The 72,089-nt window shown below is 39.1% G+C and overlaps 3 protein-coding genes across 7 annotated transcripts in view; all 3 read right to left on the reverse strand.

Annotated features, from left to right (window-relative positions):
- Positions 1 to 8,095: 8,095 nt before the first annotated feature.
- tmem120aa (transmembrane protein 120Aa) lies at positions 8,096 to 30,928 on the reverse strand. Its single transcript, XM_062049057.1, has 12 exons — positions 30,546 to 30,928; positions 26,494 to 26,612; positions 21,193 to 21,324; positions 21,063 to 21,122; positions 20,890 to 20,985; positions 18,944 to 19,033; positions 16,682 to 16,747; positions 16,538 to 16,599; positions 13,866 to 13,958; positions 13,730 to 13,794; positions 10,938 to 11,006; positions 8,096 to 10,864 (listed from the first exon to the last, which is right to left on the reverse strand). Exons 1-12 carry the CDS (start codon positions 30,753 to 30,755, stop codon positions 10,748 to 10,750), a joined length of 1,179 nt encoding a protein of 392 aa, XP_061905041.1. The 5' UTR covers positions 30,756 to 30,928; the 3' UTR covers positions 8,096 to 10,747.
- Positions 30,929 to 33,016: 2,088 nt separating this feature from the next.
- On the reverse strand, positions 33,017 to 44,189 carry hepacamb (hepatic and glial cell adhesion molecule b). Of its 4 annotated transcripts, XM_062046557.1 has the most exons (8): positions 44,099 to 44,175; positions 43,917 to 43,984; positions 39,215 to 39,553; positions 36,143 to 36,424; positions 35,980 to 36,073; positions 35,846 to 35,904; positions 33,649 to 33,722; positions 33,017 to 33,589 (listed from the first exon to the last, which is right to left on the reverse strand). In XM_062046557.1, exons 3-8 carry the CDS (start codon positions 39,534 to 39,536, stop codon positions 33,458 to 33,460), a joined length of 963 nt encoding a protein of 320 aa, XP_061902541.1. In that variant the 5' UTR covers positions 39,537 to 39,553; positions 43,917 to 43,984; positions 44,099 to 44,175; the 3' UTR covers positions 33,017 to 33,457. The 4 variants fall into 4 exon arrangements, with proteins under 4 accessions (XP_061902541.1, XP_061902538.1, XP_061902540.1 ...); XM_062046554.1 differs by lacking the exon at positions 43,917 to 43,984 and having other exon boundaries at positions 44,099 to 44,189; XM_062046556.1 differs by lacking the exon at positions 44,099 to 44,175 and having other exon boundaries at positions 43,917 to 44,088.
- A 4,641-nt stretch (positions 44,190 to 48,830) lies between these two features.
- ap2b1 (adaptor related protein complex 2 subunit beta 1) overlaps positions 48,831 to 72,089 on the reverse strand; it is a 34,982-nt gene continuing 11,723 nt past the window's right edge. The window contains exons 6-22 of one of the 2 annotated variants that reach the window (XM_062049058.1): positions 70,120 to 70,310; positions 69,823 to 70,044; positions 69,631 to 69,751; positions 64,791 to 64,886; positions 64,440 to 64,555; positions 62,316 to 62,481; positions 62,140 to 62,238; positions 61,814 to 62,073; positions 61,409 to 61,601; positions 59,776 to 59,817; positions 58,131 to 58,286; positions 55,902 to 56,047; positions 55,691 to 55,820; positions 55,535 to 55,619; positions 55,319 to 55,405; positions 52,966 to 53,120; positions 48,831 to 49,856 (exon numbers count right to left, since the gene is read on the reverse strand). In XM_062049058.1, the coding sequence (XP_061905042.1) occupies positions 49,782 to 49,856; positions 52,966 to 53,120; positions 55,319 to 55,405; positions 55,535 to 55,619; positions 55,691 to 55,820; positions 55,902 to 56,047; positions 58,131 to 58,286; positions 59,776 to 59,817; positions 61,409 to 61,601; positions 61,814 to 62,073; positions 62,140 to 62,238; positions 62,316 to 62,481; positions 64,440 to 64,555; positions 64,791 to 64,886; positions 69,631 to 69,751; positions 69,823 to 70,044; positions 70,120 to 70,310 (2,340 nt within the window). In that variant the 3' untranslated portion in view covers positions 48,831 to 49,781. The remainder of the gene's footprint in view (positions 49,857 to 52,965; positions 53,121 to 55,318; positions 55,406 to 55,534; positions 55,620 to 55,690; positions 55,821 to 55,901; positions 56,048 to 58,130; positions 58,287 to 59,775; positions 59,818 to 61,408; positions 61,602 to 61,813; positions 62,074 to 62,139; positions 62,239 to 62,315; positions 62,482 to 64,439; positions 64,556 to 64,790; positions 64,887 to 69,630; positions 69,752 to 69,822; positions 70,045 to 70,119; positions 70,311 to 72,089) is intronic. The other variant, XM_062049059.1, reaches the window with a different exon arrangement.

Below are 72,089 nucleotides of genomic sequence, written 5' to 3' on the forward strand. Positions count from 1 at the left end.
TGTTCCAGTTTCTGATCGTAGTCCTCCTTACGTCTCTCGATCTTTTATTTATTTCGCTTCAGCCGTTGTTCCAGTTTCTGATCGTAGTCCTCCTTACGTCTCCTGATCTTTTATTTATTTCGCTTCAGCCGTTGTTCCAGTTTCTGATCGTAGTCCTCCTTACGTCTCTCGATCTTTTATTTATTTTGCTTCAGCCATTGTTCCAGTTTCTGATCGTAGTCCTCCCTACCTCTCCTGATCTTTAATTTACTTTGCTTCAGCCGTTGTTCCAGTTTCTGATCGTAGTCCTCCTTACGTCTCCTGATCTTTCATTTATTTTGCTTCAGCCGTTGTTCCAGTTTCTGATCGTAGTCCTCCTTACGTCTCCTGATCTTTCATTTATTTCGCTTCAGCCGTTGTTCCAGTTTCTGATCGTAGTCCTCCTTACGTCTCCTGATCTTTAATTTATTTTGCTTCAGCCGTTGTTCCAGTTTCTGATCGTAGTCCTCCTTACGTCTCCTGATCTTTAATTTATTTTGCTTCAGCTGTTGTTCCAGTTTCTGATCGTAGTCCTCCTTAAGTCTCCTGATCTTTTATTTATTTTGCTTCAGCCGTTGTTCCAGTTTCTGATCGTAGTCCTCCTTACGTCTCCTGATCTTTTATTTACTTTGCTTCAGCCGTTGTTCCAGTTTCTGATCGTAGTCCTCCTTACGTCTCTTGATCTTTTATTTACTTTGCTTCAGCCGTTGTTCCAGTTTCTGATCGTAGTCCTCCTTACGTCTCCTGATCTTTTATTTACTTTGCTTCAGCCGTTGTTCCAGTTTCTGATCGTAGTCCTCCTTACGTCTCCTGATCTTTTATTTACTTTGCTTCAGCCGTTGTTCCAGTTTCTGATCGTAGTCCTCCTTACGTCTCCTGATCTTTTATTTATTTTCGCTTCAGCCGTTGTTCCAGTTTCTGATCGTAGTCCTCCTTACGTCTCCTGATCTTTAATTTACTTTGCTTCAGCCGTTGTTCCAGTTTCTGATCGTAGTCCTCCTTACGTCTCCTGATCTTTTATTTATTTTGCTTCAGCCGTTGTTCCAGTTTCTGATCGTAGTCCTCCGTATGTCTCCTGATCTTGTATTTATTTTGCTACAGCCGTTGTTCCAGTTTCTGATCGTAGTCCTCCTTACGTCCCCTGATCTTTTATGCATTTTGCTTCAGCCGTTGTTCCAGTTTCTGATCGTAGTCCTCCTTACGTCTCCTGATCTTTTATTTACTTTGCTTCAGCCGTTGTTCCAGTTTCTGATCGTAGTCCTCCTTACGTCTCCTGATCTTTTATTTACTTTGCTTCAGCCGTTGTTCCAGTTTCTGATCGTAGTCCTCCTTATGTCTCCTGATCTTTTATTTACTTTGCTTCAGCCGTTGTTCCAGTTTCTGATCGTAAGTCCTCCTTACATCTCCTGATCTTAAATTCTGGACTCTTCTCCGCTCCTCCTTGTTTCCTGAGGTGAAAGCCGTCTTCTTCTTGTTCAGTCGGGCCTTCAGCTCAGTGGTGATCCAGGGTTTATTGTTGGGAAAACACTGGAGCATCATGGAGGGCACAGTGTTTTCCACACAGAAGTTGAGGTATCCTGGTGTCAAACTGCAGACCACATCCCGGTCTGTGAACTGTCCATCAAACCCGAGTCGCCACAAAAAGTCGAGTAAGCGCGTCATATATTTTTGATCATGTTCCTGAATTCTATTTGAAGAGCTTCAAAATAAAAGTGTGCGAGCCGGGTTTTGGCGGTTGCTATGGGAACCGATGGTGTGCAATCAGCTCCCTGGTTTAAAATAAAGATGAATTCTCTTTTTGCCTGCACGCCCTCAGCGGGTTGAAGGTTTCCCTCGTTAGACAAGTGGATGCAATCATCTTATTAAATATGCATATTTCATGTTTTACTTGCTAATGAGCCGTAAAACTGCGGTTTGATGCAAGAGAAGTAGACCGGGATTCGAACCAAGCACTGAGTAAGAATGACTTGATTTCATTTAGCAGCACAATTGTGCGTGATCAATATTTCAAAAAACATCCTATTATTCATTCAGATCAACACTGAAGCAAAGAACTACACATTCCAAAATGGTGTCTGTTACTTCTATTTTTTTATTCTTCCCATCATTTATTACTCACATTATTGTTATTACCCTTATTATTTATATTATGTATATTACTACTATTATTACTATTACTCCTATTATTTATACTACTCCTATTATTACTATTACTCCTAATATTACTATTACTCCTATTATTTCTAATGCTCATATTATTTGTATTACTCCCATTATTTATATTACTCCTATTATTTATATTACTCCTATTATTTATATTACTCCTATTATTTATATTACTCCTCCTACTTATATTATTGCTCTTATTTATATTACTCCTACTATAACTATTACTTCTATTATTGATATTACTTCTATTCTTTATATTGCTCCTTTTATTCATATTACTCCTATTGTTACTATTACTTTTATAATTTATATTCCTTCTCTTTTTCTATTTTTTATATTACTCCTATTATTTATACGACTCATGTTATTACTCCTATTATTTATTATTCCTGTTATTTACAGTATATTACTCCTACTATTTATATTACTTCTATCATTACTATAACTCATATTATTTACATTACTCCTACTTTTACTATTACTGCTATTATTTACTTTATTCCTATTATTTATATTACCCATTTTAATTATATTACTCCTATTATTACTATTACTTTTATTATTTATATTCCTTCTATTTTTCTATTCTTTATATTACTTCTAGTATTTATATTACTCCTTTTAATTATATTACTCCTATTATTACTATTACTTCTATTGTTTGTTTTCCTTCTATTTTTCTATTCTTTATATTACTCCTATTATTTATTATTCCAATTATTCATATTACTCCTACTATTTATATTACTTCTATCATTACTATAACTCATATTATTTACATTACTCCTATTATTACTATTACGTCTGTTATTTATATTACTCCCGTTATTTATATTACTCCTATTATTACTATTACTTCTATTATTTATATTCCTTCTATTCTTTATATTACTCCTATAATTTGTGAATTATAGTGAAGTGAATTATATTTATATAGCGCTTTTCTCTAATGACTCAAAGCGCTTTTACATAGTGAAACCCAATATCTAAGTTACATTTAAACCAGTGTGGGTGGCACTGGGAGCAGGTGGGTAAAGTGTCTTGCCCAAGGACACAACGGTAGTGACTAGGATGGCAGAAGCTGGGATCGAACCTGGAACCCTCAAGTTTCTGGCACCGCCCCTAAAGCAGTTAGCTAACACGCGGGAGTTATTGCTTTACAATTAACTTGGGAGTGTGCGATGGTGCTAGCTAGCTTACCAGCTAGCTGTGCTTTAAACACTAGCCTCGTCAGGGCTAGCAGTCACGAGCGTTGATTGGAAATAAAAGTAAAAGTCATTATTGACCTCGTAAATCTGAGCCACTTTTCGTGAATAATTAACGACTTGGAGCGTGCGATGGTGCTAGCCGGCTAACTAGCTAGCTGTGCTTTGAACACCAGGTTGGCAGCCAGAAGCATTGATTGGCACTAGAAGTGAAAGTAATTATTGGCTGTGTTGAAATTGTTTCTGAAGTCAAAACCACTCCAAGCAGGAGGCAAAGTGCAAACGCTGGTTAGAATATCGATACCACTCACACGTGTGGGGCTTTGTGCTAAGCTAAGCTAAGGTGGCGTGCACGTGGGAGTGGTATCAAAGTTCTGGTCGATGGCTGCCGTGATAAAGAGCCATCTTCTTTCCTGGCATTGGAGGCGCAGTGCCCAGTGTGACCACTAGGTGTCATTTACATTACTCCTTTTAATTATTTTACTCCTATAATTACTATTCTATTATTTGTATTCCTTCTATTTTCCTATTCTTCATATTACTCCATATGACTCCTATTATTACTCCTATTATTCATATTCCTTCTATTTTTCTATTATTACTAATACGTCTAATATTTATATGACTCCTATTATTACGCTTACATCTAATAGTTATATTCCTTCTATATTCTTATGTCCATTACTCCTAATATTTCTATGACTTCTATTATTTCTCATACTACCATTATTACTACTATTACTGCTATTACTCCTAATATTTATATTTTGTTTCATTTCTATTTTTCATATTATTTATATTCTCCAATCATCGCCATTATTAAAACTGTTTCTATTATTCCTAATGTTTCTATTATTCCTGTATTATTTATTGTACCCCTATTATTCATTATCTTTCTATTAATCCTATTATTCCTCCTATTATTAATATGACTCCAAGCATACCTTCTGTTTTTTCTATTACTCCTATTAGTCATATTCCTGCTATTATTTCTATTCCTCCTATAATTATAAGAGCCCTTGGTGTGTTCTGAAGCAGCAGTAAACAAGTGGCCCCTACAGGGCCCTGCAGGAAGTGAAGCGGGGACAAAGAGTGGCGATTAAGGCGTGTGTCAAAGGTCACCAGTTTCAACCTCCAAGCACTTGGCCAAAACACTTCCTACAAAGTTGTCTCAAAAGTCGACCAACCGGAGAGCTGCAGACGTTTGAATGTCCCCCAGAGAGCAGCTTATCATCTGTGTGTGTGTGCGCGTATCTGACCTGCTGCAGATAAGAAGCCTCCCATGGTGGAGCTTCTCAGGTCCACGGGGTCTTTATCTTGCCTGCGTGGTTCCAGCCGCCCCCACCTTTCAACTGCTGCGGCAGACTGGGACTCTGCGTCCTCGTGTCCCTCATGTCCCTCTTCTCCTGGCAGCTTTTTTAATGAGACGCATGAAAGAGGCACACGGGCTGGGAGAGAAGAAGAGAAGCCGTCTTATTCGCCGCATTGCCCTGCAGCTCCAACACATCCATACTGTACTACAGTAGTAAAGCTGCTTTGCATTTGGACTTTTTCGGGTTGTCATTCCCTTTCATCTTTTCAGCATATTTCTCACCCCCACTTTCATGTCTGTCACAGTGGCACCATGCGCACAAGTTGGACCCTTAAAAGACAGGAAATGCTGCAGACTTACCGCTTTGTTAGGCTTCAAATATATATATATATATATATATATATATATATATATATATATATATATATATATATATATATATATATATATATATATATATATATATATACAAACCCCAAAACCAGTGAAGTTGGCACGTTGTGTAAATGGTAAATAAAAACAGAATACAATGATTTGCAAATCCTTTTCAACTAATATTCAATTGAATAGACTGCAAAGACAAGATACTTAACGTTAAGTTCGAACTGGAAAATGTTATTTTTTGCTAATATTAGCTCATTTGGAATTTGATGCCTGCAACATGTTTCATAAAAGCTGGCACTAGTGGCAAAAAAAAGACTGAGAAAGTTGAGGAATGCTCATCAAACACTTATTTAAGTAAAAGTTAAAGTACCAATGATCGTCACGCACACACGAGGTGTGGCGAAATTATTCTCTGCATTTAACCCATAACCCTTGATCGCCCCCTGGGAGGTGAGGGGAGCAGTGAGCAGCAGCGGTGGCCACGCCCGGGAATCATTTTTGGTGATTTAACCTCCAATTCCAACCTTTGATGCTGAGTGGGAGGTAATGGGTCCCATTTTTATAGTCTTTGGTATGACTCGGCCGGGGTTTGAATGTACAAACTACCAATCTCAGGGCGGACACTCTAACCACTGGGCCACATCCCACAGGTGAACAGCTAATTGGGAACAGGTGGGTGCCATGATTGGGTATAAAAGCAGCTTCCATGAAATTCTCAGTCATTCACAAACAAGGATGGGGCGAGGGTCATCAGTTTGTCAACAAATGCGTGAGCAAATTGTCCAACAGTTTAAGAACAACATTTCTCAACCAGCTATTGCAAGGAATTTAGGGATTTCACCATCTACGGTCCGTAACGTCATCAAAAGGTTCAGAGAATCTGGAGAAATCACTGCACGTAAGCGATGATATTACGGACCTTCGAATCCCTCAGGGGACACTGCATCAAAAAGCGACATCAGTGTGTAAAGGATATCACCACATGGGCTCTGGAACACTTCAGAAAACCACCGTCAGTAACTACAGTCGGTCGCTACATCTGTAAGTGCAAGTTAAAACTCTACTATGCAAAGCGAAAGCCGTTTATCAACAACACCCAGAAACGCCGCCGGCTTCGCTGGGCCCGAGCTCATCTAAGATGGACTGATGCAAAGTGGAAAAGTGTTCTGTGGTCTGACGAGTCCACATTTCAAATTGTTTTTGGAAACTGTGGGCGTTGTGTCCTCCGGACCAAGGAGGAAAAGAACCATCTGGACTGTTCTAGGCGCAAAGTTGAAAAGCCAGCATCTGTGATGGTATGGGGGTGTATTAGTGCCCAAGACATGGGTAACTTGCACATCTGTGAAGGCACCATTAATGCTGTAAGGTACATACAAGTTTTGGAGCAACATATGTTGTGCAAGTGCGACTCCTACCTTGTTTACTTCCATGTCGACCTCCTTAAAGTTTTGCAATCAATCAGAAATATCAAGCAGCTAAAATGCACCAAACATGGTTAAGTGCAGAAAGTGTTTTGTATACATATATATATAATTTTTATGGTGCATGGACATTTTTTTTTTATAATAACCACAAAGTCCAGTGAGCAGTTTGTGTTATGTGTGACCATGTATGTTGACATTTTGTGTTGGTTGGATGTTTTTTTTTTTTTTTGCACCATGACTAGGGGAGGTTGTTTGCATTGTGAAATATAAGTGAGTGCTGCACTGAGATATATACAAGCAGTCTTTTAAAATAAATGCAATCTCCCTGCAGGCGGGATTTCTTTTGTAACTCGTGACGTTTCTCGGGCCAAATTGAAGACGAGGGCGGGCTGTAAGTTCTATTATTGATGCTGAAAATTAGACATCTTAAAAGTGCTTTTAGTGAGCCCTACTTGGAACACGCCATTGTTTGTGTCTGTAGCTTTAATCAAATCGCTTAAAGTCTGACTCTTTATGTTATTTCCTTGCTTTTAGTCGAACTTTCCAAATACTTGTGTTTAGAGGACCTTATGACCCTAACACAGTGGTGTCAAACGCAAGGCCCGAGGGCCAGATATGGACCGCCACATCACTTATGTGGCCCGCAGAAGTTTATAGAAATGATATTTGTCAATGAAGTACTTTATCTTTCCTTGCTGAATACATTTAAATTGACATTTTGACCCAAAAAATTGTTATCTTTAAACTACTGCATTTTATAATGCAACAAGTATTATATTAACATACATTTCGAGCAAGGTATCCATTAAATAGTAACGCTGCAAAAATAATTTTACAGTAAAAAATACCGGAATTTTTCTATAAATAACTATAACTATGGTAGAATTGTTCAATTTACCATAATTTTACTATTATTTTAAAAGTGGTACCGTTTTTGTGCTGTAAAAACCAACATCAATTTTACGGTAAAATTTTGGTGACTGATCGGCCAGTTTTGCACTGTAAAATCTATAGATTTTTTATTAGTGTACACAAAAATATATTTAAAAATAATTAATAGTTGATTTAATTCATTAAAAATATTTTTAAAAATGCATAGCAATTGTGCAATAATATCATGAGGCGAATGCATACATATTTATATTCATGTATTATTCACTGTTGCAGCCTTAACCTCAATGAAAAACAAGTTTGACAGCCCTGGACTCACAATTGCAAATATGGATCACTTGGCGTGTTTCAAGGTTGCCACCTAGTGGACATTTCTCTACACTGCAGCTCATAGCAAATTACTCAAAACTACTTTTTTTTTTTTTTTCAAATATTCAAGCTATATTTATACATTTCAACTGTTACTATAAGGAGCTGTGGTGCAGGATTAGTAAGGATATATTTTTTAATTTTTATTTTAAATAATTAATAAATTAGTGGTAATTAAAAAAAACTTTTGGATTTCTACAAAATTATGTATATACATTTTTATATATATTTTGTTGTCATTCCTGCTGCAGATGTGGTTCTTTAAAGTACATAAAAAACATTATAGAACAGCGTTGAGCAAAAACACTAAAGCAAGCTGGCGTGAAGGACTGTTTTTATTCAGCACTTTTGGGAAGGCACATATAACAACAATATTATTATTACTACTTGGCAGCAGCTGAGAGTCAAACAACAGAAATGTAGTTTTGACAGGTGAGTAACATTCTTCCACAGCTTTGAGCAACAAAAATGTGCACCGACGAGCGTGACGGCCAAATGGTTGACAGGGACAATGACGGATGTACATCGTTAGGATTTTATCGATGCCGATACAAACATTCTCTATGGATACCGGTATTAAATGTATGGAATTGGTGTAAATAAAGATGTGAAAAGATGCATTTTCATTAGCACGAGATGTTGTACACCACCAACATCATGTAACATCTCACAGCAGGGAAGAAGTCTCTAACAAGTCAAATACGTTGGCAGTGCAGTTATGTCATCATTTTGTCAGACCACACAGATCCATCACTGTGTTTCTATTCATTATTACACTCAGCTGGAAATAATATTGATGTAATAATAATCATATGTATGTATTCATGTGCAGGGCACAGACTTTTTACATCAGACCTGGGAAAATTAAGGCCCGGGCTGCATGCGGTCCGTTACGCAATCTGGCCCGCCGGACATTCCCAAATAATTTTTTTTAGATCTTTAAGGTGGAAACTGTAGCTGCCATTATGATGTGCACTGATGTTTTTAAATTACTGTAAGTCTTGAACTACACAAAGTTGGAATCTGTGCTTTTGCATGATATACTTGTTACTATGGTAATCTAATTAGTAGGGAGGTCCGATAATGGCTTTTTTGCCGATATCCGATATTGTCCAACTCTTAATTACCGATACCGATATATACAGTCGTGGAATTAACACATTATTATGCCTAATTTGGACAACCAGGTATGGTGAAGATAAGGTCCTTTTTAAAAAAAATAATAAGATAAATAAATTAAAAACATTTTCCTGAATAAAAAAGAAAGTAAAACAATATAAAAACAGTTACATAGAAACTAGTAATTAATGAAAATGAGTAAAATTAACTGTTAAAGGTTAGTACTATTAGTGGACCAGCAGCACGCACAATCATGTGTGCTTACGGACTGTATCCCTTGCAGACTGTATTGATATATATTGATATATAATGTAGGAAGCAGAATATTAATAACAGAAAGAAACAACCCTTTTGTGTGAATGAGGGGAGGGAGGTTTTTTTTTGTAAGTGTATCTTGTGTTTTTTTAAATTGATTTAATTAAAAAAAAAAAAAAAACGATACTGATAATAAAAAAAAACGATACTGATCATTTTCGATATTACATTTTAAAGCATTTATCGGCCGATAATATCGGACATCTCTACTAATTAGTTACTATGGTAATCTAAGTGACAGCAGCTCAGACCAGGCACCAAGCAGTGTGGGTGGGGAGCTTTTCCACAGAGTGTTTCCAGAGTGGTCAGCCTGGGTGTCAGGGACACACGCCGAAAGAGATTTTTACAACAAAGTTCTAAAGCTTAGTGACATATCAAATATATCAGATTGTAGGTGGGGTTGGTTTTTTTACCCTTCGCGTTCATATTTCGCTGTTTGTGTTGCATTTTTGTTGGGTTTTGCTTGATTGTAAAATATGTGGATGGAGAGGGGGTGTGGCGTTCATATGTTGTCAATATTCAGTGTTTTATTGTTCATAGTTAATATTGTAAATCCCACATTCTTTATTTTCATGTACATTCTGGGTGTCTCATTCAGTTAAAACAATTAAAAATTCCATTCCGTTTTTTAAGGCGGTCTGTCATAACGTTTTTAGCATTCAATCAGACATTATTGTGAGGTTTTGTATTAGTGTTCCTAAAAATAGATATACTGGCCCCCAGACAATTTTTTTTCTCTAAATTTGGCCCCCACCCCGAGTCAAAATAATTGCCCAGACCTGATTTACATGATATATCATATCAAATACATCAAAACAATATATTTGCATATTAAGTGTGTTTGCATTTAAGCAAGGTGTGTTTTGATGCCCCGCTGACGCGGCGTGGGAGTGGCGTCAGACGGCGACTAATGAGACCTGTCAACTGATGCTATCTTGCTTCAGAGCAGTCCTTCTCAAATAGTGGGGCAGGTCCCCCTGGGGGGGCGAGATGCGATATGCCAGGGGAACATGCTTTTTTTTAATATGATAAAGTGTATGTAGTACTTGGCTTCCCTGTAACCACAATGGGAGACGAGGAGAGACCGGTGTGTTGTTTCCTTTATTGTTAATAAGCTGACAGTGTTGTGCAGAGGTACAGTTACAACAATTTTATATACGAATTATAGTATTTATAGTCACGGTGGAGGGGAGGGCGCAAAATATTTTCTTCTTCCTTGGGGGGTGCGTAACAGAAAGTATTTGAGAAGCACTACTTCAAAGCAACTTAATGGATTATTACTTAAATGTTTCACTTTTTTGAGTGTATTATTAGCGTGCATGACTGTGAGCGACTTTTGAGGAGGAAATATTGTTGTGTTACAAACTTTTTTTGTGGCGTTGCTTCCTTATTTGTGATTATTCCAAGCTGTAGCAGCGGCACCTGAAGTGAATGTGACAGCATGTCATAATTATGGCGGTCAGCCGGATAAAAAATACAGATAGCCGTGTCATTGTCCACCTGGAACCTGTAGCAAAAAAAATATGCATCCCGACAGGGTCCTACAAGGACTTGGGCTTGTTGTCCCGGTTCTGCCTGTACTTCTGGTAGACCACGCCCAGTGTAGTGAAGAAGTTCCCCAGGTAGAGCACCATGTAGGAGCAGCCGCACATGAAAACCTCGACACAACAGACAACTTTTGTTAGCCTCCAACTTAATGTGCTCAGCAATGTGTGCTTGAAGGCTACACACCTGCCACTCTTTGCACTCGGGGAGCTGGAACATCTTGAAAAGTGTGACGCTGTTGTAGAGCTGCCAGAACTGAGGACGATGAGGAACATCTTATTTCATCATTTTCAGCTGTATAATCACTCGCCATACAGCAATAGATGATATCTGTCAATTACCTGACACCTTCTATGTTAGCTACCTCTCTTTGTTTATAATGTTTATTTTCTGTTGGATCTACTCTCTATTTTATGCTGCAGCTGTTACATATACTGTAATATTGTACATGGTAATTGGGATTTGTTATATATTGTATATATTATATAAAAATATAATATAATAATATATCAGTATATATTATATACTGTATATATAATATGTAAATATTACATATACATATATTGCTACTATGGTACATTTTTAGTCTACTTTATTAGACTTAGACTTAGACTAACTTTAATGATCCACAAGGGAAATTGTTCCACACAGTACGACTTATATATGTTTTTTTCCTTCTTTATTATGCATTTTCGGCCGGTGCAACTTATACTCTGGAGCGACTTATAATCGTAAAAAAATGGTAGCTCAGTTACAAAGATGGAAAGGACAATGCAGGTATAAAATAGACTAAAAGCAATATAAAATATAACATATATACGTAATATTTACATAATACATGTACAGTATAGGATATATACTGATATATTATATATTGTATATCATATATACAATATATAACAATTACCATGTACAATATTACAGTATATGTAACAGCTGCAGCATAAAATAGAGACTAAATCCAGCAGAAAATAGACATTATAAACAAAGAGAAGTAAAAAGATAAGTGATAAAAAAAGCAAGAAAAGTTGAGAATAATACCAAAAATAAAGTAGAATGAAGGATTCAAAGGAGCTACTACCTACTCAGTGGCCTAGTGGTTAGAGTGTCCGCCCTGAGATTGGTAGGTTGCGAGTTCAAACCCCGACCAAGTCATACCAAAGACTATAAAAATGGGACCCATTACCTCCCTGCTTGGCACTCAGAATCAAGGGTTGGAATTGGGGGTTCAATCACCAAAAATGATTCCCGGGCGCGGCCACCGCTGCTGCCCACTGCTCCCCTCAACTCCCAGAGGACAAATTTCACCACACCTAGTGTGTGTGTGACAATCATTGGTACTTTCACTTTAACTTAACTACTGTGATGTGCTGCCACTCTTTCAGGCGCATCAAAGATAAAAAAAAAAACCTGCATTATCCTTTCCATCCTTTTTAACTGAGCTACTGTGTGGAACAATTTCCCTTGTGGATCAATAAAGTTTGTCTAAGTCTAAATCGAAATAAAGGATATTGATTGATTGAAGTATCTTGTTTGCAAATAAAGTCATCAACTTTCACACTGTTACATTTTCTTAGTTACAATAAATCGGACAGGGTGTCCAAACTTTTTCCACTAAAAAAATCAAAGGAGCGGGGGACATGTTCATATTTTTCCCTTTGAAAACTTACTTCAAATAAAGACTTTTTCTTCAAACAGAAACAGCTTGCATGTCAGCTTTGTGTTTTAGCGTCAATATTTCAACTTTTTTTGCTACATAACATATTTTTTGCTCTTTTAATCCACTTTTTTGTTAACATTTTTGTAACAGTATTTTTAGAATTTGCCAAAAGGCACACACACAAAATCAAGACTAAATTGTATGCAATTGGGTGCATTTCCACACTATATTTTACCTTTACATTAATTCTCATCTACCAACCTCTTTCTGACCCTTACATGTCCCATGTAATGTACCACAGAATGTTTACTGACATTATTATCATTGAAAATGATAAAATTCTATAACAAACGAACCCTGTACAAGAACCAATTTAAGTTTGTAAAACCAGGTTCCACTGTACATACAATTCTAAGAAAAAATACTATTTAGTGATCAGGATATAAAATGACTTATATGGGGATAAATATTTTTTGTCCGTATTGCACAGCACTAATGTTGATAAGTAGGGATGTCCGATAATGGCTTTTTGCCGATATCCGATATTGTCCAACTCTTTAATTACCGATACCGATATCAACCGATACCGATATATACAGTCGTGGAATTAACACATTATTATGCCTAATTTGGAAAACCAGGTATGGTGAAGATAAGGTCCTTTAAAAAAATAATAATAATAAGATAAATAAATTAAAAACATTTTCTTGAATACAAAAGAAAGCAAAAACAATATAAAAATAGTTACATAGAAACTAGTAATTAATGAAAATGAGTAAAATTAACTATTAAAGGTTAGTACTATTAGTGGACCAGCAGCACGCACAATCATGTGTGCTTACGGACTGTATCCCTTGCAGACTGTATTGATATGTATTGATATATAATGTAGGAACCAGAATATTAATAACAGAAAGAAACAACCCTTTTGTGTGAATGTGTAAATGGGGGAGGGAGTTTTTTTGGGTTGGTGCACTAATTGTAAGTGTATCTTGTGTTTTTTATGTTGATTTCATTAAAAAAAATAAAGAAAACAAAACAAAAACAACCCGATACCGATAATAAAAAAAACGATACCGATAATTTCCGATATTACATTTTAAAGCATTTATCGGCCGATAATATCGGCAGGCCGATATTATCGGACATCTCTATTGATAAGTCTGTATGGGGGACACTGGCCCCCTGAAAAGACTACTTCCTGCTTTGTGGAGGAAAACAACATGTCACACTTCACTAGGATTCAGTGGACTGTTCCATTAACTCATGAAGAATACAAAATATCCAAGCTAAAAATAGATTTTAGCTCTAAACTTACGTGACCAAAGAACAAGAAAGGCAGCAAGAAGGTGAGTCCTCGCCACATCCACGACTGGAAGCCCTCTGAACAAGACAAGGGCATCAAATTAGACTGCGGGTGTACCTAATGTTGTGACCAGCGCGTGTGCACTAACCGACGGTGAGGTCCATGTTGTGTCGTTCTCCCAGAGCTCGTAATCTGTACAAGCAGCCACTCTGATAGTAGTACTGTAGAAACTGTACAAAGCCTAACAAGGGGAAACATCAGCACTGTTGTTGTTTTCAACTGGCATGGAAGTGTAAAAAGAAGTGAACCGCTGTTAAGAGTCGATGGTGAAGACAGTAATACAACCTTAGACTAGTTGGAACATTACAAGCTAACACAGTGGTTGATAGGGGTGCACAAAATAGTTAAATCACAAATGAATTGTTTTTCTTATTCATCCTGATTCCAAATCAATTCAAAATTTTCAAAAATCAATTTTCTTTTTCTAAAAACCCTTTAAAAAAAACAAAAAATGTTTAGGTTAGCTCCGCGCAGCCAGGAGCTTTTCTGACTTGCAACCTGTTTTGAAAAAGTTTCACTATAATTATTATACCAATTAATACATTGCGAGAATCGGCATTAAATAAACGTTTTTGTTTATTTTAAGGACAATGTGCAGTTACATTAAAAAGATGGCTGCACCAGATTTAGCATCATGCTAATTTCCGTCTGTGGTCCTTTTATGGCACATTTAACATCCACAATTAAAATTACGCAGGATTAAAAGTACATAACAATATTGAAATTAATTTAAAATACCAGTGCAATACATATAGAAAGTGCCAGTTACAGTGTTTCAAAGTGCTACAGTTTTGATCAAAATCCACGCAACACAGCATACAGTGCAGTAGCCATCAGATGGTACCCACCAATAGCTACATATATACTCCACTGGTACTGCAAAGGTAGGAAACAAGATGGAGATATTACACGTTTACACTAATACTCTCGCGGGTACGATCTGATGGCCTAATGATTTTTGAAATTTTTTTGAATCTTTTTAGAATAGCAATGAATGAAAATCGCAATTCAAATGCGAATCAATTTTTTGTGCACCCCTAATAAACAAGTAATCAATCCGCAGAAACAGGAAGTTGAAAAAACGTTTGAACAAAATAAACGTGGATGTAATTTACTAGGGTGCACAAAAAAATGTATTCACATCTGAATCGCAATTCTGGTTCATCCTGGTTATACTTTTAAAAATCTATTAAATTTTTTTTTTTTTTAAATAAAAATCAGTTTCTAAAAATACATCTCCATGCAACCAAAAGGAGTTTTTAAGACTTATAACATGTTTTGAAAATATTTCATTATTATTGCATCCATTTTCTACCGCTTGTCCCTTTCGGGGTCGCGGGGGGTGCTGGAGCCTATCTCGGCTGCATTCGGGCGGAAGGCGGGGTACACCCTGGACAAGTCGCCACCTCATCGCAGGGCCAACACAGATAGACAGACAACATTCCCACACTAGGGACCATTTAGTGTTGCCAATCAACCTATCCCCAGAATTTTATTCAACAAAACCAGTTTTCTTTTAAGTAATATAGACATTTATCACAGCTGTTTATCTATTTTATGGAGGAATGTAGTTAATCATAAAACTGGCACCCAATGTTATTTAAAAGTATTGATTTTGAATCATGATTGTTTTTTCAGATTCTGAATTGAATCGTTACCCCCAATAATCTAATCGAATTGAGCCCAAAGATTCACGGCCCTAATAATTAAAATTCAGGTAATAAAGAAATGTATTGGAGGTTGAAATGGTAAATTATAAAGCAATCCTACAAAGATTCTCATGAATTTGCATCTGTTTGCGGGCCTGCTTTAGATAGCATTATTATACCAAATAATACATTGCGAAAATCTTTTTTAAATTAAAACAAATTTTTTATTGATTTTGGAAAATGTTGAATCTGTTTAGAATAGGGATTAATAAGAATCGTAATTCAGATGTGAATCCATTTTGTGCACCCTTAATAAACAAGTAATCAATCTGGAGTAGAAAGAAGTTGAAAACACGTTTGAAAAATAAATGTGGATCTAATTTACTAGGGTGCACACAAAATGTATTCACATCCGAATCGCAACTCTTGTTTTCATAATTTTCTAAATTTATTTTTTATATAAAAACCATGCAATCAGAATGAGCTTTTCTGACCTGTAACATGTTTTGAAAAAGTTTCATTATAATTATTTTACCAAATAAAACAATTGGAAGATTTTTGAAAATTTTGAATTGATTTAGAAGAGAGAGGGGGTGAAAAAAAATCGCAATTCAGATGTGAATCGATTGTTTGTGCACCCCTAATAAACAAGTATGGAGTAGCAGGAAGTAAAAAAAAAAATGGATCCATTTACTAGGGGTGTGCAAAAAAAAAATCGATTAACATGTAAATCGCAATTCTTATTCATCCTGATTCTAAATTGTTTCATAATTTTCCAAAAATATATTTAGAATTTTGTTTAAGAACCTATTTTTTAAAATATATTTTTAGGCCATCTCCATGCAACCGGAAGCATATTTTCTAACCGGTTTGAATCGAGAATCGATTCTAAATGGAATCGTCACCCCAGGATTTGGAATGGGATCAAATCGTCAGGTGCCCAAAGATTCCCACCGCTAGTGGTGAACTTCTTTTTACACTTGAAACAATCAAGAGCTGTGAAAAAAGCGATAACGTATGCGTTCGAGTAAGACCACGTGGCGATTTTGTGCTAGTAAAAGTGGTTGGCTTCTTTTTAACGCTCGTGATGCCAGTTGGAGTGATGTCATACTTTGATACAAGCAGTACGAGAGGAACTGGTTCCGGAACATCTGGTACAAAGTCCCCTCCGGCCTGCAAGCACAGACGGCGAGATTTTTTAGACAAAGACCTACGTGGGCGCTAGAGAGGCAACGCGGCGGCAAGCTGTCCTTACCACGTGAGCATGACTCCAGACAGGAAGGTGAACACGTAGTGATGGAACACCCACCAGCCTCGGATCCTGGGGGCCACAAGGGACAACTCGGTGTTTTTAAATACAAACTGCTGCACATGCTTTTCCTTTTCGCTGCTTTCATTTGTTTTTTTTATGCTTGCTTTAAAACAAAGAGCTCGATGGCAGAATCCAGCAGAGGGCGCTGCCTCACAAGTCCATTCGCTCCTCATTTTCCAGCATTTGGCAAGACATAACTGCACGTTTTGCAGGTACAATACTGTTTATTACCCTCTACACGTAAATCTGAAATATGTTCAATAACTGTCAGCAGGGGTGTCCAAACTTTTCCCACTGAGGGCCACAGACCATACTTGCCAACCCTCCCGATTTTCCCGGACGACCCCCTCGAATTTCAGTGCCCCTCCCGAAAATCTCCCGGGGCAACCATTCCCCCGAATTTCTCCCGATTTCCACCCTGACAACAATGTTGGGGGCGGGCCTTTAGCGTCCTCTACAACCAGTCGTCACGTCCGCTTTGCCTCCATACAAACAGCATGCCGGCCCAGTCACACGATATGTGCGGCTTTTACACACACATAAGTGAATGCCACGCATACTTGATCAACAGCCATACAGGTCACACTCAGAGTGGCCGTATAAACAACTTTAACACCGTTACAAATATGCGCCACACTGTGAACCCACACCAAACAAGAATGACAAACACATTTCGGGAGAACATACGCACCGTAACACAACATAAACAAATACCTAGAACCCCTTGCAGCACTAACTCTTCCGGGACGCTACAATATACACCCCCCCCCATCTCCCGAATTCGGAGGTCTCAAGGTTGGCAAGTATGCTCTAGTATACTCTGGACTGAAGCTGTGTGCCTTCATTGTTTTTGGAGCTGTTGTTTTGAGGCATGTTTAAAAAAAATAAAAAATAATGCACTTTGTGAAAGTCAAAGTATAGTATTTCCCATAGTTGTAGTAGGTATTAGGATTATCTCAGGGAGAGCATGTCCCAAATTCCAAGCTGCTGTTTTGAGGCATGTTAAACAAAATAATGCACTTTGTGACTTCAATAATAAATATGGCAGTGCCATGTTGGCACTTTTTTCCATAACTGGAGTTGAAGTTGTTCTCTTATTTTGGAAAACCTTGTTTTTGATTGATTGATCGAAACTTGTATTAGTAGATTGCACAGTGCAGTACATATTCCGTACAATTGACCACTAAATGGTAACACCCCAATAAGTTTTTCAACTTGTTTAAGTCGGGGTCCACGTTAATCAATTCATGGTAAAGTTACAGACTGACGAATCAAAGAATGCGGGGGGCCATTTTGGTCATTTTCACCGTCAAAACCAGTACATTATTTTCAAAAACTAAAAAAAAAATGCAGTTTCAGTAGAATGCTGAAGAGACAAAGCTGAATTTAAATGCTAAAATTTAGCACGCTGGCTGGATAGCGTCACGTAACAAAAAATAAGAGCTAAATAAGCTAGCATGCTAACAACACAATGCAAACAAGCCAACAATAGCATGCTTACAGTTAGCATTAGAGAAAATCCAAAATATATTACTCTCTGGTGTGCACCTGAAAAAAATGGTTTCAAATGCTAGCCTGTTAATGTTGGCATGCATCAAGTACCAAATATGACTGAGGTGTATACCTACAATTATCTAAAAAAGCTAACATATTAATGTTAGCATGCTAAAAGGGATAATTCGTCAAGTGACAAAATATTTGGTGCTGAGGTGTATACCTCCAATATTAGAAAAGAAGCTTGCATTCTAACAGTATTACCATACATGTTAACAATAGCATACTTACAATTAACATTAGAGAAATACTAAAATATATTACTGAGGTGTGTACCTAGAAACATTTTTTTTAAATGCTAACCTAACGTTAGTATGCATCAAGTACCAAAATATGACTGAGGTGAATACCTTCAAAATTAGCAATGTTAGCATGCCAACGGGTATAAATCATCAAGTAGCAAAAAATTTAGCGCTTAAGTGTATACCTACAAAATTAACACCAAAAAAAAGATAGCATGCTAATATTAGAATAGCAACAATTGGACTGTTAAAAAATTAGCTCCAGGCCACACTTTGGACACCCCTGAGTTAGAATACAGAACCAATTCTAGCTTTTTCATGTAGCCGGATTCTAAAGTGCTTTAGGGCCCCCTGCTGGCCGATGTTAAAAGTGCATGCAGTTTATTAGTAGGTTGTCCTAATTATGGACCTTGAGCCGTTGTTGATGAGGATGCTCTCGCGGATGGTGAGCGTGCAGTAATACCACACCAGCAGGAAGTTGAACAAGGCGTCTAAGGCTCTAAAAAAAGAAAAAAAGAAAAAAATACTGTGACAGTCAATTGGCCAGAAAAGTTGCTTATTTTTGTCCATTACAGGTTTGTATTAAAACTCTAAATTCTAATAGAGGTAAATTAATTTATGGGCTTCTGTTTTGGAAGCTATTTTTTTCAAATCTACAAAACCCAAAACCAGTGAATTTGGCACGTTGTGTAAATTGTAAATAAAAACAGAATACAATGATTTGCAAATCCTTTTCAACTTATATTCAATTGAATAGACTGCAAAGACAAGATATTTAATGTTCCAACTGAGAAACTTAATCTTTTTTGCAAATAATCATTAAGTTAGAATTTAATGGCAGCAACACATTAAAAAAAAGTTGGCACAGGGGCATTTTTACCACTGTGTTACATGGCCTTTCCTTTTAACAACACTCAGTAAACGTTTGGGATCTGAGGAGACACATTTTTGAAGCTTTTCAGGTGGAATTCTTTCCCATTCTTGCTTGATGTACAGCTTAAGTTGTTCAACAGTCCGGGGGTCTCCGTTGTGGTATTTTAGGCTTCATAATGCGCCACACATTTTCAATGGGAGACAGGTCTGGACTACAGGCAGGCCAGTCTAGTACCGCACTCTTTTACTATGAAGCCACGCTGTTGTAACACATGGCTTGGCATTGTCTTGCTGAAATAAGCAGGGGCGTCCATGATAACGTTGCTTGGATGGCAACATACAGTATGTTGCTCCAAAACCTGTATGTACCTTTCAGCATTAATGGTGCCTTCACAGATGTGTAAGTTACCCATGTCTTGGGCACTAATACACCCCCATACCATCACAGATGCTGGCTTTTCAACTTTGCGCCTATAACAATCCGGATGGTTCTTTTCCTCTTTGTTCCCGAGGACACGACATCCACAGTTTCCAAAAACAATTTGAAATGTGGACTCGTCAGACCACATAACACTTTTACACTTTGCATCAGTCCATCTTAGATGAGCTCAGGCCCAGCGAAGCCAGCGGCGTTTCTGGGTGTTGTTGATAAATCGCTTTGGCTTTGCATAGTAAGAGTTTTAACTTGCACTTACAGATATAGCGACCAACTGTAGTTACTGACAGTGGTTTTCTGAAGTGTTCCTGAGCCCATGTGGTGATATCCTTTACACACCGATGTCGCTTTTTGATGCAGTACCGCCTGAGAGATTGAAGGTCCGTAATATCATCGCTTACGTGCAGTGATTTCTCCAGATTCTCTGAACCTTTTGACGATATTGCGGACCGTAGATGGTGAAATCCCTAAATTCCTTGCAATAGCTCGTTAAGAAATGTTTTTCTTAAACCGTTCGACAATTTGCTCACGCATTTGTTGACAAAGTGGTGACCCTCGCCCCATCCTTGTTTGGGAATGACTGAGCATTTCATGGAAGCTGCTTTTATACACAATCATGGCACCCACCTGTTCCCAATTAGCCTGTTCACCTGTGGGATGTTCCAAATAAGTGTTTGATGAGGATTCCCCAACTTTATCAGTCTTTTTTTGCCACTTGTGCCAGCTTTTTTGAAACATGTTGCAGGCATCAAATTCCAAATGAGCTAATATTTGCAAAAAATACCAACATTTTCCAGTTCGAACATTAAATATCTTGTCTTTGCAGTCTATTCAATTGAATATAGGTTGATGATTTTTAGTCTGAAAAAGGAAAGCTATAATAAAGGAGATCAAGCATGTCAAATGTGACCTAAAACATTGCCTGTACGGTAAATACAACTTTTATGATGGCCACAGCTTGACCTTGGAACAGATTATTTGTCTTTGCATTACTTATTGTTTAGGTTTTTTTTACACAGGAAGTCATGTGGTGCGCACGTTCCCACCTGTAGCTGAACAAAAAGCGACAGGTGAAGGAGAAGAGGAAGAGGATGACGGTGAGGACCAGCTTAAATTTCTCGTATTCGTCTTTGTAGGCGAACCTGTGGCGTGACAAAAGACGTTTAGGACGTGAGCGTCAGCAAAGCCGTCGCCATGACAACGGGCGGCGGACGCTTACTTGGACTGCTTATTGAGGAGCGTGACGTTGACGTTTCCTAAAACCAGCGTGAGGTACAACCTGGGAAGAGGAAGAAGCGGGAGTCAGGGGCACGTTAAGGCTTCGCTACACCACGCAGCAAAGAAAATACCCGTTCTTCTTTGGCAGGAAGGCTTCCATCTCGGAGAAGGCGTTGTCTCTCTCTTCGATTGACATCTTGATGTCGGCGATGGACTCCTCTTCCTGCCGACTTAACTTGAGCTCTGGATGTTTGACTTTGCATCTTAAAAAGGAAAAAAAGAACAGTACAAAAGTGACAAAAACGTGTGTAGTTCAGTGGTTTTTAAACTATTTTTTCCCCAAATGCCACCTCAGAAAACACCTTGGTCTCCAACTACCATCGTAATGACCAGTAGCACAGTAGGCTTAAATATTCATTAAAAACAAGGCAAAGGTTTTATTTAACGAGCAGGGTTTCCCCTACATGTAGTTGATCATGGCGCACCGCCACATCTTCGAAATAAGTTTGTTTGTTTTTTTACATGAAAACTCTTTTTTTTATTATTTGAAAAAAATATACTGTATGAATATATGTGAAGTGAAGTGAATTATATTTATATAGCGCTTTTCTCTAGTGACTCAAAGCGCTTTACATAGTGAAACCCAATACCTAAGTTACATTTAAACCAGTGTGGGTGGCACTGGGAGCAGGTGGGTAAAGTGTCTTGCCCAAAGACACAACGGCAGTGACTAGGATGGCAGAAGCAGGGATCGAACCCGGAACCCTCAAGTTGCTAGCACGGCCGCTCTACCAACCGAGCATGTACTGTATATAGTCTATTATTTGCGTAGCAGCCATTATAAGTTTGAAAAATATTTCAAATATCATGGATAAAAACGTCCGTCTGTGCTTTATTTTGAAAAAAAAAAAAAAAAAAAAATCATGGCTTTCGATACTCAATGCTATCTTAAAAGGACGCGAACATTTCCTATGTTGTCATGCTAACGTTTTATGCTCGCATTCTAGCAAATTGTATTTACCGTATTTTTCGGACTATAAGTCGCAGTTTTTTTCATAGTTTGAGTTATATATATATAGTGCGACTTATATATGTTTTTTTCCTTCTTTATTATGCATTTTCGGCAGGTGCGACTTATACACCTGTGCGACTTATACTCCGAAAAATACGGTATTTACACCTAAAAATAATGGCTTTTGATGCTTTACACAATCTTAGCTAACTTTTCTTATGTCATCATGCTAACCTTAGCATGCTATTGTTATTGTGTTAACGTTTCAAGTTAGCATTTTAGCTAGTTTAGCTAAGCAGGGTTTCCCCTACATGTATTTGATCATGGCGCACCGCCACCGTATGATACATGACACCACATCTTTGAAATACCTTTCTTTTTTTTATACCAAAACACTTTTTTTGACTTGAGAAAAATGTAAGTAATATATTGTATGAATGGATGTACTGTATATAGTCTATTATTTGCATAATAAGTTTGAAAAACTTTTCAAATATCATGCATAAAAACTTTATTTTGAAAAAGAAAACAAAAATCATGTCATCATGCTAACGGCAGCATGCTATTGTTATTGTGTTAACGTTTTATGCTAGCATTTTAGCTAATTTATTTAGTTGCAAACCCCGGGCCAGAGGTTCACAGCACATATAAAAGGCCCACCAAATTATTCGCTGGAATTTTCTAATTTTATTTATTATTAATGCACACACGTTAAAAGTTTCAATGTTGATGATGCGTTTTTTATTACATAAATAAAATGAAGGTTACGGTAAGCAGAATCATCCTTGTTTATTTAAAAAATACACATTAAGGCTAAAAAGTATGTTAATGTTAGAATAATTATGTATACAGTACATTATTAACTCTTATGCTTAAGGGCCGTTGCTATAGTTATTATCATTTGTGCTGAAGTTGTACTTTTCTATCTGTGCAAAGGGACAGCTGGCAGTCCAAAAGATTGCCTGTCGTCTCGTATCAGTGTTGTGTCCAGACTCGGCCTGCTGACTGCCAAGGCCGAACATCGAGTACCGAGACGCAGACAAAGCAGAGACAGGGAGTTATCACGAGTGTCAGCACATTTGCATTTCATTAATAGTCATATATTGTGTCTAACTGGGGCTGTCGAGATTACCCCCTTCCCTCAGTGACAGCCTCAGTGATGTAATCAGGGACCTCGCAAATAAATAGAGGAAGCATTTGGGCAGGATTTTAGAGCGTAGTTTGGATCTGTAACTAGAGTACAGCCCAAAAACGTCTCTCCTCATTGAGCAAAATTTAACTGTCTCTGCATGATTCCTTGCTTCTTGTCCTTTTAATAGATGTCATCAGTGTTTGAACCTGACAGTTAATTACCCTGATCGTACACTTTATTGATTTTCATCATAATTAATGTCTGACATTCCACATTGGATGTTTTTCTATTTTCAAATCGCTCTTCATACAAGCTAGCTAACACGCAGGCAGACGTCGAACTAGCGGAGTGCCGATAAAGAGAGATGCCTCAGAACGACGATGACAAAATGGAAGGGAGAGAGAGAAGGGCCTAGAGAAGATGAGAAAGAGGTTTTGCTAACATTTAAAAGTGAATAAGACAGACATTGTGGTGAAATGTTAGCACTGTCAAACGGACATGGCACTACACAAAATCACTGCATCAACGACACAACGTTTCCAAAAAGCTTCCTGCTTATTTAAGAGCAGCAAACAAGCAGAAACAAGTTGAAGTCAGCCAACATTTTACATGTTTGACTTGCATAACAAATGTTATATGCAAACACATGTGAAGACATGTTAGCATCTACAGTGTGCATGTTCATGCAAACCTGTCCTTTGTCCAAATACCAAACATCCAATTAATACCTTTTACTACGTGTTAAATAGTAATGTATCGTACTTTACTTTAGTGATCTTAACTGTGTTGAAACTTTTAAGAAACATTTGAAAACTTCTCTTTTTAGTAAAGCTTTTAGTTAATGCACCTTTTAACTATCATTTTTAATCCACTTTGTATCCTTTTTATAATGTTGCCCCTGTTGTTTTCATTGAATTGTTGTTTTACTTCACCTATGTTTTGTACAGCGCTTTGTGATTTTATCTGTGAAAAGCGATTTATAAATAAAATGTACTTACTTACATGTACCGTATTTTTCGGACTATAAGTCGCAGTTTTTTTCATAGTGTGCGACTTATACTCAGGAGAGACTTATGTGTTAAATTATTAACACACAACCGTAAAATATCAAATAATATTATTTAGCTCATTCACGTAAGAGACTAGACGTATAAGATTTCATGGGATTTAGCGATTAGGAGTGACAGATTGTTTGGTAAACGTATAGCATGTTCTATATGTTATAGTTATTTGAATGACTCTTACCATAATATGTTACGTTAACATACCAGGCACGTTCTCAGTTGGTTATTTATGTGTCATATAACGTACACTTATTCAGCCTGTTGTTCACTATTCTTTATTTATTTTAAATTGCCTTTCAGATGTCTATTCTTGGTGTTGGCTTTTATCAAATAAATTTTCCCAAAAAATGCGACTTATACTCCAGTGCGAATTATATGTGTTTTTTTCCTTCTTTATTATGCATTTTCAGCAGGTGCGGCTTGTACTCCAAAAAATACGGTACTTTAGTTCTTAATTTATTATCTAATACTTGGCTCATGTTCATCTGGCTACACATTTTTAACTTTTTTATGTAAGTAATATATAGTGATGCTCCCGTTGCTAAAGTGGAATTTCATTGTTATGTGCATTTATAAGAGGAAAGGTCTATAGAATAAATCATTTTTTACATTTCAACAAAGTCGCATTGAGGCTAGAAAGTATGTTTTATTTGATTACTCAAATAATCGAACAAATTGATCGAAAGAGGACTGGATTACTAAAATAATCGATAGCTGCAGCCCTAGTCTTCACTGCAATTTACGACATTTCATGAAGGATTTGAAGGATTTGACAGCTAATTTACTTTCAAAATGTACATTAGCCAGTTTAGAATGTTTTTTTTTTTATCTTACAATCGCTGGTCATAATGACTGATTTGCATATTGCAGCTTCTGGATACTGTGATTTTTTGTTTGTTTTATTATCTGGCTAATACCTGTGATGTAATGTAGTACTTTGTAGTGCAGCATTTTACTTGACATGATGAAGTAGCGGGAAAAAAGTGGTGTCTAGATTCTTAGGGGTATATTTTACAGCACTTGCCTCTCAGTCTTAAGGGCTAAAATAAAGGTCAACGGGTTAAAGCGGGGGTCAGCAACATGCGGCTCTAGAACCACATGCGGCTCTTTAGCGGCGCCCAGGTGGCTCTGTGGAGCTTTTTCAAAAATGTATGGAAATGGGGAAAAAATGGGGTGACAAATATATCTTGAGTTTCTGTAAGAGGACAAACACGACACAAAGCTTCCTAATTGTTAGAAAGCCCACTGTTGAATATGTTTGTGTTTATGCTTCACTGATGAGATTATTTGGCGAAGCCCCGTTTTGTGCTGCTAATTTCAGCGGTCTTTGAACTCACCGTTGTGTGGACTGTGACTTAGGGTTGGGCGATAAAACAATAACAATATATATCGCGATAGACATGTGATCAATATCAATAGAAAATGGGGTCGATAGAACGTTCGATAATTTCACTGAGTTCTGTTAGAAAAAAAATAGGAAGAAAGGCGGAGCCGGAACCGCACGGCATTCTGGGGGGTGTAGGCAAAGGAAGGGCTTTGGCCTCTCGACCTATCACGGCCGAGCCTGAACCGCAAGGCATTCTGGGAAATGCTAACAGGGGGAAAAAAAAAAAAAAGCAACAACGGCTAGCTGACGACGAGAAGTGAAACGAAAAGGGAATATGAGTGCGGCAGCACGAGAGGAAATTGTAAATAAAAAAGGAAACGTCACCAGTTTGGCAGTATTTTGGATTTTTTAAAATCCGATACAAATCAGAGTAATACTGTCTACAAACTTTGCAAGGTCGTCGGTCTGTATATAATTTATGCAAAATGTTACCCAAAGAACCACCATTACATTTTATGTAGACCACAAGGAAGTGTTTTAAATGTAGAAAAAACATCGTAATATGACCACTTTGAACTTTATGTTGCCCAAAGAACTACCATTACATGTTACGTAGACCACAAGGAAGTGTTTTAAATGTAGAAAAAACATCGTAATATGACCACTTTGAACTTTAGCAAAAGAAATATGACCTATTGTTGTCTGTTTATTTTACATGGCATCAAAATAGAAATATGCTAAACCGCTCCTCCGTACATCATCAGCCTGATTTGTATAAACTACCCTGAAGTCTGAAATGCGGTGGAAACCCAAACCACATACTTCTACAGGAACTTAAAGCTCCAGGAACTTAAGTTTCCTGAAATTTAGGAGGGAAAAAAGCCTATCGAGTCTTACTCTTTTAGTGATGCAGAAAGATCTTTCAGCTTCTTCCTCTGACGCTCGATGGCGGTGGAGCAGCTGACTTGCAGTTTGGTGACCTCCTCAAGTTTCAGTTTGTACAGGCGATGGGTGTCCTGGCAGGAGACGAAGCAGATTAGATTAGTCCACCGCTTCAACTATGAAGGTTTATGGCAAGCTGGGGTCTATCTCGGCTGCCATTGAATAAGGAATAACTGTGAAACACAGGTATAAATGACATTTCTACCACTTAAGGCAGGGGTGCCCAAACAGACGGACAAATCAAAATATGTGGGTTTCACTTTGGTAGTTTTCACCTTCAAAACCACTACAATGTATAGATATTTCCCCAAAGAACTATCCATCCATCCATTTTCTACCGCTTATTCCCTTCGGGGTCGCGGGGGGGCGCTGGAGCCTATCTCAGATACAAAGAACTAAAAAAATGTAATTTCAATAGAGGTTTCATGTGAATGCTGAAGAGACAAAGCTGGCCAGATAGTCTAACATAAACAAAAAATATTGGCAAAATGAGATAAAAACAACAGCCTCAAGATAGAATGCTTATAGTTAGCATTGGTGAAATACCAAAATATATGACACTGAGGTCTACACCTGAGAAATTAACTACCGTATTTTGAGGACTATAAGTCACAGTTTTTTTCATAGTTTGGCCAGGGGTGCGACTTATACTCAGGAGCGACTTATGTGTGAAATTATTAACACATTACCGTAAAATATCAAATAATATTATTTAGCTCATTCACGTAAGAGACTAGACGTATAAGATTTCATGGGATTTAGCGATTAGGAGTGACAGATTGTTTGGTAAACGTATAGCATGTTCTATATGTTATAGTTATTTAAATGACTCTTACCATAATATGTTACGTTAACATACCAGGCACGTTCTCAGTTGGTTATTTATGCGTCATATAACATACACTTATTCAGCCTGTTGTTCACTATTCTTTATTTTTTTTAAATTGCCTTTCAAATGTCTATTCTTGGTGTTGGCTTTTATCAAATACATTTCCCCAAAAAATGCGACTTATACTCCAGTGCGACTTATGTATGTTTTTTTCCTTCTTTGTTATACATTTTCGGCCGGTGCGACTTATACTCCGGAGCGACTTATAGTCCGAAAAAATACGGTTAAAACAAAAACTAGCATGTAACAAAACATACGAAGCTGAAGTGTATACCCGCAAAATTAGCAAAAAAGCTAGCATGCTATTATTAGAATGCTAAAATGCTAACTTTAACATGCGTCAAGTACAAAATATATTACTCTGAGGTGTGTACCTGAAAAATGTGTTTAAAATGTTAGGATGCTAACATTATCACGCATCAAGTACCAAAATGTAACGAAGGTGTATACATGCAAAATTGGCTTAAAAAAAAAAGTAAGCACGCAAACAGGTATCATTCATGAAATGAAGGGGACGGCGTGGCGGGTTTGGGAGAGTGGCCATGCCAGCAACCTGAGGGTTCCTGGTTCGATCCCCAGCTTCTACCAACCTAGTCACGTCCATTGTGTCCTTGAGCAAGACACTTGCTCCTGATGGGTCGTGGTTAGGTAGATAGCTCCCGCCATAAGTGTGTGAATGTGTGTGTGAATGGGTGAATGTGGAATTAGTGTCAAAGTGCTTTGAGTACCTTGAAGGTAGAAAAGCGCTATACAAGTATAACCCATCATATCATTCATGAAGTAACAAAATATATGACACTGAGGTGTATACCTGCTTAATTTACTAACAAAGCTAGCATGCTATACTAAAATTAAAATATGTGTCAAGTATCAAAATAGATTACTCAGAGGTAGGGCTGGGCGATATATCGAATATACTCGATATATCGCGGGTTTGTCTCTGTGTGATATAGAAAATGACTGTATCGTGATATTCGAGTATACGTTCTCACACAGTTGCTTTTAGCTGCGGGCATTACACTACATGCCTTTCTCACTCTTTCTTGTCTCTCCTTCTCACAGAGACATAAAACAAGCGCACCTTCTTACATACGTCACATACTGTCACGCGTGCACGTCGCGTAGCAGAGAGGTAGCGGCATGGTAACGTTAGCTGTTGTGCTAGTGGAGCGTTGCGAGTGGTAATACGAGAGAGAGAAGGTGCGAATCTGGTAACAAATGAAGTAAGAAGAATTAATTCCCAAGAAAAACAGCACGGGGTCCGTCGTCTGGCGGTGGTTTGGCTTCAAGCGGGAAGATGTCGAACAATTATGCGGCAAAAGCGTTGCTACAAAAAGTAGCAGCACTACTAATGTAGCATCATTTGAAAAGTCACCCGCTAGAGAATGAAGAGTGCTTGAAACTCTGCATGTCAACATCTCTGGTCGGTGCCACACCCAACAAAATGCCCAAGCAACCATTTCCACATCAACACCGTATGAAAAATATAGTCAACAACAGAAGGAAATAACGTCCGCAGGAACCTACCACATTGCGAAGGACATACACTATTTGATTTCCTATTATGCAGCTCATTTTTATTTGACACTTATTGAAATATCTTGTGTGACATCATGTACAAAAGTGCACTTTATTTGTTTTAAACTATTGTAGTGGCGTTCTGTACAAAAAGTGCACTTTAATTTAGTGTTGTTTTGATATGTCATCTTAGTGACATCATGCACAGAAGTGCACTTACAGCTTGTTTTAAAATGTCTCTGACAATCTTGCACTTTCTGTTTTGAAATGACATGAATGTTTGTGCCACTGTTTAATAACTGTTTAATAAATACAGTTTTGGTAAATTGAATTAGTTGTGATTTCCCTCTCTGCATTAAAGGTCAAAAGTAGCATATATTAATGCAGTATGAACAAGAATGTTTTAATGTAGACACATAGAGTCATCATACTGCTGTGATTATATGCATCAAGTGTTCATTCAAGGCTAATGCAAAATATCGAGATATATATCGTGTATCGTGACATGGCCTAAAAATATCGAGATATTAATAAAAGGCCATATTGCCCAGCCCTACTCAGAGGTGTGTACCTGAATAATGTGTCTAGAATAATAACATTAGGATGCATGAAGTACCAAAATATAATTGAAGTGCATACATACAAAACTAGCTAAAAACAAAAACTATCATGGGGTAACAATTTCACGCTAATGTGTAAACCTGCAAAATTAGCAAAAAAAAAATCTAGCATGGTAATATATGAATGTAAAAAAAATAGCTACGCGCCACAAATGGCCCCCAGGCCACACTTTGGACACCACTGACTTAAGGAGACCAACCCACTATCCAAAATATGTTTTTAAAGATCCATTTTGACACATTTTAACTGGTACAGACCAGAACAATTGAGTTTGATTGATTGATTGATTGATTGAGACTTTTATTAGTAGATTGCACAGTACAGTACATATTCCCTACAACTGACCACTAAATGGTAACACCCGAATAAGTTTTTCAACTTGTTTAAGTCGGGGTCCACGTTAATCAATTCATGGTAGAGTAATTGTAAGCTTGTCTTACTTTTCAATGAATATCCATTTGATTTCCTCTACAAAGCACTCACTTGAAGTAGAAAAGTGGCTTCTTTGCTACTCCTTTTTTTTTTTTTTACATGTTGTGATGAGAAAATGGAAATATGAGAAATATGCGATTTTCATATTGTAACTGTATGCATGTTCGAAATAAACAACAACATATTCAGGTTTGTTACAGGGGGTTGAGAAGTGTGGAAATGAACTAAAATAACATTTGTCGTTGCTGCTCGCAAACCCCGGTGCCGCTCGCAACTATAGCAACTTCACACTTTAAGGCTAGGAGCCACTGTGTCGAGTTAACTTGCTAACATTTGACAATTTACTTCAACACAACACAAAAAAAGATCACTTTTATAGAAAAATGATAAGATAAATGATTAGCATAAGGAGGGCGAATCCCGGCGACGCCTTGTTCCCGCCCACAGGGCTGCACGCGAGCTAGCAATGTCCAGCTGACGTTCGACCACAAGCTAACACCTCTCTCTCTCTCTCTCTCAAACACACAAATGGGGGAATAAAACTCACTTGAATTTGTTGGTAGTCCTTCTCTATGTCACCCCATTCTCGAAAACACTCCGACACGCCGGCTGGACTGAACGACATGTCGCCAAAGCGTCCAGGAGTTGGTGAAATGTTCGTGTGATGAGTGTGTGCAACAGTTGTTCCGCAACAGTATTTCCTCCGACTACTTCCGGGTAAACCTTTCCAAATAAAGCAACGAATTATGGCTGTCATTTGAGCAAGTGCACGCACCAAGACTTCTTATGGACTAGTTTGGTGGTATATTTTACGCACACTTCTCGAAACAAATTTATACTTCGTTGTCTACCACTTTAAATACATCCGTGTAATAACAGCACAGGAAACGACTTCTGTTTATTGCCGCTAGGATCGAAAGCTTGACCAAGCTGTCAAAAATATCTCCGTCTGTGTGACGAAGATGCAATATGCTAATTAGGAACGCCAGCGTCCAATCAGATGTTGACTTGTTGGCCAAACCAATCAGATGTTGTCTTTTTGGCCAATCAGCTTCTGCGGTTTAAAACCATTGTATGTCAAAATAACATAACACATATCAATTACTCATCTTTATTAATTGCATTTTCATTTTTTTAGCCAACATTATATGCTCCTGTTTATTTAAGAATATGTAATGCAACAAATGTTATGTTTTTAGATCCTAACTTAGCTTTCCTTCTATTCCTATTTTTGCCCAACCTCTATTTTGACCTATCACATGTTTTTATATTTGACAATGTTTGCTGAGCGACAGACAATTGTCCATCTTGGTGGACTGTAAATGTTTATTATATTCTAATATTGTACTGGAAGAAAAAAATACCCTAATGTGGCTTATGTTTTGTTTTAACATAATATAATTCAGTCAGACTGATTGAGAAGAAAGCAAAGTACTTTTATCCATGTATTTGTTTCGTATTCAAATCACATCTTCAACGTGTATGATGATATGTCAGTCACATTCAATAATGTCACTTTTTTTGACATTTACTTGACAGGCTTGGTAAGCCAGAACGTCAACAAAATGTTTGCATCCTCAACTCATATTTTGTATCAAAAAATTTGGAACAAAAATATTTTTCATGAAATTTGTGCATCTTGCATTTTAGTGGGTTCAGTTTAAGTACCCTTAGAGCCACTTTGACAAAAATAAATAATTTTAGTTTTATTTAAAATTGAAAACATTAAAATTGTACTTTAAATTTTGCTTTTAATTTGATTTTAAAAAATGTATTTAATTTGATTTTAAAAAATGTAATAAAATAAATAAATAGATTATCACTCAAACAGCGCGGCCATTTTCATTGTGCTACTTTACGGTCATTTGTCATTATATGAAGTGCTAATGAAAATACTGAACTGCACTGTTTTTTAATTTGCCTATCGTTTACAATCATTATGAAAGACAAGAAAACAAAAGTTTTTTTTGTTTTTTTTGCAGTCTAACATGTAAAAATCGGCTCGTCGCTTGGTGGCTAGCAATGCAGCTAACGGGAATAATCAATTCTACCGCAATATCACTTTAAAAATGCATTTAATTGCGTCAAATAGACTTTATTTACGTTCCGTAACCTATATAATAACCAAACTGTAGCGACATTGTTAATGTAAGAGCGAACCCAGAGGAACTCTTTTTCTAGCGTAATAACACATCAGCGTGCTACAAGCTAACTACGGAAAGAGATAAACTAGCTTCTACGACAACACTAATTGTGTTTGAGTTTGGAATGCACAACACAATGCGATAAGACACCAATCTATACTGACTGAAAAACATGAACAACCATATTACAGTATCTGTAAAGTATTAGCCCACATTTCATGTTTTGTTTGTACACAGCTAGCTCAACAGCATATGTACTGCAGCTGTAATAACAAGCATGACGTGCTGCGTGTATCATGATCGATATTAAAGTGTGAGTCACTCGATGGACACAGTTGTGCGTTTGCTCCAGCTGGCCGGGGAAGTTTTTTCCGGTTTATTTGGGTAAGCGCGCCATTTATGTCGAAATAGCTTGGCTCCAAGTTCCATATTTACAGGGTCAAAGTCACCTTCACCTCACTCTCTCGGCTTCCATCTGCTCCAACGTCTCGCCCTTCCTTTGTGCTCGCTTCTAGAAGCCGTAGTTCATCCTCAGTATATTCAGCTTCAAAAAGACAAGGTTGCGAATCCTCATTTGTCCAAAAATAGTCGTCTTCGATGTATGTTATCGATTCTGCCATGATTAAAATACACACACGCGTTTGTTTCCAGAAGTAGGAACACACATTTGTTGCCGGAAATCGGAAGTGCGTTGCTGCGGAAACGAAAATCAATACGCTAAAGATGTTAATTGGATTGAACAAAATACATTAATATATTGCACACATTAAATATTGTTCTGAACGTGTCTGTTACTACATTCTATATATATTTGCAGTGTGTTTATAAAACGTTGAGGGTTTTGAAGTTGTTTTAGAGGACTTTGAAGGCTACAATGTTGACTCACATTAGCTGCATCTTCCAAGCGTTTTTTTTAATCATTTTTAAAATACTAATAAAAAAAAAAACAGAACTGTGTTCTTGTCTCTCATAATGACAACATTCCCAAAAAGAAGTGTGGTTCCCCTTTAAAGTGAATATTATCTGACCCTTTGGTGACCAACATTGTATTATTATTAGTGTTTAATGGAAATTCATGCTTTTAAAATTATGCAACAACAGCAAAAAAAAAAATTAAGAACCAACACAACTATGAAAGAGTAAACACAATTTCCCCTGTAAAAAGGGTCAACGTGTGCAGAACGTAATTTTTTTTAATATGAAGAGTGGTAATGAAATCTGGCATTGATATTAGAGTAAAGTCTCCTAATTACACGTCAGTTAATGAGATGAGATCAGTGTTTACAAAGGACGTTATTTGAAGGTGTTGCAGGTTTCAGCTGGACTTGAGCATGGAGTGAACATGAGCCCTGGTGAGAGAGTCCATGTAGCTGCTGTAAGCCGGAGGATGCTCGGCTTCACAAGTGGAACCGACACTGTTGACGGAAGAGTCGCCCGGGGAAAGATCCTGCACAACAAGACTCGATGAAGTCCCAAAGGCAAACGTACATATCGCCGGGTGTGTACCTTTTGCTGCAGGATGCCAAGCGACGTCACGGCGTTCTTTCCATGGTGCTGCGTCTCTTCAGGAGATGCATCGGCTGCGGTAAATGGTACGCATCAGCAAGTGCAAACAAAGACACGTAAAATTGCATGGGGAAATGTAAGCAACAAGTTACGTTTGTGTATACCTTGCTTCTGGTGCCTATGCCTTTTATCTTTTGATTCCTGTGCTAAGTTTCGCTTTAGCTCCCTGTGCTATCGGCACGCTTGTTTGTATTTTTGAATGATTTATGAGAATAAATCATAGTCTTACCTGCACCTTGCCTCCAGAGTTCCTGCTGCATCTTGGGAGAACGATCCGCGCAGTAAAATGCGACCCAAGCGTAACACAAAATACACGAATCCCATTACCTGCATTGGTAGCCGCCTCTTGTTAGCAGTTTTTTACTATTTAGAACGCACAGTAAAGGAAAAGATGTGTTCCTATCTCACATTATGAATAATTACAAAATAAGTGCAGATTTAGTCATATATACTCTTATATTTACGTATATATATATATATACTGTATATACATGTGTGTATATACTGTGTGTATGTATGTATATATATATATATATATATATATATATATATATATATATATATATATATATATATATATATATATATATATATATATATATATATATATATATATATATATATATATATATATATATATAAAAATCTGTGTGTGTATATATATAAATGTGTATGATTATATATATATATATATGTGTGTATATATATGTACACACATACATACATATATATATAAATATACACATGTACATATATACACACATATATACACACAAGTACATAGATATACATATAGATAATTACACTTTACATGCTATATATACATATACACAGTATATATAGTCATATATACTTATTTATATATATATATGTATATACATGTGTGTGTATATATATATATATATACATAAATATATATATATATACTGCATATACATGTGTGTATATATATATATGTAAATATATATATATATATGTGTGTGTGTATATGTATAAATGTGTATGATTATATATATATATATATATATATATATATATATATATGTATGTGTGTATATATATGTACACACATACATATACTGTATATATAAATATACACATGTACATATGTACACACATATATATACACATGAACATAGATATACATATAGATAGTTACACTTTACATGCTATATATTATTATATATATATATATACTGTATATATATATATATATATATATATATGTGTGTATATATATATACATGTGTATGATTATATATATATATATGTATGTATATATATATATATATATATATATTTATATATATACATGTATATGTATGTGTATATATATATATATATATATATTTATATATATATGTATGTGTATATATATATATATATATATATATATTTATATATATATATATATATATATATATATATATATATATATATATATATATATGTACACACATACATGTATATATAAATATACACATTTACATATATACACACATATATATACACATGTACATAGATATACATATAGATAGTTACACTTTACATGCTATATATATATATATATATATATATTGTTACACTTTACAAGCTATATCATGTACATATTATTATATAATGGTATATAATATAGAGTATAGTTTCTTATTTTATTTGTATTTCTCCATTTAAACCGCGCACCTTGCACACATACCCACAACTACTATAGTGATTATACGTGATATGATCAGTCTATCATACCATATGATATCATACAATACAAGATAATACTACGCAAATACAACATCAAATATTATGATATCACATAGTATTAATGGAGTCATGAATTGTACTGTAAGTATTGTTCCAGTGCAGGATGCAGTGTGTATGTTGCAGCTTCGCTCTATCACACTTTTTCAAAATATATTTATAAAAAATCCGATCAGGGTTCCTCGCTGCCTAATTTTCTTCCTATATGTTATTTTCTATGATAATGTAGACTATATTGTGTAAAAAGTAGGTACATTATTTCATGTAATAATGTTAAAAAGGGTATTTTGAAGGTGGCAAAGAGTTTTTCATGGTCCAAGTGTGAAAATCTTTACCAATATAATATTTAATAACAATACCTAGTTTGTGTAAACCAAGTGCGTACCTGAGTGACGTCTTGACGTGTGTTGATTATAAAACCTGGAGAAAGGTTTTCCTCTTTTCCTAACAAGACACAAAGAAAATGGATGCCTGGCGATTTGCTGTCGTTGTTCGTTGTTGTCAAGTCAATAAAGTTACTTTTTGGATGGCGTCCAGCAGGCGCAGACGGTTACCAAGGCGATGAGGAGGACGATGCCGCCGGTGGAGAGGAGGATGTAGATGGAACTTCTCTCTAGAAGGGGAAAAGTGCTGTGAAAACAACAACAACAACAACAACAGTCGGCCATGACGGTTTACTCACTGTAGACACTCAGTCTGACCGGCGGGCTGGTTGCCGTGCCAGCGGGGTTTTCCACCACGCAGCCGTAGACGTCGTCGTCCGCCATGGTGACCCGAGTGATGGTCAGGTTCTTGTGGTCATGTGACAGCACCAGCCTGCTGTCGTTGCCCAGCGCCGCGCCGCCTTTCAACCACCTGTAGGAGGGCCTGGTGCCTGCGGCGTGCCAGCAGGTGAGGACCACGTTCCCAGTGCGCTCCAACACGGAGGTGGCCTCCAGGAGGACCGAGGGTTGGGAGAGCGGCTCTGTGTGTGAGAGGTGACATATTCAATGTTGGATTATCAATAAAGCTTTCAGCAGACGTCTTCAACCTCTTCCAGGCCGAGGAACCCCAACTGAAGCAGAGACCCCAAATTTCATTTCTTTTAAAATAAACTCAATTCCACAGCCTGCCAGAGAGCCTCAAGACATGTTTTTTAAAAGGCTAAATATATTTTTTTAATCAGGCTTTTTACTGATTATCTTAAACTCTTAGTTATTATTTTATTAGGTTAAGAGGTTTTTTTCTAGGTCTTCTTTTATTTTTTTTTATAGGTCTTCTTGTAGATCTTTTTGTTTGTCTTCTTCTAGATCTTCCTCTTGGTCTTCTTCTAGATCTTGCTATAGGTCTTCTTGTAGGTCTTCTTCCGGGTTTTTTCTAGGTCTTCTTCTAGAATTTTTTCTAGGTATTCTAGTTTTTTTTCTAGGTCTTCTTGTAGATCTTTTTGTTGCTCTTTTTCTAGATCTTCCTCTAAGTCTTCTTCTAGATCTTGCTATACGTCTTCTTGTAGGTCTTATTCTAGGTTTTTTCTAGGTCTTCTTCTATAATTTTTTCTAGGTGTTCTTCTAGTTTTTTTATAGGTCTTCTTGTAGATCTTTTTGTTGGTTTTCTTCTAGATCTTCCTCTAGGTCTTCTTCTAGATCTTCTTCCAGGTCTTCTTCTAGATCTTGGTATACGTCTTCTTGTAGGTCTTCTTCTAGAATTTTTTGTAGGTGTTCTTCTATTTTTTTTTATAGGTCTTCTTGTAGATCTTTTTGTTGGTCTTTTTCTAGATCTTCCTTTAGGCCTTCTTCTAGATCTTCCTCTAGGTCTTCTTCTAGAACCTATTTCATGTATTCTTGTAGATCTTGCCATAGGTCTTCTTGTCGGTCTTCTTTGAGGTTTTTTTCTCAGTCTTCTTCTATAATTTTTGCTAGGTCTTCTTCTAGTTTTTTATAGGTCTTCTTGTAGATCTTTTTGTTGGTTTTCTTCTAGATCTTCCTCTAGGTCTCCTTCTAGATCTTCTTCCAGGTCTTCTTGTAGATCTTGTTATAGGTTTTCTTGTAGGTCTTCCTCTATGCTTCTTCTAAGTCTTATTCTAGATTTTTTTCTAGGTCTGCCTCTAGTTTTTTTCTAGGTCTTCTTGAAGATCTTTTTGTTGGTGTTCTTCTACATCTTCCTCTAGGCCTTCTTCTCGATCTTGCTATATGTCTTTTTTTTGGTCTTTATCTAGGTTTTCTAGGTCTTCTTCTAGATTTTTTCTAGGTCTTCTGGTTTTTTTTTATAGGTCTTCTTGTAGATCTTTTTGTTGGTCTTCTTCTAGATCTTCATCAAGGTCTTCTTCTAGATCTTGCTATAGGCCTTCCTCTAGGTTTTTTCTAGGTTTTCTTCTAGAGTTTTTTCGAGGTATTCTTCTAGTTTTTTTATAGTTCTTCTTGTAGATCTTTTTGTTGGCCTTATTCTAGATCTTCCTCTAGGTCTTCTTCTAGATCTTCTTCCAGGTCTTCTTGTAGATCTTGTTATAGGTCTTCTTGTAGGTCTTCCTCCAGGTTTTTTTCTAGGTCTTTTTCTAGATTTTTTTCTAGGTCTTCTTCTAAGTCTTCTTCTAGATTTTTTGTAAGTCTTCCTATAGATTTTTTCTATGTATGCTTCTAGTTTTCTTTCTAGGTCTACTACATTTTTTTCTAGGTCTTCATCTAGTTTTTTTATAGGTCTTCTTGTAGATCTTTGTGTTGGCCTTCTTCTAGATCTTCCTCTAGGTCTTCTTCTAGATCTTCTTCCAGGTCTTCTTGTAGATCTTGTTATAGGTCTTCATGTAGGTCTTCCTCTGGGTTTTTTCTAGGTCTTTTTCTAGATTTTTTCTAGGTCTTCCTCTAGATTTTTTCGAGGTCTGCTTCTAGTTTTTTTTACTAGGTCTTCTTCTAGGCTTTTTTTTAGGTCGTCTTCAAGTTTTTTTTAGAGGTCTTCTTGTAGATCTTTTGTTGGTCTTTTTCTAGATCTTCCTCCAGGTCTTCTTCTAGATCTTGCTATAGGTCTTCTTCTAAGGTTTTTCTAGGTTTTCTTCTAGAGTTTTTCTAGGTCTTCTTCTAGGTTTTTTTTATAGGTCTTCTTGTAGATCTTTTTGTTGGCCTTCTCCTAGATCTTCCTCTAGGTCTTCTTCCATGTCTTCTTGTAGATCTTGTTATAGGTCTTCTTGTAGGTCTTCCTCCAGGATTTTGCTAGGTCTTCTTCTAGATTTTTTCTAGGTCTGCTTCTGTTTTTTTTCTATGTCTTCTTCTAGATTTTTTTCTATGTCTTCTTCTAGTTTTTTTATAGGTCTCCTTGTAAATCTTTTTGTTGGTCTTCTTCTGGATCTTCCTCCAGGTCTTCTTCTAGATCTTGCTATAGGTCTTCCTCTAGGTTTTTTTCCAGATTTTTTTCTAGGACTTCTTCTAAGTCTTCTTCTAGATTTTTTTCTAGGTCTTCTTCTAAGTCTTCTTCTAGATTTTTTCTAAGTCTGCTTCTAGTTTTTTTCTAGGTCTTCTTGAAGATCTTTTTGTTGGTGTTCTTCTACATCTTCCTCTAGGTCTTCTTCTAGATCTTCTTCCAGGTCTTCTTCTAGATCTTGTTTCTAGGTGAAGTGAAGTGAATTATATTTATATCTATATATGAACTTCTTTTCTGTAGAATAAACTGTTCAACTTCAACTCTGGTCACCTCTCGTCATTTTAGCCTTGGCATAACAGGATCTGGGTGGACTGCTCCCTCCTAAAGGCAGGGTCCCAATAAAAGAAATGAAGGAAGTTGGACTTATTACCGTCTACGGTGAGCGCGATGCTTCCCTCTCCCGTGAACGTATCGTCCGTGATGGAGACCTCCACATCGTACGTGCCCTCATCAGACAGCCTCAGGTTGTGCAGGAGGAGCGATCCGTTGGGGAATATCAGGATGCGATCGCGATACTCGGGTCTGAGCGTGCCCACGATGTCCGTACCGATGGACTGGACGACGGTGACCGACTTCTCCCTGCGCAGCTGCCACTTGATGACGGGCAGGTCGGCGCTAAAGCTGACGTAGGTCGCGGCCAGGAGGGCCTCGCCGCCGACCGTGCCCGTGATGACGGCGCTGGGAAGCGTCATGTTGACGGAGAGCACGCCTGCACAGAAGAGCAGAGATGAAATGCTGATTGCGGGGGGAAAATTAAAGGCCTACTGAAATGAAATGTTCTTATTTAAACGGGGATAGCAGATCCATTCTATGTGTCATACTTGATCATTTTGCGATATTGCCTATATTTTTGCTGAAAGGATTTAGTAGAGAACATTGACGATAAAGTTCGCAACTTTTGGTCGCTGATAAAAAAAGCCTTGCCTGTATCGGAAGTAGCGTGACGTCGCAGGTTGAAGGGATCCTCACATTTCCCCATTGTTTACACCAGCAGCGAGAGCGATTCGGACCGAGAAAGCGACGATTACCCCATTAATTTGAGCCAGGATGAAGGATTCGTGGATGAGGAACGTGAGAGTGAAGGACTAGAGTGCAGTGCAGGACGTATCTTATTTCGCTCTGACCGTAACTTAGGTACAAGCTGGCTCATTGGATTCCACACTTTGTCATTTTTCTATTGTGGATCACGGATTTGTATTTTAGACCACCTCGGATACTATATCCTCTTGAAAATGAGAGTCGAGAACGCAAAATGGACATTCGCAGTGACTTTTATCTCCACGACAATACATCGGCGAAGTATTTTAGCTATGGAGCTAACGTGACAGCATTGTGCTTAAATGCAGATAGAAACAAAAGAAATAAGCCCCTGATTAGAAGGATAGACAGAAGATCAACAATACTACCAAACCCTGGACCTGTAACCACACGGTTAATGCTGTACCGCCTGGCAAAGCCTAGCAATGCTGTTGCTAACGACGCCATTGAAGCTAACTTAGCTACGGGACCTCGACAGAGCTATGCTAAAAACATTAGCTATCCACCTACGCCAGCCCTCATCTGCTCATCAACACCCGTGCTCACTTGCATTCCAGCGATCGACGGCATGACGAAGTACTTCACCCGATCATCGATGCGGTCGGCGGCTAGCGTCGGATAGCGCGTCTGCTATCCAACTCAAAGTCCTCCTGGTTGTGTTGCTGCAGCCAGCCGCTAATACACCGATCCCACCTACAGCTTTCTTCTTTGCAGTCTCCATTGTTCATTAAACAAATTGCAAAAGATTCACCAACACAGATGTCCAGAATACTGTGGAATTTTGCGATGAAAACAGAGCTGTTTGTATTGGGATACAATGTGTCCCAATACTTCCGCTTCAACCATTGACGTCACGCGCAAACGTCATCATACATAGACATTTTCAACCGGAAGTTTCCCGGGAAATTTAAAAATGTACTTTATAAGTTAACCCGGCCGTATTGGCATGTGTTGCAATGTTAAGATTTCATCATTGATATGTAAACTATCAGACTGCGTGGTCGGTAGTAGTGGCTTTCAGTAGGCCTTTAAACTGGTGAGGCACTTTGCGTCGCCTTGGCAACCGCTGCCAGAAGTCTGTGGGATGCATGGACCAGCATCTGCTGACAAAGATGGCCATTGTCCTTCTCCTGCCAGTTGAGGAGCAGTACAGCTGCTACGCTAACATGCTACTATGCTAGCAGCGGCGTGACTCTGCAGCTTGCAACAATGGCTGCGAACCACAACTTTCAAATATGTCAACTCTGCACTTTTTCAGTTTGCACTAAAAGCCAACTCTGACCACAGGAGATGTTGAACATTTATTAAGTCGAAGGAAAAATGTATATTACATACCACCAAAAGAATATGTGATTATTGTCAGATAATTACATAGTGAAGGCAAAGAAAACTTTAAAAAAGTGAAGACTAACCGTGGAAGAAGTCCAGACACGACAGAAACAGAATCCATGGGTATATATGGACTTTTGGGGGCGGTTCAGCCATCATCACCATCATCATTATGACTTTCCAGCTCCGTTTGCCCCGCCCCCCTCGCCCGGAAGATGACGTCACGACGGGCTGGTCAGCTACTGGCTGGCTGACTTTGCAGACCGAGCACATTGGAGTGTGAGCGTGCGTGTATGCTGTGCGCCAGTATTAGTGGCGTCACATGCTTGCTCGCCACGTCACCGCGCACGTGGCCCTTGTACTTTGTTGATGTTTAAAGAAGCTACACACATGCCATTTTCTAATTGGCTTGATAATTTAAAATCAGCAATTAAATCTTGCAAACTGATGAAAAATACAAAAGCCCTTAATTTAAATTGATTTAGTTATTGCAGAAATATAAAGGGATTTAGTTTAACCTTTTTTGTTTGTTTGAATTTTGTATCTTCTCATATTTTTTGTAATTATTATTTATTGTTATTATGTTTACATTCTATTTGTATCGGCTTTAGTTTTCTTTCCTTACATGTTTTGTAAAAGACAGTATTTGCTCAACCTGTTGTTTAAAGTGCCTTAAATGTTGTGTACATTGAAACTATATGTTTGTATGTACATTGTTCAATTGGAAAAAATAAAAAAATAAAAAATAATATTTGTTTAAAGAAGCTCTGCCGGTAAAATTTGGTATCAGGGAAAATAATTTGACATTGTAGAAAAAGTTGTATTGGCACCAAAAGAAGTTTTGGCAACAAATAAATCCAAACATTGGAAAAAAATAAAATATTTTTGGTGGATATTTTTTTTAAATCATGACATGTTTTCGATGCCAATATTCATATTTTGTACACTTATATTGTTTTTGTGTGTTTCACAGGTTTTTATGTTAAACTTTGTTTCCACATTCACTTGTTTAGTTTATTTTTTTTCTCGGTTTCTCTTCTTTTTTTTACGGTTTCAAACTAAAAGCGAGTGTGGAATGGTGCCTGTGCTATGTAGTTTCGTACATTTTTATTGTTTTTGTGTTAGACTTTTTTTCCCCATTTGCTTGTCTTTTTTACGGTTTCGCTTCTTTTTTTTACGGTTTCAAACTGAAAGCGAGTGTGGAAGGGTGCCTGTGCCATGTAGTTTTGTACATTTGTATTGTTTTTGTGTTAGACTTTTTTTCCCCATTTGCTTGTCTTTTTTACGGTTTCGCTTCTTTTTTTTACGGTTTCAAACTAAAAGCCAGTGTGGATGGTGTGATGTTATGAGCTAGGGCAGTGTTTTTCAACCTTTTTTGAGCCAAGGCACATTTTTTGCTTTGAAAAAATGCAAAGGCACACCACCAGCAAGACATCATTAAAAAAACGAAACTCAGTTGACAGTAAAAAGTCGTTTGTGTTGGGTATGACTTTAAACCATAACCAAGCATGAATCAATATAGCTCTTGTCTCAAAGTAGGTGTACTGTCACCACCTGTCACATCACACCCTGACTTAATTGGAGTTTGTTGCTGTTTTCCTGTGTGTAGTGTTTTAGTTCTTGTCTTGCGCTCCTATTTTGGTGGCTTTTTCTCTTTTTTTGGTATTTTCCTGTAGCAGTTTCATGTCTTCCTTTGAGCGATATTTCCCGCATCTAGTTTGTTTTAGCAATCAAGAAGATTTTAGTTGTTTTTATCCTTCTTTGTGTGGACATTGTTGATTGTCATGTCATATTTCGGATGTACTTTGCGGACGCCGTCTTTGCTCCACAGTAAGTCTTTGCTGTCGTCCAGCATTCTGTTTTTGTTTACTTTGTAGCCAGTTCAGTTTTAGTTCCGTTCTGCATAGCCTTCCCTATACTTTAATGCCTTTTCTTAGGGGCACTCACCTTTTGTTTATTTTTGGTTTAAGCATTAGACACAATTTTACCTGCACACTGCCTCCCGCTGTTTCCAACATCTACAAAGCAATTAGCACCGGCTGCCACCTACTGATATGGAAGAGTATTACACGGTTACTCCGTCGAGCTTTAGACAGCACCGACACTCAACAACAACACATTACTTGCAGACTATAATTACTGGTTTGCAAAAAATATTTTTAACCCAAATAGGTTAAATTAGGTAATCTCCCATGGCACACCAGTGTGCAGCAGCACAGTGGTTGAAAAACACTGAGCTAGCGAACATATGAACTACACTACCCAGCATGCAACAGTAGTGACGAGCTTGCGCGGTAGCCCCGTGGAGGTTGTTGTGTGTCGCCATGCTGGCAGCTAGAATGTGGTTATGAGCACGCTGTGTGACTAAACATTGAGAACTCAGTAAACACGCCTCGTCTGCATTATTTACAATTAGACCGTCTGCATTATTTACATTTAGACAGACAACACAGACGGGTGCCTGTGGGCGGGGTTTACAACAAGTTTAGCCGGAAGCAGTTTTACTAGACTAAGGCTTGCAGGTAAAACACCGTAGAAGAAGACGGGAGGACCGACGGCCTCTGAATTAAGATTTTAAAAAGCTTCAAAATATGAAATTATGCAGCAAAAGTAGTTTTGTACATGAGTAGGCCTATGTGTGTTGTGCTTCCTGTATTTGTAAACTCTATATAGTGAACTACATGTAGTACTTTTTGACGACTTACCTAGTTCGTAAATCTCTGGCAGTGTTTTGGCTCCATTGAAAAGGTGCACTTTTTGTTTTGCACACGGCCTGGAGGTGGGCGTGTCGCAAGGTCACACAAAAGTCCATTCAGTGCTCTCAAACAATAATATAAAATACAATGAAAATTAAAAAAAAAAAAGTTAAAAAGTATAATATTTTTACCTTGCTGTCTACGAATAGCAGACGACGTGCTCCGCCTCTCCAAAAGTGGCCACGCCCCGTGTGTGCTTTGATGCACAGGAAGTGACGTCATCAAAATGGCAGCGGCACACACAAAATGAATGAATGAAGCGTTCGTACAAAGAGACACTTAAGGACGTTTGGTGCAATCGAAACGTTCGTACACAGATGGGTTCATAAATGGATGTTCCACTGTATACATATTATTCTTCATCAGGTCAGCAAGACTTTATTAATATACATATTATTATTGGTCATGGAGTTAATAAGACTATCAATAAACCCACTTATGCCTGCCTCCAAACTTTGGGCAGAGGCAACAAACTGGAACTCACCAGTCATCCCAGTCCGGGGCTAACTTCTCCAGCTGTCCCCATGTAGGTCCCTGCGCTTGTCCCCTTGTAGGTCCCCGCATTTGTCCCCTTGTATGTCCCCGCGTTTTTCCCCCTGTAGGTCCCCGCATTTGTCCCCATGTAGGTCCCCTCGTAGGTCCCCGCATTTGTCCCCTTGTATGTCCCCATGTAGGTCCCTGCGTTTGTCCCCATGTAGGTCCCTGCGTTTGTCCCCTTGTATGTCCCCATGTAGGTCCCCGCGTTTGTCCCCTTGTATATCCCCATGTAGGTCCCCACGTTTGTCCCCATGTATGTTCCCATGTAGGTCCCCGTGTTTGTCCCCTTGTATGTCCCCTTGTAGGTCCCCGCGTTTGTTCCCCTTGTATGTCCCCATGTAGGTCCCCGTGTTTGTCCCCTTGTATGTCCCCTTGTAGGTCCCCGCGTTTGTTCCCCTTGTATGTCCCCATGTAGGTCCCCGTGTTTGTCCCCTTGTATGTCCCCTTGTAGGTCCCCGCGTTTGTTCCCCTTGTATGCCCCCATGTAGGTCCCTGCGTTTGTCCCCATGTAGGTCCCTGCGTTTGTCCCCTTGTATGTCCCCATGTAGGTCCCCGCATTTGTCCCCTTGTAGGTCCCCGCGTTTGTTCCCCTTGTATGCCCCCATGTAGGTCCCCGCGTTTGTCCCCTTGTATATCCCCATATAGGTCCCCGCGTTTGTCCCCATGTACGTCCCTGCGTTTGTCCCCTTGTATGTCATCATGTAGGTCCCTGCGTTTGTCCCCTTGTATGTCCCCGCGTTTGTTCCCCTTGTATGCCCCCATGTAGGTCCCTGCGTTTGTCCCCTTGTATGTCCCCGCGTTTGTTCCCCTTGTATGCCCCCATGTAGGTCCCTGCGTTTGTCCCCTTGTAGGTCCCTGCGTTTGTCCCCTTGTATGTCCCCGCGTTTGTTCCCCTTGTATGCCCCCATGTAGGTCCCTGCGTTTGTCCCCTTGTATGTCCCCATGTAGGTCCCCGCGTTTGTCCCCTTGTATATCTTTATGTAGGTCTCTGCGTTTGTCCCCTTGTATGTCATCATGTAGGTCCCTGCGTTTGTCCCCTTGTAGGTCCCCGCGTTTGTCCCCTTGTATGTCCCCATGTAGGTCCCTGCATTTGTCCCCTTGTAGGTCCCTGCGTTTATCCACTTGTATGTCCCTTTTTATGTCCCCATGTAGGTCCCTGCGTCTGTCCCCTGGCAGGTCCCTGCGTTTGTCCACTTGTAGGTCCCTGCGTTTATCCACTTGTATGTCCCTTTTTATGTCCCCATGTAGGTCCCCGCGTTTGTCCACTTGTATGTCCCCTTGTATGTTCCCATGTAGGTCCCCGTGTTTGTCCCCTTGTACGTCCCCATGTAGGTCCCTGCATTTGTCCCCTTGTACGTCCCCATGTAGGTCCCCACGTTTGTCCCCATGTATGTTCCCATGTAGGTCCCTGCGTTTGTCCCCTTGTATGTCCCCGCGTAGGTCCCTGCATTTATCCCCTTGTATGTCCCCGCGTTTTTGTCCCCTTGTATGTCCCCATGTAGGTCCCTGCATTTGTCCCCTTGTATGTCCCCATGTAGGTCCCCACGTTTGTCCCCATGTATGTTCCCATGTAGGTCCCTGCGTTTGTCCCCTTGTATGTCCCCGCGTAGGTCCCTGCATTTATCCCCTTGTATGTCCCCATGTAGGTCCCTGCATTTGTCCCCTTGTATGTCCCCATGTATGTTCCCATGTAGGTCCCTGCATTTATCCCCTTGTATGTCCCCATGTATGTCCCCATGTAGGTCCCTGCGTTTGTCCCCTTGTATGTCCCCGCGTAGGTCCCTGCATTTGTCCCCTTGTATGTCCCCATGTATGTTCCCATGTAGGTCCCTGCATTTATCCCCTTGTATGTCCCCATGTATGTTCCCATGTAGGTCCCTGCGTTTGTCCCCTTGTATGTCATCATGTAGGTCCCTGCATTTGTCCCCTTGTAGGTCCCCGCGTTTGTCCCCTTGTATATCTTTATGTAGGTCCCTGCGTTTGTCCCCTTGTAGGTCCCCGCGTTTGTCCCCTTGTATGTCCCCATGTAGGTCCCTGCATTTGTCCCCTTGTAGGTCCCTGCGTTTATCCACTTGTATGTCCCTTTTTATGTCCCCATGTAGGTCCCTGCGTCTGTCCCCTGGCAGGTCCCTGCGTTTGTCCACTTGTAGGTCCCTGCGTTTATCCACTTGTATGTCCCTTTTTATGTCCCCATGTAGGTCCCCGCGTTTGTCCACTTGTATGTCCCCTTGTATGTTCCCATGTAGGTCCCCGTGTTTGTCCCCTTGTACGTCCCCATGTAGGTCCCTGCATTTGTCCCCTTGTACGTCCCCATGTAGGTCCCCACGTTTGTCCCCATGTATGTTCCCATGTAGGTCCCTGCGTTTGTCCCCTTGTATGTCCCCGCGTAGGTCCCTGCATTTATCCCCTTGTATGTCCCCGCGTTTTTGTCCCCTTGTATGTCCCCATGTAGGTCCCTGCATTTGTCCCCTTGTATGTCCCCATGTAGGTCCCCACGTTTGTCCCCATGTATGTTCCCATGTAGGTCCCTGCGTTTGTCCCCTTGTATGTCCCCGCGTAGGTCCCTGCATTTATCCCCTTGTATGTCCCCATGTAGGTCCCTGCATTTGTCCCCTTGTATGTCCCCATGTATGTTCCCATGTAGGTCCCTGCATTTATCCCCTTGTATGTCCCCATGTATGTCCCCATGTAGGTCCCTGCGTTTGTCCCCTTGTATGTCCCCGCGTAGGTCCCTGCATTTGTCCCCTTGTATGTCCCCATGTATGTTCCCATGTAGGTCCCTGCATTTATCCCCTTGTATGTCCCCATGTATGTTCCCATGTAGGTCCCTGCGTTTGTCCCCTTGTATGTCATCATGTAGGTCCCTGCATTTGTCCCCTTGTAGGTCCCCGCGTTTGTCCCCTTGTATGTCCCCATGTAGGTCCCTGCGTTTGTCCCCATGTAGGTCCCTGCGTTTGTCCCCTTGTATGTCCCCGCGTTTGTCCCCTTGTATATCTTTATGTAGGTCTCTGCGTTTGTCCCCTTGTATGTCATCATGTAGGTCCCTGCGTTTGTCCCCTTGTAGGTCCCCGCGTTTGTCCCCTTGTATGTCCCCATGTAGGTCCCTGCATTTGTCCCCTTGTAGGTCCCTGCGTTTATCCACTTGTATGTCCCTTTTTATGTCCCCATGTAGGTCCCTGCGTTTGTCCCCTTGCAGGTCCCTGCGTTTGTCCACTTGTAGGTCCCTGCGTTTATCCACTTGTATGTCCCTTTTTATGTCCCCATGTAGGTCCCCGCGTTTGTCCACTTGTATGTTCCCATGTAGGTCCCTGCGTTTGTCCCCATGTAGGTCCCCGTGTTTGTCCCCTTGTACGTCCCCATGTAGGTCCCTGCATTTGTCCCCTTGTACGTCCCCATGTAGGTCCCCACGTTTGTCCCCATGTATGTTCCCATGTAGGTCCCTGCGTTTGTCCCCTTGTATGTCCCCGCGTAGGTCCCTGCATTTATTCCCTTGTATGTCCCCATGTAGGTCCCTGCATTTGTCCCCTTGTATGTCCCCATGTAGGTCCCCACGTTTGTCCCCATGTATGTTCCCATGTAGGTCCCTGCGTTTGTCCCCTTGTATGTCCCCGTGTAGGTCCCTGCATTTATCCCCTTGTATGTCCCCTTGTATGTCCCCATGTAGGTCCCTGCATTTGTCCCCTTGTATGTCCCCATGTATGTTCCCATGTAGGTCCCTGCGTTTGTCCCCTTGTATGTCCCCATGTAGGTCCCTGCGTTTGTCTCCTTGTATGTCCCCACGACTTTAAAACTGGTGTAACGTGCTCCCGCCCTCTGGTCCTCGTCAGCACGCATGCAGGTGCGTTTGTAATCATTGTGGACTTCTGATATTATTTTTGGGAAGACCACAGAGCAAGGCATTACAATAATCTAAACGACAGGAAATAAAAGCATTTATTTAACATATATTTAGATGTATCATTGACATTTATATTTAACGTAACATATTTAGATGTATCATTGACATTTATATTTAACATTTAAGTTTGGATTTAACATTTAAATTTAGATCTAACATTTATATTTAAATTTGACACTTAGAGTCAACATTTAAATTAGTCTTTTGATGAAAATGAGTTAAATGTAAGAAAAGTGAGCTAAATGTGGAAAAGTGTGACTGAATTTTTACATTCGGCACCTCATACTTGTACTATGCATTAGGACTATTAGTACTTGTAGTGTATGTTAGAACTTAGTACTAGTGTAGTACATGTAGTATATGTTAGTACTCGTGTATAGTACTAGTTGCAATCAAGTCCCGACACACAAAGCTTCAAATGAGGACGACAATGCATGGCGACACTTTATTGACGCGCTGCTGCAGAAACAAATCATCTCAGCGACGATGCAACAACACATGATCTTTGCGTTTTGGGAGTGCGGTTAGATGTGCATAAAAATACATAACCCTGCGAGTCACGGTTTCTAAAGTGGTGAACATCCACGAGTGGGCATAAAAATGGACACTTATTTTTTGTACACAGTAATGTCAGCAACACAAGTGATTACACACGTAGGCGCAATTGTGTGAAGGAATGCCAATGTAGCGTACTTTGTAGCAGACACACAACGTCATCAGCTTTTCACTTTGCCAAGTCAATGCTCGGTCCTGTGAGGTTGCATCGACTGGCAGGGCAAAAAGTAGGAGAAAAGAAACTCCTGTGAGGTTGCGTCGACTGGCAGGACTAAAAGTACGAGAAAAGAAAGTCAAGAAGAGGAAAAGAGGGAACATGAAGAGGTAGATGAACAATAAATACAGTATGAGCGTGCAATAGTGCTGCTTCCGACACTTTTGTTACTTTACAGTGATAAATGTCGACTTGAGTGGTGGTGAACCCAGATGTAACACTACGTGTCAACTAACCCAAAAGATGGAGTGCTGAGTCAGCGATATCAGAAGCATGACATCGATGGTGGGATCATTGCAGGCGAAAAGAAGAAGCTAGTATCAAAAATAAACTACTTTCACCGTCAGTCACAACATTAAGACACTTAAGGATGGAATGATTGACACCAGAAGCTAAAAAAAAAATCATGGATGGTTAATAATTAAGTGTCCCAAAATAAAAACTCTTATTGTGAAAGAACGCCTAATTGTGTCTAACAAGACATTTGCATTATGGTTATATCACATTTACCTTTTCATCTATTGGTCTTGTTTTTTGTTTTTTTTAATTTTTTGTTTGGCAGGGAGCTAACACTGCCGTGTTCGAGGCCGGGTCCGGAGAAGCGAGCCGCTCAGTTCTTCAGCACCGCGTCGTACATCTGGAACACGTACTGAGACACTTCCGGGGCCCGACACTTGAGAGACAGCTGCAGGACCAGCCAAAACACAGCAGTCAGTGACACTTTGATGCACCTTTTTCAAAAAGCTCCTTTAAATCAAATGTCCGCTTCCAAAAAATATGAAATATGTAAAATATCATACGGTATTTAATGTCAGCTTCTAAAAAAATACTGTAAAAATGTAAAATATCACAGTTTTTAATGTCAGTTTCCAAAAACACAAAAATATTAAATATGTAAAAATATTAAATATGTAAAATATCATACAGTATTTAATGTCAGCTTCCAAAAAACACTGTAAAAATATGAAATATGTGAAAATATAAGATATGTAAACTATCATACAGTATTTGATGTCAGCTTCCAAAAACACTAAAATATTAAATATGTAAAATATCAAAGTATTGAATGTCAGCTTCCAAAAACACTAAAATATTAAATATGTAAAATATCATACAGTATTTAATGTCAGCTTCCAAAAAACACTGTAAAAATATGAAATATGTGAAAATATAAAATATGTAAACTATCATGCAGTATTTAATGTCAGCTTCCAAAAACACTAAAATATTAAATATGTAAAGTATCACAGTATTGAATGTCAGCTTCCAAAAAACACTGTAAAATATTAAATATGTAAAAATATCATACAGTATTTAATGTCATCTTCTAAAAACACAAAAATATCAAATATGTAAAATATCATACAGTATTCAATTTCAGCTTCCAAAAACACTAAAATATCAAATATGTAAAATATCATACAGTATTTAATGTCAGCTTCCAAAAAACACTGTAAAAATATGAAATATGTAAAAATATAAAATATCATACAGTATTTAATGTCAGCTTCCAAAAAATACGGTCAAAATATGAAATATGTAAAAATATTACAATGTAAAATATTATACAGTATTTAATGTCAGCTTCCGAAAAACACAAAATATGTAAAAAATATTGAATATGCAAAATATCACAGTATTGAATGTCAGCTTCCAAAAAACACTGTAAGAAAATTAAATATGTAAAAATATCATACAGCTTCCAAAAACACTACAATATTAAATATGTATAATATCATGTAGTATTTAATGTCAGTTTCCAAAAAATACTGTAAAAATATGAAATATGTAAAAATATAAAATATCATACAGTATTTAATGTCAGCTTCCAAAAAATACGGTCAAAATATGAAATATGTAAAAATATTACAATGTAAAATATTATACAGTATTTAATGGCAGCTTCCGAAAAACACAAAATATGTAAAAAATATTAAATATGTAAAATATTATACATTACTCAACGACAGCTTCCAAAAACACTAAAATATTAAATATGTCAATATATTAAATATGTAAAATATCATACAGTATTTAATGTCAGCTTCCAAAAAATACTGTCAAAATATAAAATATGTAAAATATTATACAGTATTTAATGTCAGCTTTAGAAAAACACAAAAAATATGAAATATGTAAAAATATTAAATATGTAAAATATCATACAGTATTTAATGTCAGCTTCCAAAAAACACTGTATAAAGATTAAATATGTAAAAATATACAATATTTAATGTTTGCTTCCAAAATAAATTGTAAAACAAATGATATATGTACAAACATCATACAATATTTAATGTTAGCTTACAAAAAAAACACTGTAAAAATAAGTATGAACAAATATTAGCGGTCACGGCATGAAAATGGGGTATTGTTGGCCTTTTTTTTATGTTTTATTAGAGGGCTTTTATAGGCTGCAAAGAAACAATAAAATTCAGTTTTTACGTTTAGTTTTTACTTTCATTTTTTACCTTTTACACTTATTTTACCAGTGTGTGCTATTTGTGTCAAATAAAATGTTATAAAATGTTTCTTAAATAAATGCAACATCTCTCACATTTTATTGGTGCAATACATCTTTGGACAATTTTGACCAGCATTTTAGGTCAAAGCATAGTAATTGTATCAATGAATGCTTTAAGTTCATAATCATTGTTTAAGGTACTTTTTTTGAAACCTTTAATTTATTAGCGCAGTCAGATCTGATGTGGCGCACCGTGCTATTATTTTGAAGGGGGAATTGTGCTGCTGTTCTCAGCTTGACGTGCGGAGGCGACTTGAGGCTGTCTTAAAAAAATTTTTTTTTAAAAAAAGAGCGCCTCTCAAGTTGCGACCACTGTTTGATCATTGTTGTTACATGGATGATGTCGTTCACAACAACAGAAGCAGATGAGATGTGTTGTGGCTGTTTGGATTGTTCTTGCTAGCTTTAGCTTCGTAGTTTAGTCACTGTTTTAAGTGACCGCCTCGACATTGTTCAGGACGGGCGGTTACGTGTTTAGGGGATGAATGAGTGATCCCAAACCCATTATTGTTCCTTCTCTTCACAATGACACTCACATTTATGTCAATTTCCCTGACATTCTGCGTTTAACAGCCGATTTCGTTAAATTGGCCAATTCTCTGACACGGTCTGCTGTTATGTTAACGCGGAAATCATGTGCCTTATTTTTTTGTTGGGTTTAGTGATTATTGATTAGGCTAGCGATGTGTCAAATAATAAGTAGCAACCATGGTAGGATGCCAAACTTCTCGTAGACATCCCATTAGGTTGAGTTTTTTCTCGCCCTGATGTGGGATCTGAGCCGAGGATGTCGTTGTGGCTTGTGCAGCCCTTTGAGACACTCGTGATTAAGGGCTATATAAATAAACTTTGATTGATAAACTTTGTTGCTCTTTTTTTCCCCACTCATTCGCTCCTCATCCGTTCAAAGCTCTGAAATTTGCATGCACGTTGCGCTGCCCATTAATCGTTTTTTTCGGCGGTTATTATATTTTCATGATCGTGAGAAGCCATAATCAAAATCAAAATCCGACTAATTATCCAGCCCTGGTCTCAAGTGGTCGTTTTTGGGAGTTATTTCAGTCCCATTATGTCATTATTTTATTATTATGTCTTCTCTTAACAGTAGATTCCTTTTTATTCGGCAATTCCGTTACCATGGAAACCCTACTTCAGTCCCATTATGTCATAATTGTATTATTATGTCTTCTCTTAACAGTAGATTCCTTTTTATTCGGCAATTCCGTTACCATGGAAACCCTACATGTTATGTATAAATGATATACTGTACCGTGTAGTTGGGATTGCCCGGTTGGATGCGGAGCTCAGCCAAGATCCAAATGCCGTTGGTGAGTTTGAGGGACTGGTAGAGCATGTCCTGACCCTCCACGTTCCTCTTGGCGATGGTGTAGATGTTGTTGTTCTGCAGCTTGCCGGACACCATGTCTGCAACAATTGAAGAGTTGCTGAGATAAAAACGAACAGCAAAGAGTTACCTAGTCCAATATCAATCTAGTGAAACAAGACTTCTACGGGGACGAGGATGATATATTAGGAGTTTCAATTGACAAGACGGCTAGCTAGCTACTTTGCTCTACTGCGTAGAATGATAGGAAAGACGTTGTTGTTTCCTTCGGGACGATGAGCAGGTGCTGACGTGTCCTATGAGAAGCATGGAGGCAAAACACAAAACAGAGTAAGGACTTTGGCTCAGTTCTTGTATTCGGAGAACAGGAAGAAGATGATTTTGAACGTCTTTCATTGGGACAAAAAGACAAGAAAAGAGGAGCCAGAAAGGGCTTGTAACGGCTTTCCAGGATTTAAACAGAGGTGGGTAGAGTAGCCAGAAATTGTACTCAAGTAAGAGTACTGTTACTTTAGAGATCTATTACTTAAGTAAAAGTAAGGAGTCGTCACCCAAATATTTTTCACTATTTATTAATTTAAATTGCCTTTCAAATGTCTATTCTTGGTGTTGGGTTTTATCAAATAAATTTCACCCCAAAAATGCGACTTATACTCCAGTGCGACTTATATATGTTTTTTTCCTTCTTTATTATGCATTTTCGGCAGGAGCGACTTTTACTCGGAAAAATACGGTAGATGTTTTTTTGGATTTGGTTTTATGGACATAATAGAGGACCTCCCACTGGCTCCTATGTAGCTGGACTTTTATTTACTATGCATAAAAAAAAAGTACACCTGTCAGCACCTTTCATAATGATTGTGAACGATAGGCAAAATTCCAAAAAATGTGCAGTTCCCCTTTAACTCAGGAGCGCAATGCTGTAACTAAACAACTGGAAATATGTGATGCATTACATTGTAGCGTATGCATGTTCGAAATAAACTGAAATTGAACACAATATAACCTAGAAAACAAAAATGAATGAAACAATTTGTGCGACTGTTTTTTAATGAAAATGAGGGAGTCACGGATAATGGCTACAATGAGCACGTTTTGTAGTGCACAGCTTTTCCAAGCGGGTTTGAAGCATGATACTGATAAAGCATGACTTCCCCAGGGGGCCCACCCCGCTGCTTGAGACGGACTGGCATAATAGGACCGCTTTAAGCGGGCTTGTTCTAGTACAGTTGTTCTTAACCTGGGTTCGATCGAACCCTAGGGGTTCGGTGAGTCGGCCTCTGGAGTTCGGCGGAGCCATCCGCCGCGGAGGTCAGGACACACCCGACTCATCGTGTGTGTTATGGATACCCCCAATAATGTTCCCTCTAATTTTCCATATGCGTGGACCTACTCAGTGGCCTAGTGGTTAGAGTGTCCCGTCCTGAGATCGGTAGGTTGTGAGTTCAAACCCCGGCCGAGTCATACCAAAGACTATAAAAATGGGACCCATTACCTCCCTGCTTGGCACTCAGCATCAAGGGTTGGAATTGGGGGTTAAATCACCAAAAATGATTCCGCTGTTGCCCACTGCTCCCCTCACTTCCCAGGGGGTGAACAAGGGGATGGGTCAAATGCAGAGGACACATTTCACCACACCTAGTGTGTGACACTCATTGGTACTTTAACTTAGATGTGCACACTGTGGCCACACCAGCAGCACACCTGTCCCAAACCTGACTAAATACCAAGTTAATGACCCCAAAAGGGACAAGCGGTAGAAAATGGATGGATGGATGGATGTTTTATTATTATAATCAAATAACAGCAGTCATTTCCATGGGATTATTTTCTAAAATAAGTGTTTTGGCCCACTTACAATGACAATAACAAAACATATAGTTTTCCATGAGCTGTGTACTAGTATTGTATGTCTGGGTGGGGGTCCTGCTTTGGAAATAATTTGTACCCCTTTCCGATATCGCATTTAGTTCCCACTAAAACATTCACATGTTGCACAATGAGATGTAAACATGGGATCATGTGTACATTCCTGTAACATTCTGTTTGTAACATATATATGTATTAGTATTTCTTTAATATAATAACACAATTTCATGATTAATATTTATGAATTAATATTAAATTAAGATTTTTTATTTTTTTCACTAAAGAAGGGTTCGGTGAAACTGGCGGGGTTCAGTACCTCCAACAAGGTTAAGAACCACTGTTCTAGTAGTAAAAATAACTTCCACTGTGTCATCACTTCAAGCTGTTGTCGTAATGAGGGGAGACCTACCTGCATTTAGGTGGCACTCCTTTATCTGGTACTGCAGCTCGTTCTCATTGGGGATGTCTTTCCAGGTGGCAAGGAACACCTGGCGCTCTAAAGACACACATTGTCATTTTATTCCACTACGGCTCGTTTTTTTGGGGGGCGTTTTCCACTCAGAGTTGTATAGGTTTGCCAGATGAAAAGCTAGTTTAGTGGAACAATTAGGAGTGGCAAACTAACCCATTTTCCCATCCTCCACGAAGAAAATGTTGAGCGGGATGAGCACGCTGTAGTAGAAGACGTCGATGTTGTTCTTCACAGCCACCTGGGCGGAAAAGAGATACGGCATGAATCCTGTCAGCAGGTGAACTTTCTGTTTTGTTTGTGTCTCTTTACCTGCAGATTGTTGAGAGGGTCCATCTTCATGACTGGTCCGATGGTGTTGATGGGCAAAGAGAGGTCAATGCTCTGGCTGGGCATCAGCGGAGTGTGAACGGGCAGCGGGCTTGTGGGGATCATGCCGAAGCTGCGGGAAAAGCACAAAATTGCAACGCTCAGCAAGCGGCGCCCGCTTGGTTAGGAACACGCGCGCGGCTTCGGAGCACACCTGTTTTTGTTGAACTGGACGGCAAAGTCGGTCATGTGCTGCAGGGCCTTGTTGGTGAAAGTCATGTCCATGTACATGTGGCCCTGGCGGCGAGAGAACGTTCCAGAGATCTCCAGTCCCTTGGCTTTCACCGCGGGCAACCACACCTAAGGAAAAGGTGTACATTTCAGGGGTGACACACTCGTTTTAACTAAGGGGGCACATTCCCATAGGGCCCGCTTGTAACAGTGAATATATATGATTATAAACACATAATAGATTCATTACACAAATTGCAATGGAAACTTTTCGATTATTATATTTTTTACTTACAGATTAATGGATTACTTGCTTTGAAATCATAAGTCAAGTTGACAAGCAGATATTTAAGTATTACAATTTGATAACTAAAAAAATGCTTGGAACATCTCGTTGCATGATCAGATATTATTCAAGTGCATGCAGTACATTTGCACGTCAAAATTGAAAGAATTAATACATTTAGCCAGAAAGTGCTTTTTTTTGTTCAGCATTTTATAGGCCACATAAATGTTGTGGCAGGACACTTTAAATTATGTTGCTGGCCAAGTTAAATTATGTTGTGGGCCAAATTAAACGATGTGGCAGACCATTTTAAATTATGTTGCGGGCTACCTGACACAATGTGGCGGGCCACCTTAAACAATGTTGCTGGCCACGTAAAACGATGTTGCGGAGTACCTAAAACGATGTGGCGGGTCGCCTTAAACGATGTTGCTGGCCACATTAAACGATGTGGCAGGCCATTTTAAATTACGTTGCGGGCCACCTTAAACGATGTTGCGGGCTACCTTAAACCATGTTGAGGGCCACCTAAAACAATGTTGCTGGCCACTTTAAATTATGTTGCGGGCCACATTAAACAAAGTTGCTGGCTACCTTAAACAATGTTGCTGGCCACATTAAACGATGTGGCGGGCCATTTTAAATTATGTTGCGGGCCACATTAAACGATGTGGCGGGCTAACTTAAACGATGTGGAGGGCTAACTTAAACGATGTGGCGGGCCACCTTAAACGATGTTCCTGGCCCCGTTAAACAATGTTGCTGGCCACATTAAACGATGTGGCGGGCCACCTTAAACGATGTTCCTGGCCCCCTTAAACGATGTTGCTGGCCACATTAAACGATGTTGCGGGCTACCTTAAACGATGTTGTGGGCCACCTAAAACAATGTTGCTGGCCACTTTAAATTATGTTGCGGGCCACATTAAACAAAGTTGCTGGCTACCTTAAACAATGTTGCTGGCCACATTAAACGATGTGGCGGGTCATTTTAAATTATGTTGCAGGCCACTTAAACGATGTGGCGGGCTAACTTAAACGATGTGGAGGGCTAACTTAAACGATGTGGCGGGCTAACAAACAATGTGGCGGGCCCCCTTAAACAATGTGGCGGGCCCCCTTAAACGATGTTGCGGGCCCCCTTAAACAATGTTGCTGGCCACATTAAACGATGTGGCGGGCCACCTTAAACGATGTTCCTGGCCCCCTTAAACGATGTTGCTGGCCACATTAAACGATGTGGCGGGCCACTTCAAACGATGTTCCTGGCCCCCTTAAACAATGTTGCTGGCCACGTTAAACGATGTGGCGGGCCACCTTAAACGATGTGGCGGGCCCCCTTCAACGATGTGGCGGGCCCCCTTAAACGATGTTGCTGGCCACATTAAGCGATGTGGCCGGCCACCTTAAACTATGTGGCGGGCCACTTAAACGATGTTCCTGGCCACATTAAACGATGTAGCATGCCAATTTAAATTATATCGCGGGCCACTTTATTAAACGATGTTACTGGCCACATTAAATGATGTGGCAGGCCATTTTAAATTATGTTGTGGGTCACTTTAAACGATGTTGCTGGCCACTTTAAACGATGTGGCAGGATATTTTAGATTATGTTGCAGGCCACACATCAGAATAGGCCAGAACAATTCTGTAAAATGTGAATTACAATTTTGCACTGCTTTGTTATTTTTCTAATTGTTGTATTTTATTATATCATATACATAAGTATATATTATTGTATTTATATATATATATATATTATATTTATTAATATTTTTAATATATATTGTTTTTCTTTTTTATCATTAGTTTTAATCTAAAGTATGATAGTAACCATTTAAACATTAAAAACTGGGATAAACATAGGTCTCATAGTCTAACTGCTAAGTTAACAACATACAGAAGATGACTAAATGTTCTCACAGCTTTGGGCGCCACGTAGCCTCCAGATGCGATGGCCATGCCCGTGGAGAGCTCAAACAAGTCATTGAGGCCGCTGCTGCTGACAGCCGGAGGTGCCGGAGTGGGCGACGGAGCAAACGTGCTAGGAACGGACGAGGGGATGAAGTTCTGGCCCACCTGAGGGGAACGTCACGGCGAGAGTACAGGGTCATAAAGGCAACCTCCATAGCAATACAAAGTGAGAAGAAGGAGCTATGAAGCTGAGAAGAATCACACAAGAAGACCATGCAAATGTTCTCCACTGTAGAAGAAAAGCTAATGTGAAGAGGTGAACAAAGTCGAGGAAGGCGGTCTGACTTTTCATGTTTTCGCCCAGATCAGACCTTTGAATGCTTAGTGATGTCATAACAGTGACTAACTAGCATAAAATGTGCATGGCTAACCTTGACTGGTTAACATAAAATTACCATGAATTGATTAACGTGGACCTCGACTTAAACAAGTTGAAAAACTTATTTGGGTGTTACCATTTAGTGGTCAATTGTACGGAATATGTACTGTACTGTGCAATCTACTAATAAAAGTCTCAATCAATCAATCAATAACATAAAATGTGCATGATTAACATTGACTGGCTAACATAAAATGTGCATGGCTAACATTGACTGGCTAACATAAAATGTGCATGACTAACATTGACTGGCTAATATAAAATGTGCATGACTAACATTGGACTCGCTCACATAAAATGTGCATGACTAACATTGACTGGCCAACATAAAATGTGCATGACTAACATTGACTGGCTAACATAAAATGTGCATGACTAACATCGACTGGCTAACATAAAATGTGCATGACTAACATTGACTGGCTAACATAAAATGTGCATGACTAACATTGACTGGCTAACATAAAATGTGCATGACTAACATTGACTGGCTAACATAAAATGTGCATGACTAACATTGACTGGCTAACATAAAATGTGCATGACTAACTTTGACTGGCTAACATAAAATGTGCATGACTAACATTGACTGGCTAATATAAAATGTGCATGACTAACATTGACTGGCTAACATAAAATGTGCATGACTAACATTGACTGGCTAACATAAAATGTGCATGACTAACGTTGACTGGCTAACATAAAATGTGCATGACTAACATTGACTGGCTAACATAAAATGTGCATGACTAACATTGACTGGCTAATATAAAATGTGCATGACTAACATTGGACTCGCTCACATAAAATGTGCATGACTAACATTGACTGGCTAACATAAAATGTGCATGACTAACATTGACTGGCTAACATAAAATGTGCATGACTAACATTGACTGGCTAACATAAAAAGTGCATGACTAACATTGACTGGCTAACATAAAATGTGCATGACTAACATTGACTGGCTAACATACAATGTGCATGACTAACATTGACTGGCTAACATAAAAAGTGCATGACTAACATTGACTGGCTAACATAAAATGTGCATGGCCAACGTTCACTGGCTAACATAAGCAGACACCAGAGGTCAGATGGGGCCACAACATGCAAAGTGCGACAAAGCGAGCTTCTAGTTGAAAGCGTGCAAGAACGGCAGCGCTTGTCAACTTGATGGTAGCAGGCAGGCAAAGAGAGACGGGCTTGACTTACAGCTGGACTTCCACCAACACCTCCGCCGAGGTCTCCCCCCAGCTAGAAAGAAAAGGAGCAGGGCCCCCCAGGACAGAGCATCCAAACATCACACACACAACACAAAGACAAGAGAAACTTTTCTTAGCGACCGCTCTCACTTTTGCAATAAAACAACAATATAAATGATGCGTGACGTGTGTGACTTCAGGGAACATGCTTTTATTGCCGTATCAGCATTGTAATAGATTTAAATGGGTGTAATTTAGAATTGTTTATACTTGGACATTTGTTATAATATCTGCAAAATTGAGTGAGCAGGTTGTGTTATGTGTGACCATGTGTGTTTACCTTTTGTGTTGGTTGCATTTTATAGGCCATGACTAGGGAAGGTTGTATGGATTAGGTCATATAAGTAGCGTATTTTCTGGACCATAGGGCGCACCCGATTATAAGGCGCACTGCCGATGAATGGTCTATTTTTGATCTTTTTACATATATAAGACGCACGAGGGGTCATATTATTTAGATTTTTTTCCAAATGTAAAACACTTCCTTGTGGTCTACATAACATGTAATGGTGGTTCATTGGTCAAAATTTTACATGGATTATGTTTTACAGATCATCTTCAAGACGCTTTCTGACAGTCGCTTCAGAATGCGCCGTTTTGTGGGCGGTCTTATTTATGTGGCTCACCTTCAGCAGCGTCTTCTCTCGTCATCCATTGAAGGACGGGAGTGGAAGAAGTGTCAAAAGATGGAGCTAACTGTTTTAATGACATTCAGACTTTACTTAAATCAATAACGGGCAGCATCTCCTCATCCGTGAAAAACCGTCCGTCCGGAACTCTCCAATAACTAAAGTTCCTTGGGTGAATAATGTAAACTCACTACACCGGTATGTTTTAGCACTTACATTACGAGTTTACTGACAGATATAAGTAAGAACTTTACACTACTTTATATTAGAAATGGCAACAGTGGAGGATGAATGTCCCATAACAACAAGATAGAGAAAAAGAAGAAGCTTATCGAATACGGTGTGGACACGGACTACAAAGGCGGACGCGTGCAAGTTTTCAGGATTTATGCAGATCCCAAATACAGATCAGCAGGTACCAGAAGGTAAGAAAAGTTGCTTTTGCGTAATATTGCGAAACAAAACGCCAGATAATATGTCTTGCCTTATACACACCATAATAATACTCGTATGTTGAAGCACATCAAGCTGTGTGGCTTGATAGCTTACCAAAGTCATACTAAAATATTTTAATAGATTTTTGAGCGCCGTGTGTAATGTTCTATATTTTCAATGGAACATATAAAATGTTGGTGTTTTTTACTTGAGTCATATTGCCATCATAGTGCAGCCTACACTAATATCTTATGTTTGACTGCCATCTATTGGTCACACGTATCATTACACCATGTACCAAATAAAATAGCTTCAAGGTAGGTAAGCTCAACCAAACTTATTCCTTGGTGCACCGGGTAATAAGGCGCGCTGTCGAGTTTTGAGAGGAGAAAAAAAAGGATTTTAAGTGCGCCTTATAGTCCGGAAAATACGACAAATGCTGTGCTTTCAACTCTTGACGTCTCACATTGAAGACGCCGGCGGCCCGTAGTTTGGGCGCCCGACATTCAAAGCGCTCACCAAGCTGTCCAGGCCCCCTCCCAGGAGGTCCACTGCGCCCATCTGCATGGAGGACACCTGGGGCACGTTGACAGGAGGGCCCAGGTCCAGGTTGAGAAGGTCACCCAGCAGGTCGCCCTGGCTGGGGATGACGTGTGGCTGGTCCATGGTGGCCGCTGGCCCGCCGCTCACTGGACTCTCGCCTGTGTCGATGCTGTAAAGTGTTAGGCACAATAGTCTCATATTAGCCAATACAAAAGCTGTAAAAGGTGGTGTTCTCATGTTACTTCAAACAATGTCATTTTTTCAGGTTATAGTTCAGGTTCTTTTTGTAGGGCCGCACGAAATTAGAAAAAAAAAAAAATTTCTTTATATATTGCGATAGGTAAAAATGGCCAGTGAGTATAATTGCATGTTGAGTCAGACCTGCTGTGCTGGACCGGGAGGTGTTTCCGGTGGATTCCGTGGCTGCCCTCCACAAAGGCGCTGGGCGGCTTGTGATAGACCGAGGCCAGGGAGCCGATATGGCAGATCAGCTCATCCAGCAGAGTGGGCTCGATCAGATCCGTCTCCTCGGAGATGAGAGGCTTCTCGGACAGCACCACCTCCTTGGCGGTGACCGGGTCGGTGGAGAGCAGGCGCCAGTAGATGTAGCCTCGGTCACGCAGGTCCGGGTTGTCCGAGTCCTGGAGAAGAGGACGCCAGGTCAATATTAGGTAGGAGAAGCTGTGTGTAAGAAAAAAAGCGCTCACCTGAGTGGCCAGGCTGAGGACCTGCTGCACCAGCTCCTGCGTCTCAGATGGCTTCTTCAGGAAGAGCTTGACGATGGCGGTCAGCAGAGTGAGCTGCACCTGGAAGGTAAAGCACACATTGTTTAACCGGACAGCGAGCAGTATGCCATCGTGACAAGATCGTAGACCAAATCTACCTGCGTGCTTTCATCATGGAAGCCCTCCAGGAAGCTCTCCAGGAGCTCATCGGCGTTGTCGATCCTCTCCGCGTACTCGCCGACGATCCAGATCATGGCGGCACGAGCGTCTGGCTCATCCAGAGAATCCAAATTCTCACAGAGTGTGGCGATGATGCTCTCGTACCTGAGAAGGAACAATCTGCTCAGTACTCTCAACAGACCTTTCATTAGGTACGCATGCACAGTCCAATTAGACAAGAGCTCTTGTATGAGATGTCAGTGGCTTGTGGCAAAGTGGCTCGGATGGTAGAGCGGCTTACCACCATCCATGTGTTCATTATCATTATATATTATTAAATGTAATTTAGCACCATCAGTGTGTTCTTTGTTATTATATTATTATTATTAAGGATGTCCGATAATATCGGATTGTCGATATTATCGGCCGATAAATGCTTTAAAATGTAATATCGGAAATTATAGGTATCGGTTTCAAAATTATCGGTATCGGTTTCAAAAAGTAAAATTTACGACTTTTTAAAAGGCCGCTGTGTACACGGACGTAGGGAGAAGTACAGAGCGCCAATAAACCTTAAAGGCACTGCCTTAGCGTGCCGGCCCAGTCACATAATATCTACGGCTTTTCACACACACAAGTGAATGCAAAGCATACTTGGTCAACAGCCATACAGGTCAAACTGAGGGTGACCGTATAAACAACTTTAACACTGTTACAAATATGCGCCACACTGTGAACCCACACCAAACAAGAATGACAAACACATTTCGGGAGAACATCCGCACCGTAACACAACAGAACAAATACCCAGAACCCCTTGCAGCACTAACTCTTCCGGGACGCTACAATATACACCCCCGCTACCCCCTACCCACCCCCCCCAACCCCGCCCACCAAGCTGCTGTTTTGAGGCATGTTAAAAAAAAAATTGCACTTTGTGACTTCAATAATAAATATGGCAGTGCCATGTTAGCATTTTTTTCCATAACTTGAGTTGATTTATTTTGGAAAACCTTGTTACATTGTTTAATGCATCCAGCGGGGCATCACAACAAAATTAGGCATAATAATGTGTTAATTCCACGACTGTATATATCGGTATCGGTTGATATCGGAATCGGTAATTAAGAGTTGGACAATATCGGAATATCGGATATCGGCAAAAAAGCCATTATTGGACATCTGACATCTATTATTAAATGTAGCTCATCAACATCAATGTGGCTTGGATGGTGGAGTGGCTTACCAACATTACGGTGTTCATTATTAATATTGTTATTATTAAATACGTCTTACCACCATAAATGAGTTATTTATTATTATTATTAGTAAATGTAACTAGCTTACCACCATCAATAAGTTCATTATTATTATTAAATTTATCTTACAACCATAATTGAGTTCATCCATCCATTTTTCTACCGCTTGTCCCTTTCGGGGTCGCGGGGGTTAGCTGGAGCCTATCCCAGCTGCCCTCGGGCGGACAAGTCGCCACCTCATCGCATTATTTTGAATATTATAATTATTATTAAATGTTATGCACCACCAACAATAAGTTAGTTATTGTTATTTAATGTAGCTGGCCACCATCACGGAGTTCATTATTAAGATTCAATGTAGCTTACTACCGTCAATAAGTTCATTGTTATTTAATGTAGCTTACCACCATCACTGTGTTGCACGCTACAACAAAGATGATGGAGAAAAGACGCTGCCGAAGGTGAGCCACGTAAATAAGAAAACACAAAACGGCGCATCCTGAAGCGACTGTCAGAAAGCGACTTGAAGATGATCTGTAAAACATAATCTATGCAACATTTTGACCAACGAACCACCATTACATGTTATGTAGACCACAAGGAAGTGATTTACATTTAGAAAAAATAATAATAATAATATGACTCCTTTAATGCGCTCTATAATCCGGTGCGCCTTATATATGAAAAAAGATCGAAAATAGACCATTCATCGGCAGTGCGCCTTATAATCCGGTGCGCCCTATGGTCCAGAAAATACGGTAATGTAAGTATAATGAGTTCTCATTGTACCGTGCTTAAAGTCAAAAGAAAAAGTGCTACATAAATATAACTCATCATCATTGTGAAGGTGACTTGATGACATACTTGTTGGGGTACTTGCGGAAGATGTCCCTGATGACCACAATGGCCTCCTGAACCACGTAGTTGACTTTGGTCTGGATGAGGTCCAGCAAGGTGCTGACACAGCGCTCTGCCGATTGCTGGAAAGGTTGAGGACAGGAGGACATCATCAATACTGCGTTCCGCATGGCTATTATAGAAGATTTGCATGGAAACAAATGACAATTCCACTATATAGCCAACAAGTGTCGCAGAGGTGGCATCTGTAAAGCTGAGGTTTAAAGGGGAAGTGACCCAGGGGTTGGTACACTGTACTGAATATGTACAAGTCAAGAAATAGACCGGGTGAAAATCTTATTGATGAGCATGTCTTACCTCAACTTTGATAGCACAACGGCCAATGGCGCGTACAGCCTTGCGCACAAAGTCAACATCCACTTCTGTGGCGTATTCCTTTAACTCAGCCAGCACCTGTAAATACATCCAATTGACTCTTACACATGGATTCAGTTTAGTCCACCAAAATCATTTATTGATCTTAAATATTTTTAAGTAAAATGTATTGCTAATAGTGCCACTACTAGTTCACTTTCCAAAAAGTAAGATGATTTTATGGTTCCTTTTTCAGATCAAATAGTCAATAGCTCTCCCTATAATTACACAAAACTTACAGTTAATACAAGTGATGGTGTCAGCTAGGGCTGGACAAGTGATCAAATTTTGATTTTGGCTTCTCACAATCATGAAAATATAATATTGGAAAAAAACGATTAACGCAACGTGCATGCAAATTCCAGATCTGGTAACGGTGGAACGGACGGGGAGCGAATGAATGGGGGATAAAACATGTCTACTAGAAGTTTGGGATGTCAACATGGTTGAGTGAGCCTTCTGAAGTGCTTTGTAAACTGCAAATTAGAAATGACTTTTGCACTTAAAAAGGCATCGAGGGCGATTCTCTTAACCTGACTCTCGCCAGATCCTTGTCGTTCGCTGAGCTCCACACATTGAGCGTTTTGTTTCGCAATATTATGCAAAACCAACTTTTCTTACCTTCTGGTACCTGCTGATGTGTATTTGGGATCTGCATAAGTACTGAAAATGTGCCATTGTAGTCCGTACCGAAACCGAGGTTGATAAGCTTCTTCTTTTTCTATATCTTCTTGTTATGGGACATTTATCTTCCGCTGCTGCCATTTCTAATATAAAGTAGCGTAAAGTTCTTACTTATATCTGTCAGTAGACTAGCTATCAAAGCGCTAAAAACTGTAGTGCGTTTACATAATTCACCCACGGAACTTTAGTTATTAGAGCAGATCTGGGCAAATTAAGGCCCGGGGGCCACATGCGGCCCGTTGAGCTTTTCAAACTGGCCCGCCGGACATTCCCAAATAATTGTTTTAGATGTTTAAGATGTAAAGTGTAGCTGCCATTATGATGTGCAGTGATGTTTTCTAATGACCGGAAGTCTTCAACTATACTAAGTCTTTCAATGCTTGGAATCTGCATCATATACTGGTTACTATGGTCATCTAATTAGTTACTGTGGTCACCTAATTACTCACTGTGGTCATCTAATTACTTACTATGGTCACTATGAGATATTTCAGATTGTAGGTGGGGTTTTTTTCACTATGTTTGTTGCATTTTGGTTGCGTTTCGGTTGATTGTAAAATATGTTGTCAATATTCAGTGTTTTATCATTCATAGTTAATATTGTAAATCCCACATTCTTTATTTTCATGCACATTCTGGGTGTCTCATTCAGTAAAAAAAAATTCAAATTCCATTCCATTTTTTAAGGCGGTCTGTCATAACGTTTTTAGCTTTCAATCATTATTGTGAGGTTTTGTATTAGTGTTCCTAAAAATAGATATACCGGCCCCCAGACACACTTTTTTTTAATCTAAATCTGCCCCCCCCCACCCCCCCGAGTAAAAGAATTGCCCAGGCCTGTATTAGAAGGTTCCAGTCGGACGTTTTTTCACGTTTATTTCCGGCGATGTTGCATTATTGAGCCACGGATGAGGAGATGCTGCTCCGTTATTGATTGAAGTAAAGTCTGAATGTCATTAAAACAGTTAGCTCCATCATCTTTTGACACTTCTTCCACTCCTGTCCTTGCACGCTACACCGCTACAACAAAGATGACGGGGAGAAGACGCTGCCGAAGGTGAGCCGCGTAAATAAGACCGCCCACAAAACGGCGCATCCTGAAGCGACTGTCAGAAAGCTACTTGAAGATGATCTGTAAAACATCATCTATGCAACATTTTGACCAAAGAACCACCATTACATGTTATGTAGACCAGTGGTCCCCAACCAAAATAATAATAATAATTTTTTATTTTTTTATTTTATTAAATTAACATAAAAAACACAATATATACATCACATATCAATATAGATCAATACAGTCTGCAGGGATACAGTCCGTAAGCACACACGATTGTATTTCTTTATGAAACCCCCCCCAGTCCGTGGGACAAATTTTCAAGCGTTGACCGGTCCCCAGCTACAAAAAGGTTGAGAACCACTGATGTAGACCACAAGGAAGTGTTTTAAATTTAGAAAAAAATCATAATATAATATAATAATAATGTAATATTACCCCTTTAATGCGCCTTATAATCCGGTGCGTCTTTTGCAGTGTTGGGACGCCGTTAGTTTCGGCGGTAACTAGTAATCTAACGCGTTATTTTTTATATTCAGTAACTCAGTTACCGTTACTACATGATGCGTTACTGCGTTATTTTACGTTACTTATTATGTAGTATTGGCTTGAAACAGAAGATCTGAGTGTGTTTTGTGGCAGCGCTACGGTGTCGTTCTTCCGAATCTCTTGTGTCACACGGAGGAGCCGCGCTGTGTGTGTGTCTGAGTGTGGGAAGGGGAGGGAGGGGAGGGAGGGGTGCGCGCAGCAGCATTCGTGAGGGAGGGGCGGAGACAGAGAGAGCGAGAGAGTTGTTAACACGCATGCGTCGCCAGGCTCAGCTTTTTATCCATAGATTTATCAGATTACATTTTTTATTATCTATAGCAGGGGTGTCAAAAGTGTGCACCGGAGGCCATTTGCAGCCCACAGCTAATGTTTTAAAGGCCCACAGCACTTTCTAAATATACTATTAAAATAAACAAAAACATAACAAAAGTGAAATAAAAAAGCTTAAAGGTGAAATGTAATTTAGAAAACGTTACAATGTTGACTAATAAAACATTGCTCAAAACATAATATTGAATCAAAATCAATGTTATTATGAATTATAGTACACACACTCTGCCAATTCTCTTATATACTCTTTATTTCTAGACTTCTAGAGTGTTTGATTATCACATCACTCTAAATGTATAATAAATAAAGTTCACAAACATAAAGAGGGATCGTAGTGGGCCAGGCCAATATTTCCTTATCTCTAAACTAAAACTGGGGAAATGTGTAGAGTGTTCTGGGCTTCAGACATGATTTTATTTCAGAATTCCTTGAGAGAAAAAACGCATGGTTAGGCTTTGGTATGTAAAAATAAAGTTAAAGTACGTATTTTGTTTACAGCTATGTTGTTATTATGCTGTTTGTTACTTATGTATGTTATGTTGCAGCTATTTGAAATAGTTTTGTCAATTTGTTCTGGCCTGAAATAAGTTGGCCCTTTGAAACATATCTTTGTCTTTGTGTGTTGTATGTAGAGCACATTGCTTAGCAGAGTTCAGTGATGCAAATGCATGTCAAGTTGATCAACACATTGTATTATTCTCCAGTGCAATAACAGTACTGAAATGAAGGCTATAAGGGCATTAATGGGAGCTTTTAAAAAAGAAGTAACTAAATAGTTACTTTTCACAGTAACGCATTACTTTTTGGTGTAACTGAGTTAGTAACTGAGTTACTTTTGAAATAAAGTAACTAGTAACTGTAACTAGTTACTGTTTTTCAGTAACTAACCCAACACTGGTCTTTTGTATGAAAAAGACCTGAATAGACCCGCTCATCGGCATTGCGCCTTTTAATTCCGGTGCCCCCTAAGGTCCGAAAAATACAGTAAATCAAACGCTTAATCGATAAAATCGATAGATTAATCGATTTAAGAAATAATCGTTTGGTGCAGCCCTACTTTAATGCATACTCGCCAACCCTCCCGATTTTCCCGGGAGACTCACGAATTTCAGTGCCCATCCCGAAAATCTCCCGGGGCAACCATTCTCCCGAATTTCTCCCAATTTCCACCCGGACAACAATATTGGGGGCGTGCCTTGAAGACACATCCTTTAGCGTCCTCTCTCACCTGAAACCTTCACCCCTTAACAGCCGCATACTGTCTAGGCGTCCGCTTTTCCTCCATATAAACAGCGTGCCGGCCCAGTCACATAATAATGTAGCGTTGGACGGATTTAACAATGATCTTTACTCGAAGATGTCAAGCAATGCTGACACGTTGTATGATCTTTTAACTGGTTTAATGTAGGGCTGCAACAACTAATCGATTAAATCGATTAAAATCGATTATAAAAATAGTTGCCGATTAATTTAGTCATCGATTCGTTGGATCTATGCTATGCGCATGCGCAGAAGGTTTTTTTTTTTAAATTTTTTATTTATTTATTTTTTTTAAATAAAACTTTATTTATAAACTGCAACATGTACAAACAGCTGAGAAACAATAATCAAAATAAGTATGGTGCCAGTATGCTGTTTTTTTTTCAATAAAATACTGGAAAGGATAGAAATGTAGGTTGTCTCTTTTATCCGATTATTAATCGATTAATCAAAGTAATAATCGACAGATTAATCGAGTATCAAATTAATCGTTAGTTGCAGCCCTAGTTTAATGATAACGCAAGGCATACTTGGTCAACAGCCATACATGCGGGTGGCCGTATAAACAACTTTAACACTGTTACAAATATGTGCCACACTCTGAACCCACACCAAACAAGAATGACAAACCCATTTCGGGAGAACATCCGCACCGTAACACAACATAAACACAACAGAACAAATACCCAGAATCCCGTGCAGCACTAACTATTCCGGGACGCTACAATAACATCTACGACTTTTGGAGCTCAGTGCACAACTGCACACACAACAAGAAGGAGATTGGAAAAAATAATTTAATTTCATCCAGAAAAGCTCGAAGGCCCCCCCAACACCCTCCATCTCCCGAATTCGGAGGTCTCAAGGTTGGCAAGTATGCTTTAATGACGAAGCGTTTCATACCTGGGCAATGTTAGCCTGAGAGGCCAAGCGGATCATGATGTCCAGTTTCTCCAGTTTCACATAAATGGGGTCGTTGTACTTGACGAAGAACACTTTGATTTCCTGCTTCAGGATCTCAGGCCTGCGCACAAACGGAAGATGAAAGCGAGCGACCAAACGCAACAGTGCACGCTACAGTCTGACATACGACACCTTTTCTGCACTATGAGGTTGATGTTCCTCAGCGCCACGTACTGGACCTCGGGCTCTCCGGAGAGCAAGGTGACGAGGGGCGGAGATAGCTTCTTCAGCAAGGTGTTGTAGTAGTCAGAGTCTTTGGGCAGAAGCTCCAGGAACTTCATCAGCACCTTGACCGCCGACAGAACCACGGCAGAGTTGGCGTGGGAGAGCCGGGGAGTGACGCGCTCGCAAATGCTTCAAAGGACGGAAAAAAACGACCATCGATTCAAATGTCAAGGTGGAAAAATGCTTATGGGGCCTGGCTCGTACCTCTGAGCCTCACGCTCATCTTTGGGGTTGTAGTTAGACAGGCAGTCCAGGATGAAGATCTGACCCCACTCCGTGCACTCGTTAAGGGCCGTCAGCAGCTTGTTGATGTTCTGGGGGTTGAGGTCCAGCAGGTTGCTGTTGGGGTGAGACTCGCTGATCTCCGACAGGGCGGCCACGGCGTTGGCGACGACCTGAGGGAGAAGGATTTTATTTCAGTAAACAACAACACCCTTTCTTTCCTCCAAGGCAGACCTGGGCAAATTAAGGCCCGGGGGCCACATGTGGCCCGTTGAGCTTTTCAATCTGGCCCGCCGGACATTCCCAAATATTTTTTTTAAATCTTTAAGATCAAAACTGTAGCTGCCATTATGATGTGCAATGATGTTTTCAAATGACCGTAAGTCTTGAACTATACAAAGTATTTCAATGGTTGGAATCTGCGCTTTTGCATGATATACTAGTTACTATGGTAAACTAATTAGTTACTATGGTAATCTAAGTCACAGCAGCTCAGACGAGGCACCAAGCAGTGTGGGTGGGGAGCGTTTCCACAGAGTGTTTCCAAAACGGCCAGAGACAGACGCAGAAGGGGAGATTTTTACAACAAAGTTGTAAAGCTTAGTGACATATCAAATATATCAGATTGTAGGTGGGTTGTTTTTTTTACCCTTCGCGTTCATATTTCGCTGTGTTTGTTGCATTTTTGTTGCGTTTTGCTTGATTGTAAAATATGTCGATTGAGATGGGGTGTGACATTCATATGTTGTCAATATTCAGTGTTTTATCGGTCATAGTTAATATTTTAAATCCCACATTCTTAATTTTCATGTACATTCTGGGTGTGTCATTCAGTAAAAAAAAACAAAAATTCCATTCCGTTTTTTAAGGTGGTCTGTCATAACGTTTTTAGCATTCAATCAAAACTGTTTAATGTATATATTAATGATATGTTTAATACATCCAAAATACTGAAATGTATACTATTTGCAGACGACACAAATATATTCTACAGTAGTGATGACTATAATGAGCTCATAAATACAGTAAACACAGAACTAAACATAGTAAAAAAATGGATGGACACAAATAAATTATCTTTGAATATAAATAAAACTAAGATAGTGATGTTTGGAAATCGCAACATAACGTCTGAAAAGAAAATAAGTATTGATGGTACCCAAAATGAGAATACATTTTTGGGAGTAATAATTGATAGTAAATTATATCATGGAAACCTCATGTCAGACACATTAAAACAAAAATCTCCAAAAGCCTCTCAATTATAAACAAAGCAAAACTATACCTCAATGAAAATGCACTCCATACTCTTTACTGCACCTTGGTATTCCCATACCTTACATACTGTGTTGAAGTATGGGGGAATACTTACCACAACACAATTCATCCTCTGATCATATTACAGAAAAGAGCAGTGCGGATCATTCAGAACGTTGGTTATTTACAACATACTCATAATCTGTTTATGCAATCAAAGTTGCTCAAATTTGATGACCTTGTTAAAAAAATACATTAATAATCTTATATAAAGCATTTAACAAATTATTGCCACCTAATCTACAACGTTTTTTTATAAGACGAGTGCAGGCTCATAACTTGAGAGGCTTTGGATATTTCTTATTGCCGAGAGCTCAAACCACTCGTAAACGTTTCTGTGTGTCTGTATGCGGAGTAAAACTATGGAACAAACTGGACTTACAACACAAGCAATGCCAAACTATTAATCGATTCAAACTATTATACAAACATGGGGTCTGGTTCAAATATAGAGATGAGGGTCTTTAATTTGACCTGCTGCTATACTCTGTCTCAAAGTGTTAACATGTGCTCAATGTTTCCTTACCATTATTGCGTTGTTGTCTCTTACCATTATTGCTATGTTGTCTATTACCATTATTGCTATGATGTCTATTACCATTGTTGGTATATTCATTATTCCTACATTGTTGATA

Source organism: Entelurus aequoreus, linkage group LG05 (assembly GCF_033978785.1).
Source record: "Entelurus aequoreus isolate RoL-2023_Sb linkage group LG05, RoL_Eaeq_v1.1, whole genome shotgun sequence".
Classification (NCBI taxonomy): Eukaryota; Metazoa; Chordata; class Actinopteri; order Syngnathiformes; family Syngnathidae; genus Entelurus; species Entelurus aequoreus.

Coding starts and splice junctions, on each gene's coding strand:
- tmem120aa (XM_062049057.1), bottom strand. CDS start 30,755: ATGACAGCCATAATTCGTTGCTTTATTTGGAAAGGTTTACCCGGAAGT. Junction 19,034..20,889: donor CGCTTTTTGTTCAGCTACAG/GTGGGAACGTGC, acceptor TTCTTTTTTTAG/AGCCTTAGACGCCTTGTTCA. Junction 10,865..10,937: donor CCGAGTGCAAAGAGTGGCAG/GTGTGTAGCCTT, acceptor TGTTGTGTCGAG/GTTTTCATGTGCGGCTGCTC.
- hepacamb (XM_062046554.1), bottom strand. CDS start 44,189: ATGACGTCACTTCCTGTGCATCAAAGCACACACGGGGCGTGGCCACTT. Junction 39,554..44,098: donor TGCTATTCGTAGACAGCAAG/GTAAAAATATTA, acceptor TCTTCTGTGCAG/GCGTGCTCTCCGTCAACATG. Junction 36,074..36,142: donor GGTCAGACTGAGTGTCTACA/GTGAGTAAACCG, acceptor TTCCCCTTCTAG/AGAGAAGTTCCATCTACATC.